This window comes from Gossypium hirsutum, chromosome A09, assembly GCF_007990345.1.
Source record: "Gossypium hirsutum isolate 1008001.06 chromosome A09, Gossypium_hirsutum_v2.1, whole genome shotgun sequence".
Lineage (NCBI taxonomy): Eukaryota > Viridiplantae > Streptophyta > Magnoliopsida > Malvales > Malvaceae > Gossypium > Gossypium hirsutum.
In genome coordinates, this window is record NC_053432.1 from 73,075,458 (window position 1) to 73,147,079 (window position 71,622).

General features: G+C 34.4%; 5 protein-coding genes across 26 annotated transcripts; 4 read left to right on the top strand and 1 right to left on the bottom strand.

Moving 5' to 3' along the window:
* Positions 1-13,800: 13,800 nt before the first annotated feature.
* Positions 13,801-21,485, top strand: LOC107889566 (serine/threonine-protein kinase CTR1). 7 transcript variants are annotated; one of them, XM_041076667.1, is made up of 18 exons: positions 13,804-14,707; positions 15,174-15,475; positions 15,564-15,708; positions 15,867-15,970; positions 16,315-16,523; positions 16,679-16,774; positions 16,907-17,086; positions 17,207-17,247; positions 18,200-18,268; positions 18,378-18,478; positions 18,621-18,705; positions 18,804-18,902; positions 19,450-19,518; positions 19,620-19,751; positions 20,342-20,436; positions 20,526-20,724; positions 20,892-21,017; positions 21,123-21,485. In XM_041076667.1, exons 1-16 carry the CDS (start codon positions 14,102-14,104, stop codon positions 20,599-20,601), a joined length of 2,409 nt encoding a protein of 802 aa, XP_040932601.1. In that variant the 5' UTR covers positions 13,804-14,101; the 3' UTR covers positions 20,602-20,724; positions 20,892-21,017; positions 21,123-21,485. The 7 variants fall into 7 exon arrangements, with proteins under 7 accessions (XP_040932602.1, XP_016669532.1, XP_040932599.1 ...); XM_041076665.1 differs by having other exon boundaries at positions 13,803-14,707; positions 16,679-17,086; XM_041076666.1 differs by lacking the exon at positions 20,892-21,017.
* A 13,435-nt stretch (positions 21,486-34,920) lies between these two features.
* On the bottom strand, positions 34,921-38,793 carry LOC121206041 (serine/threonine-protein phosphatase 7 long form homolog). Its single transcript, XM_041076211.1, has 4 exons — positions 38,730-38,793; positions 36,521-36,585; positions 35,746-36,411; positions 34,921-35,445 (listed from the first exon to the last, which is right to left on the bottom strand). Exons 1-4 carry the CDS (start codon positions 38,791-38,793, stop codon positions 34,921-34,923), a joined length of 1,320 nt encoding a protein of 439 aa, XP_040932145.1.
* Positions 38,794-39,135: 342 nt separating this feature from the next.
* LOC107886884 (heat stress transcription factor A-3-like) lies at positions 39,136-42,954 on the top strand. Of its 2 annotated transcripts, XR_001680944.2 has the most exons (3): positions 39,136-39,989; positions 40,735-42,416; positions 42,550-42,954. XR_001680944.2 is itself a non-coding variant. In NM_001326732.1 (2 exon segments), coding segments are annotated over 2 exon segments (1,449 nt in total). In that variant the 5' UTR covers positions 39,487-39,662.
* A 1,281-nt stretch (positions 42,955-44,235) lies between these two features.
* LOC107886895 (chromatin structure-remodeling complex protein BSH) lies at positions 44,236-50,510 on the top strand. 15 transcript variants are annotated; one of them, XR_001680949.2, is made up of 14 exons: positions 44,242-44,421; positions 44,736-44,815; positions 44,914-45,002; positions 45,293-45,387; positions 45,522-45,593; positions 45,696-45,743; positions 45,891-45,974; positions 46,136-46,174; positions 46,264-46,346; positions 46,542-46,604; positions 48,337-48,432; positions 49,585-49,664; positions 49,762-49,848; positions 50,098-50,372. XR_001680949.2 is itself a non-coding variant. In XM_041076672.1 (13 exons), the coding sequence occupies exons 2-13, from the start codon at positions 44,766-44,768 to the stop codon at positions 50,361-50,363; spliced, it is 1,113 nt and encodes a 370-aa protein (XP_040932606.1). In that variant the 5' UTR covers positions 44,239-44,421; positions 44,736-44,765; the 3' UTR covers positions 50,364-50,510. The 15 variants fall into 15 exon arrangements, 12 of the variants coding, with proteins under 12 accessions (XP_040932605.1, XP_040932604.1, XP_040932603.1 ...); XR_005901196.1 differs by having other exon boundaries at positions 44,237-44,421; positions 46,264-46,604; XM_041076672.1 differs by lacking the exon at positions 49,585-49,664 and having other exon boundaries at positions 44,239-44,421; positions 46,264-46,415; positions 49,790-49,848; positions 50,098-50,510.
* Positions 50,511-55,281: 4,771 nt separating this feature from the next.
* LOC107889562 (PAN domain-containing protein At5g03700) lies at positions 55,282-60,607 on the top strand. The gene is made up of 2 exons (XM_016814034.2): positions 55,282-55,658; positions 59,299-60,607. Exons 1-2 carry the CDS (start codon positions 55,340-55,342, stop codon positions 60,504-60,506), a joined length of 1,527 nt encoding a protein of 508 aa, XP_016669523.2. The 5' UTR covers positions 55,282-55,339; the 3' UTR covers positions 60,507-60,607.
* Positions 60,608-71,622: the final 11,015 nt, after the last annotated feature.

Here is a 71,622-nt window from a genome sequence, read left to right on the forward strand (position 1 = left end):
CTCAAATTGATTAAGTACAACGATTTAGTGGCTGGATTGATCAAGGAATTCAAAGAAATAACTTTTCATTACTTCCCACAAGAAGAGAACCAACTGGCTGATGCCCTAGCCACTTTGGCTTCAATGTTCAAAGCAAGTAGAGAAGCAGAAATAATGCCCCTCAAAATGAGCATATACGAGGTCCCTGCACACTGTTGTAGCATTGAGAAAGAAGTAGACGGACGGCCTTGGTTCCATGATATCTTAGAATATATCAAGAATCAAAGGTATCCCGAACAAGTGAATGAGAACGATAAAAGAACAATTAGAAGAATGGCAGCGGGATTTGTTCTTGATGGGGATATCCTGTATAAAAGAGGAAAGGATCAGATGCTTTTGAGATGTGTGGATGATGTTGAAACCAGAAAAATACTTGAAGAGGTCCACGAGGGAATTTGCGGAACGCATGCCAATGGTTTCAATATGGCCAGAAAGATCATGAGACTCGGTTATTATTGGCTGACAATGGAAAGTGACTGCATCAATTTTGCCAGAAAATGCCACAAATGTCAAATCTACGGCGATAAAATTCATGTAGCCCCTTCACCCCTTCATGTCATGACTTCTCCGTGCCCTTTTTCTATGTGGGGCATGGATGTCATAGGGCCAATTTCTCCAAAAGCTTCAAATGGACATCGATTCATTTTTGTGGTTATCGATTACTTCACAAAATGGATTGAAGCCGCTTCATTTGCCAATGTGACGAAGACTGCAGTGTGCAAGTTTTTGAAAAAGGAAATCATTTGCCGATATGGTTTGCCTGAAAGAATCATCTCAGATAATGCCACGAATCTGAACAATAAGATGATGAAAGAAGTGTGCGAGCAGTTCCAAATAAAGCATCATAATTCCTCGCCCTATCGCCCAAAGATGAACGGGGCTGTTGAAGCAGCTAACAAGAACATTAAGAGGATCATTGGGAAAATAACTGAGACATATAAAGATTGGCACGAGAAACTTCCATTTGCTTTGTTTGCATATCGCACATCTGTGCGAACATCTACGGGAGCAACTCCTTTCTCTCTAGTCTATGGAATGGAAGCTGTGCTACCTATCGAGGTTGAGATCCCCTCTCTGCGAGTATTGATGGAATCAAAGTTAGAAGAAGCAGAATGGGTTCGAGCTCGATATGATCAGTTGAACCTCATTGAAGAAAAACGTCTAAAGGCAATTTGTCATGGGCAAATGTACCAAAAGAGAATGATCGCAGCCCATGACAAGAAGGTACGACCAAGAGAGTTCCATGAAGGAGAACTCGTTCTAAGAAAGATTCTCCCAATACAAAAAGACCTGCGAGGAAAATGGGCACCAAATTGGGAAGGACCATACGTTGTAAAAAAGGCATTCTCAGGAGGAGCTTTAATCCTTACCGAGATGGATGGGAAGGAGTTACCGAATCTGGTGAATTCGGATGCGGTGAAGAAATATTATGCTTAAGATGAAAACCCGAAAAGGGCATCTAAAAAAAAGGGCGAAAACCCGAAAAGGGCGTCTTGATTAGTACAAAAAGATTAGGATGAAAACCCGAGAGGGCGTCCTAATGAAACAAACCTGGCGGTCGAACGATAGGTCAAGTAGTGACACTACAGTATTTGAAGCATTTCTGAAAGCTCGAAATTTTCTACGCAAGAAGCCATGCTCGAAAAGATTATTGTTTGAGGAACGTGGAAGAGTTCATGTGTTGAATATCTAGAGCATTTGTATCCGTTGAATACGACCTTTTCTTTCTTTTTGACATTTTTACTCTCATTGGTTAACTTTCTTTGTTTGCCACACTTGAAATAAAGGAATATGAGATATCCTTTGTGTCCTTACCTGACCATTTTATGCATCTCATTATGTGTTTATTTAATGATAAATACTGAAATGACATACTCTAAACAAAAGAAATGTCAAGCATTACCCGGATAAGAATTTGATAAGTGCAAGATCTTCAAAGCAAGAACAAAGTTTAACCAAGGGCAAAAAGGGTGATATCTGAGAAACGTCGATTACTCGTAAAGCTCGAAGACAGGTATGAGGCCTGAAGAGAAGGTCGAGAATCAAAGCAATGAACGCAGATCCTCAACAATCATGGCGAAAATGACATACGACCAATATGCTTAAGGAGCACTGCATAATCATGTAGGCATAAAGGCATTTAAGACAAACATGTGCATATCATGATGACATCATGCATGGCATATACAGGTAATCCAGTAAAGCAAGAAATCTTGAATGAGAGTCGCACTGAATCAAAGGAAAAGATACCCGAGTTCTACCAAAGGACTGGTTTTGGTATTTTGATGTTTAATATTCATGCTTTCCAAGGAAAATCAACTCATATTGCGAGAAATGAGTTGAGCCTCAAGACACGTTGAGGTATTTTTAAATTTTTAAAAAAAATCAACTCATATTGCGAGAAGTGAGTTGAGCCTCGGGGCACGCCGAGGTATTTTTAGTTTATGTTTTAAATTGACTCATATTGCGAGAGGTGAGTTAAGCCTTTTAATTTTTGTTTTTCAAAATCAACTCATATTGCGAGAAATGAGTTGAGCCTCAAGACACGTTGAGGTATTTTTAAATTTTTTAAAAAAAATCAACTCATATTGCGAGAAGTGAGTTGAGCCTCGGGGCACGCCGAGGTATGTTTAGTTTATGTTTAAATTGACTCATGTTGCGAGAGGTGAGTTAAGCCTTTTAATTTTTGTTTTTCAAAATCAACTCATATTGCGAGAAATGAGTTGAGCCATCAAGACATGTTGAGGTATTTTTAAATTTTTTAAAAAAAATCAACTCATATTGCGAGAAATGAGTTGAGCCTCGGGGCACGCCGAGGTATTTTTAGTTTATGTTTTAAATTGACTCATATTGCGAGAGGTGAGTTAAGCCTTTTAATTTTTGTTTTTCAAAAATCAACTCATATTGCAAGAGGCGAGTTGAGCCTCGGCTCACATGCTGAGGTATTTTCAATTTATGTTTTTTTCAATCTATGCTTTTCAAAAATCAACTTATATTGCGAGAGGTGAGTTGAGCCTCAAGGCACGCTGAGGTATTTTCAATTTCTGCTTTACTAATTATACTTTTCAAATCAACTCATATTGCAAGAGGTGAGTTGAGTCTCAGGCCACACGCTGAGGTCTTTTCAAATTCTGTTTTTAATTTCTGTTTTTTTAATTTCTGTGTTTCAAAAAAAAAATCAACTCATATTGCAAGAGGTGAGTTGAGCCTCAGGGCACGCTGAGGTATTTTCAATTTCTACTTTTCAATTTCTGTTTTTCAAAAATCAACTCATATTGCGAGAGGTGAGTTGAGCCTTTTAATTTCTATTTTCAAAAACCAATTCATATTGCGAGAGGTGAGTTGAGCCTTTTTCTATTTTTCAAAAAATCAACTCATATTGCGAGAGGTGAGTTGAGCCTTTTGCAAATTCTGTTTTCAAAAATCAACTCATATTGCGAGAAGTGAGTTGAGCCTTGGCTCACGTGCTGAGCTATTTTCAATTTCTATTTTTAATGTCTAGTTTAAAGAGTCAATTCATATTGCGAGAAATGAGTTGAGCTCAGGATCACATGCCGAGTAAAGAATAAAGATTGGACAATTGAACAAAATTTAGTGCTTTTTAAGTCTTTGCACTATCCTTGTTTCACAATGATGAGCAAAGAGGGGCAGTTGTAAGCACTAATTTTTTGTCCGACTAGAATTTGTGTTTAATTTTCAAAATTTCAAAAAAAAAATTAAAAAATAAAAATTGCATTTTGACCCCTAAACTTTTCCTAAATTTCATTTTGACCCTTAAACTTTCTTTAAATTTCACTTAGACCCCTAAACTTTCATTAAATTTCATTTTAATCCTAAATTTTCTAAAAATTACGTTTAGCCCCAGAAGTTTTGCTGCATTTGTGATTTGGTCCTTCAGACAGGTTACGTGATTTGGGGCACCCACTTCCCAGATTTTCAGGCCACAAACATGGGTGGCTGCTCCTTCCCCACTTGCTACCTGCAAAAAAGAAGCAAAACCAACTATAAAAAGGAGTTTAAACTCCAAAAATCAGAGGACCCCGACGAATCAAAAAAAAGGAGAAAAAGAAAGTTTCAAAAAATTTTTCAACAGCAAAAAGAAAGAGGAGAAAGAGAAGAGGAGAGCCCGACCACAGCCACCGAGGGCGGAGGAGATCGACGCAAGTGGCAGCGGCGGTGAAAGAGGCTAGAGCCGAAATAGGGAAGGAAGAAGAAGAAAAGAAAGAAAAAAAAGGGAAAGAAAAAAAAGAAAGAAAAAAATAAAAAATAATATATCGGGTCGACCCGACCCGGATTCAACCTGCGAACCGACCCAACAGGCCCAGCAGTAGCAGGCCAGCCCAAAAAAAAACCAAAGCAAAAAAAAAGCAGCAAAAAAGAAGAAGAAAGAAGCAGAAGAAAGAAGAAGAAAGAAGCAGCCCAAATGCAGGCCCAGCGCAGCAGCAGGCCCAGCAGGCCCCTAGGCCCAGCGCAGTAGCAGACCACCCACACCAGCAGGCCAGGCCCAAGCCAGCAGCCCAACCGGCCAGCCCAGCAGAAAAAAAAGAGAAAAAAAAGAGAGAAAAGAAAAAAAGAAAAAACAAGAAAAAAGGGGTTCAATTTTGTGTTATCCGTTCGGCGAAGCTTGTGTCTCGAGATTTTTTGGTAATTTCGTTTTTAATTTTAATTTAATGCTCGTATTTTCTTCCGTTTTAATATTATTAGTATTTTATGCATTTTTATATTTTGGCATTTATATTTTTAATTTAATTTAATTTAATTCAATTTTTATTTTATTTTATTTTAAATACTTTGAATAAATAAGGCAACGAATCGATTTAACATGAACTCGTTGATTTCATCGCTATGTTGGGTGAATATCACCGGTTCGCGTTAAAATCAATACGCCCTTTTAAAATCGAAAAATATTCAAAAAATTCGTATTTTCAAAAAAAAAATCCTCGCGTTTCGAAATTTTCGTGTCTTCAAAAAAATTTCTCGTGTTTTCAAAAATAAGGTAACGAATCGATTTGACACTAATTCGTTGATTTCATTGCTATATTGAGTGAATATCACCGATTAGTGTTAAATGCGATACATGCTTAATGAAAAATCAGAAAAATTTTCGTGTTTTCAAAAATTTTCGTGTTTTCAAAAAATTCCATTTTTCAAAATTTTTCGTGTTTTTTTAAAAAATTTCCATATTTCTAAAATTTTCGTGTTTAAAAAATTTCGTATTTTCAAAATTTTTATTTTTTTCAACAATTCTCGTGTTTCACAAATTCTCGTATTTTAAAATTTTTTATGTTTTAAAAAATAAATTTCTCGTGTTTCAAAAATTGTCATGTTTTAAAAATTTTCATGTTTCTAAAATGTTCGTATTTCAAAAAATCCTCGTGTTTTCAAAAATTCTCATGTTTCAAAAATCTTCGTGTTTTCAAAATTCTAGTGTTTCAAAAATTTTCATGTTTTCAAAAATTTCCCCTGTTTTCAAAAATTCTCGTATTTCAAAAATTTTTTTTTTCAAAAAAAAAACTTCCGTGTTTTATAAATCTCCGTGTTTTCAAAAAATTCTCGACTTTCAAAAAATTTCGTGTTTTCAAAAAATTGACATTGTTTCATAAATTTCCGTGTTTCAAAAAAAATCCTCGTGTTTCATAATTTATCAAAATTTTTGTGTTTTCAAAATAAAATTGTGTTTTAAAAATAAAATTCGTGTTTTCAAAAAAAAAATTCTCGTGTTTCAAAATTTTCGTGTTTTTTTAAAAAAAATTCGTGTTTCTAAAATTCTTGTATTTTAAAATATTTCGTGTTTCGAAAAAAGGTTGTGTTTCAAAATTCTCGTGTTTCAATTGGATCACGACTAAATATTAAATTGAACTTGTATTTTTGAAAATTAAGACAACACATGTTTAACAATATACCAATTTTGGGCGTCGCGAGGGTGCTAATACCTTCCTCGCGCGTAACCGACTCCCGAACTCGAATTTTCTCTGGATTCTTACGTAGACCTAAAATTACCTCTTTTTTAGAAAATTTAAAAATAAAATTTTCTTCTAAAAAGAGAATTTATTAGGTGTCCGATCACACCTAGAAAAAAAGATCGGTGGCGACTCCTTTTTCAAATAAAATCGAGATTCAGTTTTCAAATTTTCAACAATCAATTCGATTAGCGCCTATCGCCAAAATTTTTAGGTCGCTACATGCTCCTAACTTCATTAGACTAGACAGCCCCTCCCCACAAAATAAAAATAAGAACAAGCTCAACGGGTCCCCCTGTCTTAATCCTCTGGAAGGAAAAATGTTTTCTCCTCGATACCCATTTAAAACCACAGAGTAAGAGACTGTACTAACACAGTTCATTATTAAAGCCACCCAATCAGAGTCAAATCCCAGTTTCTTCATTATTTCCTCCACAAAATTCCATTCAACCCTATCATATGCCTTACTCATATCTAACTTTACTGCCATAAATCCTTTTTTCCCTGTCCTCTTATGTCTCAATGTGTGGAGTATTTCATAAGCAAGCATAACGTTATCTGAAATCAATCTCCCGGGGACGAAAGCACTTTGTGCAAGATCAATGCATTTTTCTAACACCTTTCGGATGCGATTTGCCAGAACTTTGGCCATCAATTTATAAATGACATTACACAAACTGATAGGCCTAAAATGCATTATATTCACTGGATTTGAAATTTTCAGAATTAACACTATATTAGTTTTATTGACTGAGCCTATTTCCATACCTCCATTTAAATGAGCTAGGCAAAAATTAGTGACATCTTCCCCAATTATTGCCCAACACTTCTGGTAAAATAACTCCGAAAATCCATCCTCTCCTGGTGCTTTTGTGGGACCCAATTTTGCCAAAGCCTTTTGAATCTCCTCCTTTGTATATCTCTCATTCAGCTTTAAATTATCCTCATCCGAAATACATCGAGTAACTCCTGATAAAATATGCTCATAACTTCCTCTTCTTCCAGCTGAAAAACTGCTAAAAGTATGATTTTCCTATTAGCTCCATCTCTTTTATTTCATCTATCACCGTCCCATCATCATGCTGCAACTGACGGATCAAATTTCTCTGTCGTTTCTGTGTTGCTTGTTTGTGGAAAAAAGCGGTGTTTTTATCCCCAAATTTTAACCAGTTAACCCGTGCCCTCTGTTCCCAATAACACTCATTTTTATCAATTTCAAAATTGAGTTTAATTTTTGTATCAATAAGATCTGCTAAATTCTCATCATCTCTTTCAGCTTCTAGTAACATAGCCAACTTGGAAGTCAACATCTTTTTTCTTTCTTTTCTATTATAGCGGATTTGACTAGCCCATCGCTTTAACCCCCTTTTCATACTGTCAAGCTTACTTAATAAGTCTCCCTCAGAATGTTCTCAAATATTTTTGACCTCACTAAAGAATGAGTCATCCAATACCCACCATGCTTCAAATTTGAAACTTTTATAAGTTCTTTCTATGTTCTCCTCCTCCGATTTGACTAATAGTGGGCAGTAATCTGAAAACGTATGTGGAAGATGTTGAAGTTGAAATTTGGGAAATAAGTGAAACCATTCTTCATTCGCCACACCCCTGTCCAATCGTTCTTGAATATTTGTTTCGGGTAAATTCCCTCTTTCCCAAGTAAACCAGTTTCCAATAAACCCCATATCTGACAAGTTACACTCCTCCAATACCTTACGAAAAGCTTCCATTCATACTTCCTCCCGAGGTAAACCGCCTTTTTTCTCATAACCATATAAAATTTCATTAAAGTCCCCACAAACCATCCATGGTAGCTCCTAAACCGTACTTAGATGACGTAAAAGGTTCCATGCATCAGTTCTATCATTTGAGTAAGGGGATCCATAAAAACCAGTAAACCTCCATTTGTGTCCTTCTTCTTCTTCATCAATGATCACGTCAATATGTCTTTTTGAAAAACTTTGAAGCTGTATATTTTTATCTCTATGCCAAGCCAGACATAGCCTGCCTCTAGATCCAATTGAGTCAACATCGATGCCGTTTAAAAACCCACAACTTCTTCAAACCCGTTCCATCTGACCACTACAAATTTTAGTCTCCATAAAGAAGACCACTTGGGGATTATATAGCTTCAGCATATGCCGAAGTTTACGAATTATCCGTGGACTCCCCAATCCACGGGCATTCCAGCTTAGGATTTTCATTGTGACCGGTCAGCAAGCCTCTTGGCTGCCGCCGATAATTGATGACTAACCTCCTCTACCTTCCTATTCCTTACCGCCAAAGTATTAGTCTCATCTCTGGCTAGGACGTCTTCAATCTCTGTTCTATTTCTCTTTTTACCCTCCTCACCAATAAGCACTCCATCCTCGAGATCATGTTCCATTAAGGTATGCCCCTGAGTTTGACTTAAATTTCCTCTTTCTATCTCTAGATTAAATGCATTTCCTTCCAAATTGATTCCCAAAACAGGATCCAAGTTATTCCGGTTACCCAAATTTTTTGCTAGACCGCACGAATTATTCCCCAAATTTTGTCTTCCCCCACTGTTACCTCCCCACCTTCCCTCTCCTTCTTCTCGCAACCACACGCTAGTCATCGTTAGAGCTCGACGGGATTGCGCCCTGAGTAATAAATCCCATCCCAGCTCAGTAACTTCCACTCCCAATTCCATCATTGCTTCACAAAAAGAATCACTATGGCCTAAACGACCACAATAGAAACAAAAAAGGGATAATCTTTCATATTTAAAACGAACGTATGAACACTTCCCATAACACATTATCTGTTTTTTCATTTTCAAAGGTTGTCGTATGTCAATTTGGACTCTTATTCTCATAAAATTGTTATTTTCTCTCCCCAGGTTTGACCCATCATATTCCATGAAATTTCCTATAAAATTACCAATTTGGATAGCCAGACTTTCCGAGAAAAAACCCACAGGAACCTTATGTAATTGAACCCAAAAAGGGGAATAAATTAATGGGACTTTCAAAGGGTCCTCTCCCCACTGCAACTTATGTAACACTAGCAAGTGATTATTAAAAGTCCATGGTGAACCCTTAATAACCTTTTCTAAATCCATAGGATGAAAAAATTGAAATAAATACCTTTTATCCCCCAGATCTCTAATTTGAATCCCTCGTACTGGATGCCACAAATTTGCAATTGTGCTTTTCATTGCTTGGAAGTGAATAATACTTGCTGTTAAGAAGCATCCCACCAATTGAAATCCTCTCTCCTCTAGATCTGTATTCACTCCAACTTGTACCTGAAGAACTGCATCTTCCTCCTCATCAAGTGTTAACCCTGCTAAATCTGCTACCATATTATTGCGTAATGTAGCAATCTAAAACAATTTGCTAAAGCAAGAAACTTAAAGAAAATCACATCCGTCACACCAAAACCACTAAAAGAATAAAACCCTAATAACTGCCAGAGAAAGCAGACAGAGACGTGCTATACGAGCAGGCTCAATAACTTATTTTAAATATAATTATTAAATACCATTAAAAAATTCAAAGCTAATGAAAAGTTAAAACTCTTTCAAAATAGCAATAATAAAAAGAAAAATTAAATAAATGAAATAAATAAGATCTTAACATGATGATAATAATAATAACAATAATACACCTTATTCATAATACAATAAAAGAATCAAAGTAACAAATAAATAATATTAAAATGTATGTAAGAGGAATGTGTAAAAAAATATATAAATAGACATGAAAATAAATAAAAACGAAATAAAAATTATACAAGTGTAAATAAATATAAAACATTAAAATAAAGTGCATAATTAACATTAAATATATAATGTATAAATGCAAGTGAAATGAAAGATATAAGTATAAATTATTTATTAAAGATGGAAACAAAATGACATAACTTGATTTTAGGACTAAAAGATAAAAAAATGTGAAAGGCAGAGGACTGATGTAGCAATTAATTTGCTTTAAATTTTTAAATTTTGGATTAAATCGAATGTTTAAATAAATAAAAGAGTTACGTGTGTAAATATGTCAGAGAGCGAGGGCGGTGCTGCAAAAAATGGGCATTTTTTTGTAAATTTAAAAAGTAAGAGGGTGGGAATAAATTACCCATTTTTGGCACCTATAAATGAAAAAAAATATTTATTTTTTTATTTTAACCTCATTGTTTAAAAAAAAACATATTTCTCTTTCTCTTCCAACTTCTATATTTGCCATGGCTCCACCACGGGAGAGCTCAACGGCTTTTCGGCCTCTGGTGGTGGAGCTACCACGTACGGTAGTCGAATTTTTTTTTTTACAAAATCAAAATTTTATTTAGAAAAAATCATTACTTTTCTTAAAAATCAAAACATTATTTTGAAATGGTTAAAAAAAATCAAAAAATTATTTTAAAAATTTAAATTTTCCTTTATAATGACTTAAACAAAAACAGATTTTTATTATTCAAAATCTAAAATTTCTCCTTTTAAAAAAAACACTATTTTTCTTAAAGATTAAAGTTCTTACTTTGAAATAGTTGAAAAAAAATCAAAACTTTGTTTTAAAAATTTAAACTTTCCTTTAAAATAACTAAACTTTATTTTTTTTTAAAAATACTATTTTTCTTAAAGATTAAAGCTTTTAATTTGAAATAGTTGAAAAAAATCAAAACTTTATTTAAAAATTTAAACTTTCTTTTAAAATAACTAAAAAATAGATTTTTATTTGTTAAAATCTAAATTTTCTCTTTTTAAAAAAAATCAAAACTTATCCTAAAATCAAGCTTTTTTTTTAAAGAAACCTTTATTTTAGAAAGATGAGGGAAAAAACAGGATTTTTGGGGGCTCCTAGGGGCGGAGGACCAACGGTCCGGTGATGTCCCCTTCATCGGAACCCAAAATTCGATTCCTCATGACATGCCTGTGGCAAAAAAAAAAGTAGAAGAAAAGAAAAAAAAAGAAATAATAGACTAAAATCGGGTGGGCTTCGAACTATTCAAGAGAGAACATAATTTAAATGGGCCCCCAATCGAGCTCGGACAAAAATGGGTGTCTACAGCTATAGAACTAAATGAATGTTTGGTTAGTTTGGAGTAAGGTTGAAGTTGGTTTGAATGGTTAATGTTTTGATATTTTATCATTTGGAATTATTGATAGGTTGTGAATTGGTTGTTTGGAAATGCATAAGTAAAATTTTAGGTCTTCTAAATTTGAGCAGGTTGAATTTTGATTGTTACAAATTGTCATGTCGCAACGACGTACCCTTGGTGTTGCGACGAGGAACAGAGTAAGATTCTAGTGGTGATGTCTTTGCTTTGAGGTCACGACGAGCACCGAACAGAAAGTTGTGTTACGACGAGGAGCCTCTAGTATTGTGACATCAATCTAAAATTTTAAAATTTTTACAATTTGGTCTTATTTCAACCTTGGGTCAACAAAAGAGCTTTTGTAAGCCTGTATAAGACCCAAAAATGATTATGTATGTTTTATCCACTTGTTTTTGTTACATTGGAATGTTTAATGGTTTGTAATTGAACTTAATTTGACCGTAATTACTTCGGCAATGAATATAGTATCTTATAACTCAAACCCGACAATCAAGTCGAGTAAAAAGGTGTAACAGATAGATTCTACTAACACCTTACAAAACCATTTTCATCGATGCAGTCGAATCCAATTCTATAATAACTGATTTAATACCAGCATCCCAAGAAATGGTGCAACCATAAAACAATCCCCACAATTCAGCTAAACAGTTTCCCAACTTTGCCGCAAACCCAACAACCCAGTTTCCAAGACTATTTCAGACCACCCCATTGGCTCCAACAGTCTCTCTTTCCCGATCCCACCTACCATTAACATTGAGTTTAAACCAACCATCCGTCGGCTTCCCTCGTGACGGCAACACCAACTATTTTGGTTTGTTTGGCGTTTGAGAAACCAGTCGTGAAGCACTAGTCTCCTTTTAGCTGTCACACATAGCTTACATTTTCATGTAGAGCGGCCAAAGTTTATCTGCCATGACAACATCATTCCTCCATTTTCAAAGCCGTCGGTGCACTACTAGAAACACCAAAGACCAACTCCACTCACTAACTCGCCTGTAAAGTAAAAGAACAAGAATATTCCACCCCTTATTTGCACCCCTTCACGTGCCATATCAATCAAATTTTGACATATGTATTTTTCTAAAATACCATTTATTTTTCGTTAACTTTGATATCCCCATTCCTTTTACTTAAAACAGAAAAAAACCCCAACCAAATTCTAAATAACAAATGAAAATTAATGGTAAAATCTGCATCCACCTAAGTTTCTCAATTGCCCTTATATTTCACTTAAAGCTAGAAAGCAACGACGTTAAATTTGGAATTAGGTTCTAATTGGGAAAAAAAAATTTTGACAAAAAATAAAGACCGAATCTCATTGAGAATATTATATACAATAGATTTCTTCAGTTCATTTATTTTTGTTAAAAATAAAGAAACTAAAAAAGGGTTTTCATTATTTTCCCTATAATTTTATTTAATCAAATAAAATGATTAAATTTTAACAAATAAATGCAGTTGGAAAGTTGGGAGTTTAATTTCACAATGTGTATATGTTGTTGCTACCCCTTACCACCTTTTTGGTGGAGCTATTGATGTGATTGTTGTTATGCAACAAGAGGGACATTTCGAAGCACGCCATGTTATGTTCGGTTTGGGAAGCTTCAAGGTGTTTTAGCGGGGGCCGAAAGGATTGTTCGTATAATTGTTAATGGCATTGGAGTAGACTTCCATGTCTCTTGATAACTATAGGGAAGCATATTTTCTAAGGGAGGTTGATGCTGGGAAAGGATTTTCCACAAATGGAGAACTGAAAGATTTTGATTGGGAAGTGATATAGGATGGTGGTAATAAATACATTGCTCAAATTTGTAAACTTCAACACCTCAAAGTCCAGGGTGACTCTGTTGAAGGGTGAATTTAATATTATTAATTTGAAGCGACTTGAAAGAGCGAAATTTAATAAGTGGTGATTGAGAGAATCAGAGTAAGTAAAAACCTCAAAAATTAAGAAACTTATGATAGGATGTAGATTTCACCATTAATATCCTTTGTTCTTTAGATTTCATTTCTTTTTGTTTTTTGGGGGTTTTTATTGTTTTGTTAGTTTAATGTAAAGTGAAAAGAAAAAAGATACTAACGTTAACGAAAATAAATGGTGGTTAAAAAATAGTTTAATATATGTGTCAAAAAAGATTAACGGGGCACATAATAAGACATAAAGAGAAGATAAAAAATTTTAAGTTAAAAGCAAAATATATAAATAAATATAGATTCACAGATAAATAAATGAGTCGTGTTAAAACTATTATTCCCCAACTCAAAATAAAGAGAAAATTTGTATAGATTATTGAAATTAAATTGATTTCTATAAAGAGGTGTTAACATGATTGTTTTGACCCATAACACTAGGGTGATCTCAAATTAATTCCCACTTATTTCTTATTTACTTATCAATTAAATATTGTTAATAAAATTGACAAAAAGATTTAAAGTGAGGTTAAGAATCATAGATTAATAAAAAATTATAGAAATTAAATTCTTAAAATAATAAAAAATTAAATTCTGAATTAAAGAGAAATAAAAGCCAGTTCACTGGGGCACAGGTGCGTGAACTCACGTGCTAATTAGTTAAGTTATCCAATTCCTTTTCGGAATAAGGAATGTTGGAGCAGGCAGTAGCAATCGAGCCAGCCAAACAAACCGAAACAGGAAAATATAATATTTTATCTTTTATATTTGGAAAATTAGAAAAGGAAAAAGAGTAAATGAAAATCATCCAATGAACGTTTGACCATAAATCCCACTTTTCAGACTTTTCCTGAAAGGAAAAAGAAAGAAACGATGAGAATATTACGATTACGCCAACCGATAAAACTGGTATCGTTTTCTGTTTCTTTCTCTTTCGGACAATCGAATTCTAGAAAGAGAGAAAAAAATTAACTCACTGAGGTCTACCAAAAAAAGGAAAGAAAAAAGAAAAATTAGAGAGATAGCAAAGCTAAAAAGCCTGAAATATTCAACAATGGCGATTCGTAGGGCTTCTAGGGTTTTGTGATCATCGATTGCTTTAGTGATTATCAATGGAAATGCCCGGTCGAAGATCCTACTACTCTCCCCTTACCCAGTATCCAGACGACCAGTACTCCGTGTCCATATCAGGAGCTCCACCGCCATATTACGACTCGCTTTCGAGCGAGGTCTCAAGTAATAAGAATAGCAAAGTGAAACCGGGTTTAATCGATTGGGATCAGAATCAGAGCCAGAACCAGCAGCAAACGAGTCGAATTGGCGGCGGCGGTGGCGGAGGAGTTGGGAATACTTATGCTTCGTCGATTGTGACGCAACGTCAATCGAGCGGGAGCAGCTTCGGCGAGAGCTCGTTATCGGGAGATTATTATGCGCCGACCATTTCTACGACAGCTGTGAACGAGATCAGTGCATTCATGTACGGTTATGATGAGTGCTTTAGGCATGTGGATATGAGAGCGAAAGTTGGCGGTTCATCGGGGAAAAGCTGGGCGCAGCAAACGGAGGAGAGTTATCAGTTGCAGTTGGCGTTGGCTTTGAGGCTTTCCTCGGAAGCTACCTGTGCTGATGATCCGAATTTTTTAGATCCAGTTCCGGATGATTCCGCAATTCGGGCAGGTAGCTCAGGCTCTGCTGAGACAGTTTCTCATCGGTTCTGGGTACGTTTTCGTGTAAATTTCCTTGTTCGTAACTCTTATGAATTTCTTGAAATGGATTTGACGCTCAGCGGCTCACTAAGGCTAGTAGCTCGAAGAAAGATGCCTAGGTGAATAAAATAGTTCTCTCAGTGAATGGATTTAGTTTTTAGATGATTTTGAAGATATACTGTGATTTTGCAAAATATATCATACTATGTATGTGATTTCTTTCCTCTTATTATGAACCCATGCAGATGATAGGATGTAAAAAGTAAGGTTGATGCTGACAGTACTTTTCGGTTGTTCTGATGTTTGGTGAATGCATTTATACCTATGTTATGTATTGTTAATGTGGGTAAAGTGGGACTATATTAGCTACACAGCATCTAAAATACACATGCTTAGATTTTGAAGTTAGTTAAGTTTCGGGATTTGGTTGATAAAAGTTTGGAATTCAAGATTTCCTTTTCAATATTATGTGCATCAGGTGAATGGCTGCCTATCATACTTTGACAAAGTTCCTGATGGGTTCTATTTGATTCATGGAGTGCATCCATATGTCTGGAAAGTGTGCACTGATCTACATGAACATGGTAGAATTCCGCTAATTGAATCTCTAAGATCTATTGATCCTACGGTGGATTTACCACTAGAAGTGATATCAGTTGACAGAAGAAGTGATCCAGGCTTAAAGGATCTGCAAAATAGAGTCCACAATATTTCTTGTATCTGCATAACCACTAAAGAAGTTGTTGATCAGCTAGCAATGCTTGTCTGTAGTCGCATGGGGTAAGTTATCTACGACATAAATGAACAAATGCTCATCATTCTTGCATCTTTGTTGAATTTCTCTGACATTGTTATATTGTGATTCAAGTGGTTCGTCTACTACTGGAGAGGATGACTTCTTTTTCTATTGGAGGGAGTGCAGTGATAATTTAAAAGATTGTTTAGGTTCAGTTGTGGTTCCTATTGGTAGCCTATCCCTTGGCCTTTGTAGACATCGAGCTTTACTATTCAAAGTAAGGATTTAATCATTTATGGTGTTTTTATTTTGTGTGAGATTGTAACGAGTATTGTTTGCTTTAATTATATGATTTTTTTAACGTCTTCACGACATCTCAGTTGGAGTGGTTTTCCTTTGAAGCAGAGGATTTATTCTTGGTTCAAATTTATGCAGGTACTAGCTGACATGATTGACCTACCATGTCGAATTGCAAAGGGCTGCAAACATTGTAGGAGAGATGATGCTTCTTCCTGCCTTGTTCGCTTTGGGCTCGACAGGTGTCTATATCAGCACTGTCATGTTTTGGTTTGTTTTAGTTATTTTTGCTTAACTTTATTTCAGTGCAATTTTGTTTTCTAATGGCAATAATTTGCTGACAGTATAAGCCCTGTTTTTTTAATTGACTAAGTTGTTTGCTTTGTGGAAACTGCATAAACTCTTTTAAAATGAGGTGCCTAATTCCAACTGTTACTTCAGTTAAATGGTGGCAGTGCATTTGCTTATTGCGGTTCTTTCTTCCTGTTCTGGGCTATGATCTGTGAAAAAGTTAATGTCTTGTTTATCCTGGTGAGATAACTACTGTATGCAAGAGAAATCTCATGAAGCAAGTCTGTGATTTCAGGGAGTATTTTGTGGACTTAATTGAGAACCCAGGCTACTTATGTGAGCCTGGTTCCTTGCTCAATGGTCCATCTTCCATCTCAATTTTTTCCCCATTGCGATTTCCACATCCAAAACCAGCTGCACCTGCCATTGATTTCAGGTCATTGGCCAAACAGTATTTTTTGGACTGCGAATCACTTAATCTTGTATTTGATGGTGCTCCAGCAGGTGATTTTTCAGTTACTTTCTGTATAAAGAGCTTTATTCCAGGCCCTTCACTAAAAAAGTGACTCTAGCAGTCACAAGTTAGAGTCCACATGCCTAAACTTGTGATTCTATATTTATCTGGTGTGAAACTGAGCTATGGTTCATTTTAATTTCAGGTACTACTAGAGATGATGAAAATCCTGGATTCTCTCTCAACCCCAAGAAACTTGACAAGACTGGCACTGAGAGAAATAATCTGGTGCAGATCTCAAGTAATATGGATGATATTTCGCAGTTACCTTTACCTCCTAATATTGCTCAGCCAACTGCTTATTATAGAGGTTCCCAGTATTCACACTCAATGAATATTAATAATGATCCTTCAAAGCACATTTCACCGACAGGGCCTAGAGATGACCCAGTTTTAGTTTTCTCCGATGTGTTGCGGGATGCTACTAAGGATTCAAGGTTTGCCAAGGGCAGTCAGCTTGTTCCCCACAAACCAAGAAAAGAAGTTGCCCTTGAAGTTGATGATTTGGACATTCCATGGAGTGATCTTATTTTAAAAGAGAGAATTGGTGCTGGTATTTTCTGTCCCCTTTCTGAAGAACTTTACTTTTACAGAATAGGAGATCATGTTCCTTGCTCATACATGCAGTTATGGTTATACTAGTGTACTTAGTTTCCTATGTTGTCGTTTTCAGGTTCTTTTGGAACTGTTCATCGTGCTGAATGGAATGGCTCGGTAAGAATCCTTTAGTCTATTTTGTTATTGTCAAAGGATAAAGTTAAATGTTGCGTAATTTTTTTAAATCTGTTGTTCCATATTCTTCATTGCAAACACCTGCCTTTCTTGCATCTGAAAATGCTGGCCGCCTTATCAAGATTTTTGTGCTTTTTTTGTTTGTGCTGTTCCTTAGGGTTGAAGAAAATGTCAGTAATTGTTAATATATCTTTGACAAATGGAGGTGGATTCATTAATGTGTATTATGGATCTGTGAAGTTGCAGAACTTATTTTTATCTGTCTTTTGATTGTAGGAGTAATGGGTGTTTAAGGATTTTTTGGATTTTCTAGTGTCGTATATGATGCAATCAACTTTAGGTGCAAAGTCTAGGTTATCTTGTGTCTTCTCTTTGAATATTTCTGCACTATAATTCTTAAGATTCGAATATGAGACCTGCTTGAAGTTTAGAAACCATTTCCTGTGATTTTTCATTTGAGCTCACATCAATTACCATCAAAACTCAATTCTCAAATCCAAACTATTAATCTAGATACTGTTAATTTTGTAAATGTTTCTTAACCTGCATTTCGTCTAGTTTCCACATTATCGAAGTACAGGATAAATATTAGGTCAACTCCAAAGCTTCTTAGCAAACAACTAACTAAGAATACAAATGGTAGACATCTGCAGGTGACCTTCTTTGTGGCATTCATTAAAGAGTGAACTTTTTATTCTTTAGCCTATTTTCATTTGAAGTTTGGTCCATCTTTGGTAATGATTTGACTTTTAAAGTATTCAAAGCTTTTGAAGTGGAGTTCCTCAGTAATTTTTTGATGAATTTCTTTTAAACTAATTTGACATAGTCCTCATTTAGATGAAATTTCAATAGAGACAAACCATATGATCAAAATATGGATTTGTTGTTCTTGATAATTCCTTTTCATCTAAAGAAACGTTAGTTTTAATCACAGGATGTTGCTGTGAAAATTCTCTTGGAACAAGACTTGAATGCTCAACGTTTCAAAGAATTCTTGAGGGAGGTATGAGTTGAGTGACATTTTTAATAGACTTTGTTCCTAAGATAAAGGAAACATTAATTACCTTCATGTTTTTGTTATGATATGTAGTTTCGCCTGAATTGTTTGTTAGGTTGCAATAATGAAATGTCTACGGCATCCAAATATTGTTCTTTTTATGGGAGCAGTCACACAGCCCCCAAACTTGTCTATAGTGACAGAATACTTATCAAGGTTTGTTATTTTTTCTTTTGGAAGTATCCCTTCATTTGTACTCTTCCATTTGAAAGAAGAAATGGAAAAGGAAAACTTCATGTCACTATACTCATTTTAGATGTTCAAACTGTGAAGTGGACTAAAACCTTGATTCTTGCAGAGGTAGCTTGTATAGGCTTTTGCATAAGCCTGGTGTGAGAGAGATGTTGGATGAGAGGCGTTGGTTGAGCATGGCCTATGATGTGGTGGGTATTCAAAGGGTTTACTATCAACTTAATATACTATCATCCTTTTTGTCCATTGTTCAGCTTTGGTCTAAGTCACCGTCCTTTTTTATGCACAGGCAAATGGAATGAATTATCTTCATAGACGCAGTCCTCCTATTGTTCATAGAGATTTAAAATCTCCAAATCTTCTAGTTGATAAAAAATATACAGTGAAGGTAAGACCCAAGATGTTGCTTTTGTGTCTCGAAGAGTAATGTTTTACACATAATGATACTGTGATGTAAGCATAAATATTCTGCCGATCCTGTTTACTTATTTTTGCAATGGAATAAATGCTAAGTCATTGACATATTTTTTTTTTATAACTGATAAGTGGAATGTAAATATTGCTACATATGTTAAATGCACATAAGTTGACTGTTGATAAAGGTTAACGCATCCTGCCTCGGGTATGGTTTGAGCCATTTCCATTTATTTTACCATGCTGTTTTTTTTTTTTTTTGGGTTATATGCTGTGCCTTTTTAATCCTAATTTCTGGCAAAATTTTTGTTGATTTGCATGCCTTTCTTTCATTTGATATTACAAAAGTAATGGTCTTAAGCCATGTTCTGTTCAACTTCATGTCTATTCAGTGTCTTTTTCATGGTTTGCTAATTTATTTGTGTTGCTGTAACTTGTAGTGAAGTAGTTTCAGAATCCTTGTACTTTTCTCTAGTTACTTCACATAAATCTTCCTCACATTGCTTGGTCTGTACCTTCAGGTTTGTGATTTTGGGCTTTCTCGTTTGAAGGCAAACACATTTCTCTCATCCAAGTCTGCCGCTGGAACTGTAAGTTACACTAGTTCTTAACAGTGTCCTTGGTATTTCTATTTGAATTACCATAGCTCATTCTGTGTTGCAGATAGTAATAAATATATATTTTTTATTAGCCTGAGTGGATGGCTCCGGAAGTTCTTCGTGATGAACCGTCAAATGAGAAGTCTGATATATATAGTTTTGGTGTAATCTTATGGGAGCTTGCTACTTTGCAACAACCATGGGGCAACTTAAATCCTCCACAGGTTTGTTTATCATTTTAGATCTTGACCCCACAACTATCTACATTCTTTTTTTGGTGATCTAAACACTATCTTGAAATGTTTGTAAAAGAAATTGACGGTTTTCATTAAAGACAGCAGTCTGTTGGTTGAAACAATAATAACATTGCAAGTGGAATTTTCTTGGCGTAGAACTAACCAATTTTATAAGCACCTTGAGCAATGTGTTGTACAATAGACATAAATCATATGCTTGAATCTCATTAAAAAATGAACTCGCTGGATATCTTTTTTGTTGAATGCAGACTCTTATATTGAGATAAGGTTCAAATTTGTCTATTCAACACATTGTTTGTAAACGGGGACCTCAATTATTGTGCCTCTGAAAAAAGTGTGAAATTCCTTGCAAATAGGCACACACTTTTTAGCAGCTTGCAATGAAATAGGCATACCCCTCAGTGACCACTAACTATTGATGTATCGATTCTTTTTTTTTTTTTACTAAAATTAATACATTTGAAATTCAGTTTTCGGCTACTCAACTATTTTTGCACAGTTTTCATGCAAGGATATCTTCTGGTAACAGTCTTAGCTGAATATAAACTGTCTCATAGGTTGTAGCAGCTGTTGGTTTCAAGGGCCAAAGGCTTGAAATTCCACATGATTTGAATCCTCAAGTGGCTGCGATAATTGAGGATTGCTGGGCAAAGTAAGTCATAAGATTCTTTTCTGAAGTGGAGCTTGCTTAGCAAATTTTCCCGTTTAAGTTATCCATATTTTTTCATTTTCATTGTGCAGTGAGCCTTGGAAGCGTCCTTCATTTTCCAATATCATGGATCGGTTGAAACCATTGATTAAACCGTCCACTCCTTGACCAGATCCTGGCATGCCATTACTTACCTGCATGGCAGGAACTCCTGCAAAGTCTTCTTGCACATAATACATCATTCTTTTTGACATAATGCCTTCAACACTACACGCTGTTAACTAATCTCAGGTATGCTCTTAGACATTCTTCAGCTTCTAAAATTAAGAACATGGAATAAGCCCATTAGGATACTTTTTTGATAGTGGGATCAAGGTTGGCTTCTCCTTGAGAAGAGGAAAGCTTGATAATTGCTAATTTCCTTTTTAAGTATTTTTCTTTCACCTCTTCCTCTTAAGATTTTTGGGATCTGTCGGCTTGTGGACTGAGGGTGGTGTTTTATGACTGGGTGAAATTTCCTTGTCATGTTCATGGTGCTCATCAATCTGTGCATAGATCCATGCGTGCACAATCTGTGCTGATGCGTATGCATTTTTTTTCCTTGCATTATTTATGAGAGTGCCATCATTTGAAGTGCAGAAGTGCATCATTTACTATATTGATACACGCCTTCTTTCGATTCATTGCAGAAATAGTGGTTGTACATGTCTGTTCTAATAGACAATTGGGTCTCTCTGTGATTTTTGGCATGGATTAAAGGCTCCCCTTCCTCTTGCCCAAGATCATTTGTTTTCGATTAAGTAAAATTTCACATGCAATTACGTGAAAAGTTGTATCATATTATATTGCCTTGCAGGGTTTAGTTCTATATGTAATGATTTCAACTGAAATTAGTTCACTGTGAAGCAGTTGATTTCGGGTATTGGTGTGGGGTTCGAGTTTAGAAACGGCAATTCCATATTTTAGGTCTAAGCAACCTTTTTGTAAATAAAAAACAAAATGCATAGAGACGAGTCAAATCATGAAACATTTTAAGAGAAATTATGTATCAATGTTCAGTTTTTTTTCTTAAGAACGTAGATAGTGAAATATTTAAAAGAAATTATACTCCTCTTCCAAAAATTAAGTGCCTACTTTTGGTGCTATTTCATTTGATTTTTTTCTAGATAATTAATTCTATTTCATCTGATTTTATTAAGGTTAAAATATGCTATTGGTACAAAATTTGAGATTCGGTTTTTGTGCTTAAAATTTTAAAAATTAACATTTTCTATTTGAAAATCAGAGTCTATTTATTAAAATATCAAGTGTTTTTTTTTTGTCAAATTTAGCCAACTTAAAATTTTAATTAGGATGTTTTCATATAATATGGTATATAAGTATAATAAATTGATAAATTTTAACAAAAACTAATAATGATAATAATTATATTGGGATTTTTAAATTGAAAAAAAAGTAAGAGGATTAAAATTTTAATTTTAAAGCGCATGGCTAAATCTCAAGTTCTATACTATACAAGTATAGGTACGATACTAACAGCATATGTTAGCCTTTTATTAGGGATGTCTATCTTAGCTGGTTGCTGTCGGGTTATTCGGAGTTGACCCGCCGTTAGCAGACGTTGTAAATTTTTAACGTGTTTTAGAAAGAAACGACACATGCAGTATATGTTCTAATAAGTATAAAAGTAATGATATAAATATGACTAATTTAATTGATGTGGTATTAATAATATACACGTTTATTTTTTCTTATGCAATTAATATGAAATATTATACGTTTATGATTTGGCTGATTTATTACTTATCAAATGCTCTTATGAAAGGATGTTAAAGGATTTTAGACCAAATGGGGCTATTTTACTAAACTAATTTACATCAATTAAATATTGAGGTTCAAAAATATTTATGGAAATGACTTAAAAGGAATAACCACGGGAGTCGGCACCTTACAGCCGACATTCATATTAAAATTTCTCAATAATTACCCGGTGACTGGAACAAAGATTAAAAAAAATATATTTTTGGTGCCGACAATGCAATGGTTGGCAATTTTTTTACTCGTATTTTGTAAAATACATGTAATATTGGGTAAATAAAATTTTTTTTTAGGTGCTGTGTAGCAGATGGCCTACACTCATTTTCAAATTTTTATTTTTGTTTTTGTGCCGGCACTAGTGACCAGCACCCATTTTCAAAATTTTGGAACTGTTACTTTGAAGCTTCGGATGCGAATTTGCTTGCTAAGCAACATAAATGGGCGGCGGCGGATCTGTTCGCCAGAAACGAAGCCTTTAATGTGACTAATGAGGATGTTTTCCAGTGGAAGCATTTGTGGACTGTTTTGGTAGAGCAATTTGGGATAGAAGAATTTGGGTTCGTGGAAGGGGAGAACCGGGGGTTGGAGTAGATCATGAAAGGAAAGGAAATAGTTTCGGAAGTAATAGTGAAGGAGAACAAATTGCGTAAGACGAGTTCGCAGGAAGTGGGAAATTGGTGGTTTGTGGACGTGATATTTTCGGCTCTGCTGCAGCCACCGCTGCTCAATATGAATAAGAGCAAGGAGCATGGGTTTTTGGGGTTAAGAAAGTTCTAGAATTCATTTGTTACTTGGATTGATAAGATGAAGGCTTACAAGTTACAAGATTGTGCCTTGATCTCATTCAATCTCTTGTTTCAAATTGTTTCCTTGGTTTTCCAGATAAGATGGAATTTCTGTTATTGTACTTCTAAAATAAGCACATATGGTAAGCTATTAATTGGCATGGCACCGTAAGATGTCAGAAATAATTGCTTACGTTCAAAGAGAAGCTTCTGTTGTACTTGTGAAAATACTATATGGTTTTCTTTTCCCTTTATTTATTCATGATGCATTGTTTTTTATCCAAACTTTTGAAGATGAGTGTCAGCCACTACTGTGCCTATAAAAAAAATTGAAAATGAGTTTCGACCATATGTTACATGGTAACCAAAAATAATAATTTTTTATATCCAATATTATATGTATTGTATAAAATATGAGTGAAAAAAACACATATGGGTGTTGACCATTATATTGTTGGTACAAAAAATATTTTTTAAATCTTTATTCTAATCATCATCAGATAATTATTGGAAAATTTTTAACATGAATGTCCGTATCTATTGGAACCCACCCATTGTTTGAAAAGTCAAAAAGGATGGGCACCGAAAGTAGAAAGTAAGATTGGTTGGCAAGTTGGGTTAAAAGTTAGCATGTGATAATTGCAATTTTGGTCACTAATTGTATAGGGACATTGTAAGTTGATCCTTGAACCTCAACTATAAATAGGCCTAACCATTTCTTACTTTCTTCATCCCATAATTGTCATTCTCTACTTAAGGCATTATTCTCTCTCACTATTTGTAAATTTCACTTGTAATTTTTGGAGTGAAATATATTTGGTAGTGCCCGAGGACGTAGGTAAAATTTGCTGAACCTCGTTAAAATTTTGGTGTTCTTTATTATTTATTTTGCATATTTTGTGAATGTGATTATAGTGATTTATTGTGCTATTAAATTACGATAGAGGGATATTTTGGCTAGGAAAGACTTGGTATTTAAGTGATCTTCGTGATCTACCTCTCTTTTCTGGGAATTGAACTTAGTGTGATTTTTCAGTACAATATTTTTACTCTTTCACACGCTTCCGCGCAACAATTGGTATCAGAGCCAGATTCGTACTTGGGGAATACGACCATTTACAGCACTATTCACGTATATGACACTATTCACGTATACAGTACTATTTACGTATACAGTACTGTTCACGTATACAATAGTTGGGATTGAGGAGAAAAATGGCAGCAGCATCGTCATCAGCAATGACTACTGTGACAAATACAAAATTTGAAGTAGAGAAATTTATCGGTACCAATAATTTTGGTATGTGGCAATGTGGGATCCTGGATGTCTTATGTCAGCAAGAGCTAGATATAGCCCTTGAAGAAAAACCTGACAATATGGATGACAAGGAGTGGGCCAAGATCAATAGAAAGGCGTGTGGTACAATCCGCCTATGTTTGGCCAAAGAGCAGAAGTACTCTGTCATGAGGGAGACATCAGCGAAGAAGTTATAGGATATACTGGAAGAAAAGTTTCTAACGAAAAGTCTTGAAAATAGGCTTTATATGAAAAAAAACTTTATCGATTCACGTATGCACCCGGTATGTCGATGAATGACTATGTGAACTTATTCAATAAAATTTTAGCAGACTTGCTAAATTTGGATGAGAAATTTGAAGATGAAGACAAGGCATTATTGTTGTTGAATTCCCTTCCTGATGAATGTGATCATCTTACCACCATATTACTTCATGGGAAGGACACGATCACATTTGATGCAGTTTGTAGTGCGTTGTATAGATCTGAGACTCGAAAGAAAGATAAAAGAGATCACAGAGATACAACTGCAGAAGTCTTAACAGTAAGAGGTCGTTCACACAGCAGCAAATCTGGTAGAAGAGGAAAGTCCAAAGGGAGACCTGCCAAAGATGAATGTGCCTTTTGCCGTGAAAAAGGGCATTGGAAAAAGAATTGTTCTAAGCTACAAAAGGGCAAGGCTATTTCTAATGAATGTGTAGCGGAGCATGATGAGGAGTCAGACTTTAGCTTGGTTGGCATGGCAATGGCATGTCAAACGGATGAGTAGATTTTGGATTCAGGATGAACTTACCATATGTGTCCTAATAAGGACTGGTTTTCTAGTCTTAAAGAGCTAGAAGGTGGAATTGTTCTTATGGGCAATGATAGTGCTTGTAAGATAATGGAGTGGGTACAGTCCAATTGAAGAATCACGACGACTCAATCCAAGTCTTGACAGATGTTCGCTACGTACCTAGCCTGAAGAAAAATTTCATCTCATTAGGGGCCCTAGAATCTAAAGGGCTCACAATCACTTTGAGAGATGGATTACTAAAAGTAGTAGCTGGACAATTGACGGTGATAAAAGGCACAAGAAGAAATAACTTGTACTTTTTAAATAGAAGTACAGTTATTGGATCAACATCAACAGTTTCTACAAAAGATGTAGATTCAGAGGCTACCAGATTATGGCATATGCGATTGGGACATGCTGGTGAAAAAGCTTTGCAGACTTTGGCGAAGCAAGGCTTGTTGAAAGATGCAAATTCTTGCAAATTGGAATTCTGTGAACATTGTGTTCTGGGCAAGCAGACGAGGGTAAAATTTGGTCCAGCAATTCACAATACGAAAGGAATTCTGGACTACGTTCACAGTGATGTGTGGGGACCTACCAAAGTGGCTTCTTTGGGAGGTATGCACTATTTTGTTACTTTTGTTGATGATTATTCAAGAAAAGTATAGGTGTATCTAATGAAAAGAAAAAGTTAAGTTTTGGATGCATTTCTGAAATGGAAATAGATGGTGGAGACTCAGACTGGTCGAAAGGTCAAACGACTTCGATCAGATAATAGCACTGAGTACAAAAATGATCAATTTCTACAAGTATGTCAAGATAAGGGCATTGTGCGACACTTCACTGTTCGGGATACACCACAGCAGAATGGGGTGGCAGAACGCATAAATCGAACTATACTGGAGAAAGTTCGATGTATGTTGTCCAATGCTGGATTGGGCAAGAAATTTTGGGCTGAGGCAGTTACATATGCGTGCCATCTAATTAACCGTTTGCCATCAGCTGCAATAAATGGAAAAACTCCTATGGAGATGTGGACTGGTAAATCTGCTACTGATTATGATTCTTTACATGTATTTGGTTCCACTGCATATTATCATGTAAAAGAATCTAAGTTAGACCCAAGAGCAAAGAAAACATTATTCTTGGGTATAACTGATAGAGTAAAAGGATATCGTCTCTGGTGTCCTGATATAAGGAAGATTGTTTTCAGTAGAGATGTGACTTTTGATGAATCAACCATGTTAAAGTACAAGGATTCACAAAAGGATGACAAAACCCAGTAGTACTTTGCAGCAGGTGGAGCTTGAAAAGGTTAACGATGATCCAGCTAATATTGAAGGGACAAATGATGAAAAGGTTCCTACCCAAAAACCTCTACAGCAACAATATTCAATTGCATATAGGAGGCCAAGAAGAGAGATTCGTAAGCCTGCTCGCTTTGATGATAGAGTGGCCTATGCACTTCCAATTGCAGATGATGATATTCCTTCTACTTACATAGAAGCAATAAGTAACCCTGATGGTGTAAAGTGGAAGCAAGCAATGAATGAAGAAATGCAGTCTCTTCATAAAAATAGGACCTGAGAGTTGGTGACACTACCCAAGGGAAAGAAGGCAATTGGATGCAAATGGGTATATGCAAAGAAGGAAGGATTTCTTGGTAAAAATGAAATTCGATACAAGGCTAGATTGGTAGCAAAGGGTTACGCTCAGAAAGAAGGAATAGACTATAATGAAGTGTTTTCTCCAGTTGTGAATCATTCATCTATACGGATTTTGCTAGCTTTGGTTGCGCAATATGATCTCGAACTAGTTCAACTTGATGTGAAGACTGCGTTTTTACACGATAATTTGGAAGAGGAAATCTATATGACTCAGCCAGATGGATTTAATGTTGCTGGAAAAGAAAATTGGGTTTGCAAACTGACAAAGTCGCTTTATGGATTGAAGCAATCTCCGAGGCAGTGGTACAAGCGATTTGATCAGTTCATGAAAGGGCAAAGGTACACAAGAAGTAAATTTGATCATTGCGTGTATTTTCAGAAGCTACAAGAAGGAACTTTCATATACTTGCTCTTATATGTTGATGATATGCTAATAGCATCTAAGAGCAAAATTGAGATTGAAAGATTGAAGATTCAACTCAATCTTAAATTTAAAATGAAAGATCTAGGAGAAGTTAAAAAGATTCTCGGCATGGAAATATGGAGAGATAGAGCTCATGATAGAGTTAGCTTGTCTCAGAAGCAGTATTTGAAAAAGGTACTACGACAGTTTGGCATGAACGAACAGACAAAACCTGTAAGTACCCCGTTGGCTTCTCATTTTAAGCTTTCTGCACAACTATCTCCTTCGACGAATACAGAACAAGAATACATGTTGCAAGTTCCGTATTCTAATGCAGTGGGTAGCTTGATGTATGCAATGGTGTGTACAAGACCCGACATTTCACAGGCAGTTAGTATAGTGAGCAGGTATATGCATAATCTTGGAAAAAGACATTGGCAAGCTGTGAAATGGATTCTACGGTATATTCAGAAGACCGTGGATGTTGGATTACTGTTCAAGCAGGATAATACACTTGGTAAAGGTGTTATTGGGTACGTTGATTCTGATTATGCTGTTGATTCTACAGTTGCATTGTCAACCACAGAAGCCGAGTACATGGCTGTAACAGAGGCTGTAAAGAAGGCTATTTGGTTACAAGGTATGACTAAAACCTTGGGATTGGTCCAGGAGCATATTAACGTGTATTGTGATAGTCAAAGTGTTATTCATTTAGCAAAGAATCAAGTTTATCATGCACATACAAAGCATATTGACGTACGTTTCCACTTTGTGCGGAAAATTATTGATGAGGGGAAAATTTGTCTTCAGAAGATCAAGACTGTAGATAATCCCGCAGATATGATGACCAAGGTGGTAACAGTAACCAAGTTTAAACATTGTTTGAACTTGATTAATATCATGCAAGTTTAACAGTTGAAGAAGGCACTATCAAGTATTGTTGTCAAAGGCAGAAAGAATTGTGTGAAGATAAGATTATCCTAATCAAATCTTCAAGGTGGAGATTATTGGAACCCACCCATTATTTGAAAAGTCAAAAAGGGTGGGCACCGAAAGTAGAATGTAAGATTGGTTGGCTAGTTGGGTTAAAAGTTAGTATGGGATAATTGCAATTTTGGTCCCTAATTGTCTAGGGACATTGCAAGTTGATCCTTAAACCTCAACTATAAATAGGCCTAACCATTTCTTACTTTCTTCATCCCATAATTGCCATTCTCTACTTAAGGCATTATTCTCTCTCACTATTTGTAAATTTCACTTGTAATTTTTGGAGTGAAATATATTTGGTAGTGCCCGAGGACGTAGGTAAAATTTGCTGAACCTCGTTAAAATTTTGGTGTTTTTTATTATTTATTTTGCATATTTTGTGAATGTGATTGTAGTGATTTATTGTGCTATTAAATCACGATAGAGGGATATTCTGGCTAGGAAAGACTTGGTATTTAAGTGATCTTCGTGATCTACCTCTCTTTCCTGGGAATTGAACTTAGTGTGATTTTTCAGTACAATATTTTTACTCTTTCACACGCTTCCGCGCAACAGTATCATTATGCACTGTTCCTTTCAAGCTATTTCTGTAAATATTTTTAAATCTCGATAATATTCTATTATTTTAGGCTAATTTGGTAAAATAGCCTGGAGATTGTTTTGATGAAATATCATTGTCTCCCTTTTAAAATTAAACAGTTGCTGACTGCTGGTTTCAGAAAATACAACAGAGGGGATTTATTTCTCTCTTCTTCGATCTTTCTTTCAACCCATAAGGTTAGGAACATAAATGAAATCTAGAAAATGGGTTTTTTACTAAAAAAGTATAAAAAAAATTCAAAAATTCAAAAATAATACACCTAAAAAACTAATTGCGAAAATGGTATGGTCAGGGTGGTCACACCACGCTGACGGGCGGCACCACCCTGACGTGACGGCCACAACAGTAAAAAAACTGAAAAAGAAAAAAAACACTGAAAACGAAAAAAAATAAAAAATGGGTTATGTTGGTGCCAGAGGCGGCACCAGTTGTGTGGGTCCCACAGGCGGCACCTAAGCACTATAAAGTTAAGCAGAGCCAGCAACTCCGGGAGCAAGAATCAGCTGCAAGGAGAAGAAAATAAAGGGAAAGAAAGGAGAAGAGAAGGAAGAAAAAGAACGAGAAGGAAAAAAGAAAGAAAAGAAAAAAGAAGGTATAATTTTTTTTAAATAATGAATTTTTATATTGTTAATGTGTTTTTGCTGTTATTATTATTGTTGATTTTTATTATTTTTTGTTGTTTGTTATTAACATTGTTAGTAAAAATTCCTTGTTATTATTGTTAGTAAAAAACCATAATTATTGTTAGTTATTATTATTGTAAAAAAAAACCTAAAAAACCTATTTATGTTATGTAAAGAATGTATTATTTTGTTATATGTGTTTTAGGTAGGTTTTTTACCCTTATTATTTAAAAATAAAATAAAATAGCGAAATAAGTTGTTTGAAAGATTAAGTACCATTTTTGGCACTTTTGGCACTTAATCTTTCAAACAACCTATTTTGGTATTTTATTTTGTTTTTTATATTATTAGGGTAAAAAACTCGTTTTAGGTTGATTAGATAATATTTATGAAATTTATTTGGCATGTTATAGATATTGTTAGAAATGGCAACATATTTGGTATTACCTGATGAAATAACAACTTTAGCACAAAGGAAGAAAGTTGATAAGATAATGAGAGAAGTGCAAGATTACAGAATGAAACCAGAAGAAGACATTGTTCAACACGTTATGACAGTAAATAAAAACATGCAAGAAGTGTTGTGGAAAGGTCATGAAATGATTAGGAAGAATAAAGTTCAATACTTAACCCTTAGGGGGACATTAATAGAACGAGAACATCAAATCGTTTTAGACCAACTTTGGAAGACATTGGTACCACGAACCTATTGGAATCTAGTTATATGCTTCGTAAAGTTTATAATCTCTTATGGAGCAAGGAAAATAGCGAGACAAAGTATAGGTTAACGAAAGTTGACTGGGAAGCAAAATGTGATTGACATACCATGGATGGATAAATTAGATGTTAGGAAATTACCAAGAGAATTTCTAATTTCAATACCCGTTATAAAAATTGAAAAGGAAGAAGATCCTGAGGAATTCCTAAATTGGATTGTAGAAGATGAATATGAAGAGAATCAAGAATATCTAACTTGGATTGTACAGTATTTCCTAGATGAAGATATAGGGTCGGAGATGGAAGAAAACATAGAACTGAATTTAAATGGTTAAGTGTAAAGATATATGTTGTTTATGTATAAAATGAGAACTGAAAAACTATGAGCTTATGAATGAAAAAAATTGCATATTGAGTAATTAAATTTTTTATTTAAATAGTTTATTTGGTGTTCGAAATTATTTTGAGAAAGTTTGTTTATTTTTTAACAGATTGAGCATAGAAGATGGATAATCAGTTTTTCGTATGCGTTTATTTCGATGGAATTATCTTGACAATAACCGTTGGATGCATATTTGAATGTCGGCAACAAATAGCAATGAAATTTAATAGAAATGTCTCGTTGGATGATATGAAGGGAAGAATTAACGTAAAAATTGTTAGACGTTGTGGGAGAAGGATCTCGAAACTTTTCTACAAGTTTCCAGTTTCGACAGATCCAATCAAATCCACTGAAATGGAACTTGTAGACGACGAAGACGTGGAGACAATGATTGCTTTTTATTGGGTTTAGGGTTTAGGGTTTTGGGAGCGACAAAAATGCACTGATTCACTTATTTACTGAGTTAGCCGGTATGGAGGAAAATGAAAATCTCACTACATATGGTGAAGAACATAGAGCTCAAGAACCGTGCATGGTGGCTTCAATATCGCACGTTGATAGTGAATCGACTATACGTGGGATCGATATCGATCTTAATGTTACACCCGATATGGATTTGGTTGGTGATGATGGTTATGATAGTAGTGATCTTTGTTATCAAGAAGTCGATAGTGATAGTGATCCCGATGTGGATGATGTCCCCGAAGATATTGATGATGAAGACGTTCATTAACGCGTCTTCGGTCGGGAACCAGATGCGACGTGTTGTGATTCACAATAATTTTGGGCCACACATGTCACTCATAGACCCCGACGCGGCACATGTAGCCGAGTTCCCAGAGTACCCCGAAATACTTCCTGCTCACCGACTGGCTGTAAATTCTGATCCTGAGGAGTTATTCGTCGGCCAGAGATTTGAAAGTAAAGAAGAGTGCGTATTTGATATTAAGCGGTATAGCATGAATATATCAGTAGTTTACAAAGTTGTAGTGTCTAAACTGACATTATATATTGGGGAGTGTTGGAAGTCAAGGGAAGGCTGCAATTGGCGAGTACGAGCTGTATTTATTCAAAATTCTCAGATGTGGGAGATACGCAAATTTGTTGGGCCTCACACATGCACATCAACACGTATGACAGAAGATCATCGAAAACTTGATTCTAAAACTATCTGTACGTGTATCATGCCAATGGTGAAGGACATGCCGACCATTAAAATTTCGGTACTGATTGCCGAAATACAAGCACGATTTCAGTATCGAGTGTCATATCGAAAGGCATGGATAACAAAACAGATGGCAATGGAGTAATTGTATGGGGATTTCAATGCGTCGTATAACGAGCTACAAGGATGGATAGCCGCTATGCGGGAGTACGTACCGGGGACCGTCATTGAGTTACAGACACGACCTTATTACGGCCCGGATGACTAACTACAGTCGGGAAAATAAATTTTCTATCGGATGTTCTGGACGTTTGATCCATGTGTGCGCGCATTTCCCCACTGCAAGCCATTTGTGCAAGTGGATGGGACCTGGCTATATGGAAAATATACACAGATCTTACTTATTGCGGTTGCTTAATACGACAATAGGAACGTGCTCCCGATAGCATTTGCCATTGTAGATAAGGAGAATATGGAATCGTGGGAATTCTTCCTTACCAACTTGCGGAGGTATGTTATTAGCAACAATAATATTTGCATTATCTCTGATAAAAGGGAAGAGATTAATTGTCGCTATTAGACGTTCCGGTGTACCATGGAGATCTGTTTACTGCATCCGTCACATTGCAGATAACTTCATTAGAGATTATAAAAATGCAGACTGGAAAAGACAATTTGTGAAAATAGGTAAACGATTGTCTTATCTTTTCAATATAAGTTTTTAGGGCAATACTGTAACTTATCTTTTCTTAATACATATACAGCGTACGAGCTAGAGCCACACATTTTTCGCCAAAGAATGACTCGACTTGAGAGTGACATGGAGGGTCAAACCAATACATCTTTCCGACAGTGGTTGGGTACTATGGAGCCGTGGCAATGGGCTCAAAGTTTTGACGAGGGCTTTCGTTATGGTCAAATGACCACAAACTTAGTGGAGGGGGTCAACGTTGTATTGTTGAAAACATGACATCTTCCTATTTCAACAGTCTTCTCGGCTACATTCTATAGGTTGGCTACCTTGATGCCAAGAATGGGTCAGCAACAAGTTAACCAGATTGAGGCGGTACACGTGTTTGTCGAAGATATTAAGGATGCAATGGTTGCAAACCGTCGGATGGCGAGGTCGATGAATGTAGAAATATATTCACGATGCCTTGAAACGTTTCGAGTTACAGAGACCATTGGTCGTCTACCCGGTCTACCACCTAGGTCCTATGGAGTTGATTTCCGGAATAGACAATGCGATTGCAGGAATTCCAAACACTTCATTATCCGTGTGCGCATGTCGTTGCAGCGTGTGCTAAAGTGAACCTTAATGTTGAACAATTTGTCGATGATGTGTACACACTCAATCGCACGTTACGTGTATGGAAAAACGAGTTCTCTGTCCTGCCCGACTTGTCTACATGGAAAGTGTCTCCGATGACTTTCGAACTTGTCCCAGACAGAGGGCTACGCAGGAATCCGAGAGGTCGTCCGCAACAACTAGAATCCGTAATGAAATGGACATTAGGGAGAAATCCGACGGTATGCGTTGTGGATTATGCAGGTTAGTTGGTCATAATCAGAGTAAATGCCCGTAGCGAAACTATCATGTCAGACAATCGTCACGATTAGGTAGGAATTGAACTTATGTTGTAATGTATTTATTTTATATGAAAAAAATTATATTACAAATATTCCTCTTGTTAAAAATCCATCAAGCTGTTTTCTAGAGTTACAGTTACGAATTTATTTATATCTGGAGCTACGAAACTCGAAATTAAGATCCGCTAATTTTTCTAGAAACTAAGCTCACATATCTTTTTACCATAAAATTTTCAGAATTTTTGATTTAGCCAATTAGTACAATTTATTCTCTAAAGTTACCCTTGCTTTGCTGTTCCATAGCTCCGACCCTTATTCACTAAAAATAAATTATATTATAGTACGGGATTTGGATAATGTTCTCGTCTATTTCTCTTGAAAATAGACTCATTAAGGATTCTAAGCATATAAATTTTAACTCATAAATATTTTTGTGAAATTTTTAATAATTTTCTAAAATCAGAATAAGGGATTCTAGAATCATTGTGGCTCTGTCTCACAATAATTCAAATTTCTCGTAATATGAAAATTTTTTACTTACACCGTTTATTATATGTGAAACTAGACTCAATAAGCTTTAATTCCATATTTCATCCAGCCTTTAATTCAATTTCTACAATTTTTATTGAATTTTCAAAATTGAACTATTGCTACTGTCCAAACTGTTTTTGTACAATATAATGATATTTATCATAATATCATTTTCAACTAATCATGAACTCACCATTTCATGGATCCCATGGTCAATTACACAATAAAACTTAATATAATCATCATTCAATTCTCATGAAGCACACATAACCAAACATTTTTACCAATTACCTACACTCAATCAACGAATTAGTCATATATACAAACAAGGTAATGGTTGAGTTTACATTTAATCAACTTGCATATATAACTACATGTGTATCATCTATTTCATATGTCCATGAAATCTCTATATATACCGGTAATAGTATGTTTTAATTTAATTAATGTTCCAATTAGATTAATGTTGTAATGTATTTAAAGTTTGTTCCAATTTATATTACAAGACTAAGTTTGATACAAGTTTTAGTGTTTTAATGTTCAAAAATGTCCAAATTAATCTAATTTACGTTATGGTCAAATTTTGTTCCACGTTTCAAAGTTTCAATTAATCTAATTAAATATATACAAAAAAATACAAACTTTTTAATATCAAAACCGAAGAAACCCCTAAAATTAATGGTTCGATGGTGTGGTCCTAGGGGTATATTTCTGCGGAGGTCGACGTTCACGTTGTGGGTGATCGTGACGACCAACATCCTCTTCAGTCGTAGGTGAGGGTGTCTGATACATAGAAGAAAAATCATATGGCTCGAATGGCATCGATGAACTTGAGCCGGGAGGAGTGCCATGCTGCGGTGGATACAACCCAGTAGGAGTGGAGTACTGCAGTGGATACGGGTCGAGGGTAGTGCTATAATGCGGTGGATATGGGTCGGGAGAGGTGCTATGCTGCGGTGGGTACGACCCAAACATATCAAATCCGTAATGGTATCCGCCTCCCGATGAGCCCGGAAAATTGTCATTGCCCGCCAAATCCGGATGATAAGAAGTATCAGCCGAATGTGAATGCGATGACGAGCCCGAAAAATAGTCATTGCCTGCCAAATCCGGATGATAAGAAGTATCAGTCGAATGTGAATGCGATCACTCGGACTCGGCCTCCAGCTGTACCTCAGGCTCCAGCTCTGGGTCATGCTCGGCATCTGGCTGTGGATCGGGCTCTATATCGGCCACTGGCTCATATGCTCCAGATCGCTGCACGTGCGGGGGAACTATAGTCGACTGCCCACCAAGTAAATATGGCTTCCCCATACTAAAGTACCATTGTATGTACTCTAACGATGGGCGCAAATCGGAAGACATATCCATCTGAGGTCTTCGAGCCATCCGACTTTCCCACACCGCAATATATCTCCGGTGCGTAACCCCCCAATGCTGTCCATGTCTCCCTCTCTTGTTCTTACCGTGAACCTCCTCCCCCACCTGCATTGGCGGATTCGGGATGTAGTGGATGCAACCAAACTGTCGTAGTACTCGATACCCGTAGTACCACTCGACTACATTGAAACTGATAATTGGTGCGTTAGTGCACCACAAATGAGAATCAACGTAGGCAGACGAGGGTATAATAGCCACAATTTCTAGTCTACGGTATGGCATCCATATAAACTGCACGATTAATACCATAATTAAAATTTAACACGGTTGGAGTAAGATATACAAAGCAATTACATGTCACGAATATTTGAATAGCTTACCCCTTCCCAGGCATGTTGTTCAATCATCAGACGATATATCGGGACAGTGTACGACCTCCCGATACCCGGATAAATACTCCATCTACGAAAACAATTTTCAAGTAAATATAGTATCATTAGAATATTATCATTATAAAGAAATTGTCAATTACTAACAAGTTAAATTTTATCACCTGTTAACTAGCAGATATATGTATGGTTGGTGACTAACCGATGCAAAAAATGGCATCCGATAAAGAGCCCATGATTGCAACAATATAAGGCATCCGCCCATGTCTACAGCATTAGGCTTTGTCGTTCGACAAAGCTCACGAGCCAGAACTGCGGAACCCCAACTATAGGAGCGAACACTACGCAGATCAACTAACAGAGGTAAATACTGGATATGAACCTTGTTGTTCGAATTGGGCATCAATACACCCCCTATGATATGCATAATGTACGCTCGAGCTGCGCACGCCAACTCTTCTTCGGTGACATTATCTGATAAATGCTGAAAATTGGCTTTTAGCCATGTAAATTTCAACTTCGAAAAAGTAGACTCAGCATCGCCGGGCGAGGCTCCTAGTAGGCTATAACAAAGTGCAGCCGGCTCAGCTATCGCATTTACGCCCGTGACGGCATCCCCGTCAATTGGGAGCCCAAACTGTAATGCAACATCCTCCAGAGTGACTGTGCACTCCCCACATGGCAAATGAAAAGTGTGGGTCTCCGGTCGCCAACGCTCGACCAATGCGGATATTAAATCATACCGCAAATCGAACGTCCGGGTCAATGCTGCTGACCTGAATCTAGCTAGCTCTAAGTAGAGCATCAGTCGTGCATCCGGGGAATATCCTACACCATTCACCCCGCCCCTTAATATGCGGTACGAGTCCTGACAGTGTTAAATTACAAAAAATAGTTATAATAATATAATTTATTTTCTTAAATTACGTAGATATTTTTTTAATGGAACCCTTGCTTAACAAATAACAATATATTACTGGATTATTAACTGTGTCACATATGTTAGAAAGTTCCGTATTGATCAATGAAGCCATTGCGATGCCTGCAATTCAAAATAAATTTCAATTATTAATTTTAATGTTTAATAGATTTTAAATATTTATTAGAATAACTTATAAAAAAAATAGCAAACAATTTTTTCGACAACATATTTTTTTTGCTATACTACATTAAAAAATTAAATATATACAACTTAAATACAAATATTATTATTATTTTAAAATGATAATAAGTAAAATATTTTCGTATATTATTTTTTATATTATTTTAGCAAAAAATGTTTCAAATGTATTATGTAAGTGTTTTTTTTATATTAATTTAATACATAACCCTGAGTTTGGCACTTTCTTCGTATTTTTTTGTTTTCGTATCTTATTTTTTAAAATATATTATTTTCGTATTTTATTTCTTTATATTATTTTAGTACATAATATTTAAAATGTATTATTTAAGTGTTTTTTATATTTTTTTAATAAATAACCCTGATTTTAGCACTTAATTCGTATTTTTTTCGTATCTTATTTTTTAAAAAATATTATTTTCATATTTTATTTCTTTATATTATTTTATTACATAATATTTCAAATGTATTATTTAAGTGTTTTTTATATTTTTTTAATAAATAACCCTAATTTTAGCACTTTATTCGTATTTTTTTCGTATATTATTTTTTAAAATATATTATTTTCGTATTTTATTTTTTTATATTATTTTAGCAAAAAATGTTTCAAATGTATTATGTAAGTGTTTTTTATATTAATTTAATAAATAATCCTGATTTTGACACTTTCTTCGTATTTTTATTTTCGTATCTTATTTTTTAAAATATATTATTTTCGTATTTTATTTCTTCATATTATTTTAGTACATAATGTTTCAAATGTATTATTTAAGTATTTTTTATATTTTTTCAATAAATAATCCTGATTTTAGCACTTTATTCGTATTTTTTTCGTATATTATTTTTTAAAATATATTATTTTCGTATTTTATTTTTTTATTATTTTAGCAAAAAATGTTTCAAATGTATTACTTAAGTGTTTCTTTATATTAATTTAATAAATAACCCTGATTTTGACACTTTCTTCGTAATTTTTTTATTTTCGTATCTTATTTTTTAAAATATATTATTTTCGTATTTTATTTCTTTATATTATTTTAGTACATAATGTTTCAAATGTATTATTTAAATGTTTTTTTATATTTTTTAATAAATAACCCTGATTTTAGCACTTTATTCGTATTTTTTTCGTCTATTATTTTTTAAAATATATTATTTTCGTATTTTATTTTAGCATAAAATCTTTCAAATGTATTATTTAAGTTTTTTTTATATTAATTTAATAAATAACCCTGACTTTGGCACCTTGTTCGTATTTTTTTATTTTCGGATTTTATTTTTTAAAATATATTATTTTCATATTTTATTTTTTTATATTATTTTAACAAAAAAACTCTTCAGCACCACTTTCCCCAAAAAAGTTTTTTTCGTATTTTATTTCTTCTCGTATTTTTTTTCATTAATATATTTTTAATATTTTATTTTTATACTATTTTTTGTAAAAAGTTTAAAACCCCCATCACATAAAAAATAAAAAATAAAAATAATCAAAATATAATAAGTCAAATAAATTTAAAAAATCTTTTTAAACAACCTAAAACACACTTAACAAATAAATTACATAAAATAATAACAATAAAACATTCTTTACACATAAATCCTTATTACTTCAATGAAAATATAAAATAAATACGAACTTACCTTAATATCTCTTATTAACCAAATAATACATTGCAAAGAAATAAAAAATAAAAATTATATCTAATTTAAATCTAAATCAATCTGTTATAATTACTAAAACAAATAACTTAAACTAACATTAATTACTCAAATTTATAAAAAAAAATTACCTTTTTTTTTCCTTCTTTTTCCTTCCCTATTCTTCTTCTCCTTCTCTTTTTCTTTTTCTTTTTTCTTCTCTCAACTGCCGGCCTCCTTCTCCTCCTCCCCTTCTTTTTCTTTCTTCTTCTTCTCTTCTTTTCTTCTTCTCCTCTTTCCTCATTCTCCTTTTCTTTTTCTCCTTCTTCTTTGTTCCCGAAAATTAAGCTTGGGGACCATATATTGTGGTCCCCGAAACAAAAAAACAAAACCCCTCTGCATGAGGGGTCAAATCGACTGAAAAGTACCTGGCACCGGTATCGCTTCTGTCAGGGCAACACTAGTGCCGCCTCTGGCACCAACATAACCCATTTTTTTATTTTTTTTCGTTTTCAGTGTTTTTTTTTCTTTTTTAATTTTCTTTTACTGTTGTGGCTGTCACGTCCGGGTGGTGCCGCCTGTCAAAGTGGAGTGACCACCCTGATTATACTATTTTCGTAATTAATTTTTAGGTATTATTTTCAAATTTTTTAATTTTTTTATATTTTTTAGTAAAAAACCCCTAGAAAATAGAAAATTCATAAAAACATTGAAGAAAACAATCACGTGCACAATAAATACTGAAATACTAATAAAAAATATGACTGGTCCAAAATCTGAACGACAAGACATGTCCCCAGTTGTTGCAGTTCTAAACGAAAAATCCACTCGTTTCATTGGCCTGTTGGACTTAGCTTCGTCTCCAAGTATTTTGACCATCCAGAAAATCACACAGTCTAGTTCAAATCATCAACGCCAGCCCAAACCCAGTTCAGGAACAAAAAAATCTTCCCCAACAGTGGACCCCATTTGCTTCCTCCCGACCAGTTAACCAACCACACTGATTTTTTTTTTTAATCCTTCAAACAAAACCCAGACGAAGTAATTCTCCCTGGAAACAACCCAAACTTTAGTCGACGCTTCTTTTCTTTCTATTTTTTTTTAAAATTTATTGTTCTTTTAGCAGCGATTCCATAACAAATGGGTTATAAATCTTCCACGTACAAATCACCAACAGTTAAGGCGAACCTCCAGTTTCACTCACCGCCTTTCAAGATTTTTTTTCCTTTGGAGCAACAGTTTGTCGGCTTAAACCCTTCAAAACCCCCCTTCCACCCCATTTTTTTCCATTTTTATCGAACCTTGGAATTGAAACCCAGGATCTCTTTCCAAAACCTTCTTCATTATCTTAAAAAAACGAAATGAATCCAGACGAAGAAAAACGCTCTCAGAATGCCCTTCCAAACCCACCCCAAACGTCGCCCTTCTCTTCCTCATTAATGGAACTGGAAACGTTTTCATGTGGCGTGCCTCAGCCTTTGGAAATTCTTCAGGGGAACCCAGTGCCGCCATTTTTGTCGAAAACGTTCGATTTGGTGGAGGACACGTCGTTGGATCCGATCATCTCTTGGGGTCCGACGGGAGAGAGCTTCGTGGTTTGGGACCCGGTCGAATTCTCTAAGTTCATACTTCCTCGGAATTTCAAGCACAACAATTTCTCCAGCTTTGTTCGTCAGCTCAATACTTATGTGGGTATTATTGCAATAATACAGCCTACATAAAATTAAAATATATCGCTGATGGCATTTGGTTTTGTAACATTTGTTTCTCTTTCTTTCTTTGCTTGTTTGTTTGTTTGCTTGTTTTTGTTTTCTGTATTTATTTTTTGAAGGTTTAATCTGTAAACTGGAACCTGTAATTGTAGAAGCCCGATTTGTACACATTGGTTGTAATATTGTAAATTATCGAACTGTTGTACAAAGATTTTGTAATCCGAGAAAAGGGTTAATTGTATCTCCTATGTTGAATTTGTATATACAAATCTTATGGTTTTGTCGTATTTTGTTCCTTTGAGCTTGTGTAAAGCTAATGTATTTATTTGTATTGTGGTCAAATGTAAGACTTATCTGTAAAATTGGATGTATGTTGCATAAGTGAATTGTTATTTGTGGAAATTATTAAAAAGTTTGGTTAAGCTTCTTCGAGGTCAGCTTCATTTGCTGAATCTCTGCTGGACTTGGGAGTTCCATCCTGAAACAGGTAGAAATTTGGGTTCTAGTGGAATCTTTGTTATTTTGCTACTGTATTTTTCTAACTCTTTCTTAATTGCTCTCTCTTTCGTTTAGAAAGCTGATGTTATGAAGATGATCTATATAGTGCAACTTGGCTCCTTCTGAAAAATCCTATGTGAATCATACCCTTTGATGTTCTTGTTTTCGTGAACAATCCCGTTTCTCCCATTTATTCTTGAATCATCTTGTGTACTGTTTTCAGGGATTTCGCAAAATCGATACTGATAAGTGGGAATTTGCAAACGAGGCTTTTCAGCGAGGGAAGAGGTATCTTTTGAAGAATATTCAGAGGCGTAAGTCGCCTCAATCGCAACAGGTTGGTAACTATTTTGGATCTTCTACTGAAGCAGGGAGGTCTGGAGTGGAAGGTGAAATAGAAAGGTTGAGGAAGGAGAAGAGCATGTTAATGCAGGAAGTAGTGGAACTGCAGCAGGAGCAGCAGGGTACGGCTCGGCATGTCGAAGTAGTGAATCAGAGGCTTCAATCAGCTGAACAAAGGCAGAAGCAAATGGTTTCTTTCTTAGCCAAGTTATTCCAGAATCCGGCTTTCTTGGCACGCCTTAGACAAAAAAAGGAACAGGGAGAAATCAGTTCTTCGAGGATGCGGAGGAAGTTTGTCAAGCACCAGCTGGTTGAATTGATCGATTCAGAAACACCTGCTGAAGGCCAGATTGTGAAGTACTCCAAACTTGATTGGAGAGACATTGCTATATCCCCTTCAGCCCCAGATATAATTCCAACTTCTGTTGAACAATCTCCAGATTATCTACCCAAGGGAGTAGCAGAAACCGATTTAGGTTCTGAAGGCTTTCCATTTCCAGTTGATGATGAAGTAGTTGTATCTGATGAGTTGGCAACTGCACATGGATTTCTTGGAACCCCAGAGCTGGTAGGAGAAGGTTCATCAGGCACGGGAATCCAAGATCCGAAAGGGAAGAATGTAATCGGTTCGGAACAAGTGGTTAATCCAGGGTATTTTATATCTTCCCCAGAGGATTTAGTGAAGCAGAAAAGCACCCCATATTTCTCATCTCCTATCAGTGAGAGCGTTTCTAAACAAGATGTATGGAGCATGGATTTTGATGCTACTGTTGGTATGCCTAGTTCTAGGAACGAGTTATGGGGTAATCTTGAAACCTATGACATTCCCGAGTTGGGGGTAACTGGTGAGTTATCTGATGTCTGGGATCTGGGGTTTTTGCAAGCAGCAGAAGATTCAGGTGCTGATAAATGGCCGACTGAGGGATATCCTTTCGACAATCCCCATACTGAGAATCAAGGTGGCCAGTCAGAAGCTAATAGGTCTAAGAAAATGGATCCATAAGGGTTCATTTGCTTCGGCAGATGACGATGCCCTTGTGGATCATAGTTAATCTTCATTTACTAGGATGAATGATTGAATGGACAATTGATTTATCAGCATACTAATTGAATGCCGTTTTTCTTTATCTAATATTATATCATTACAGGTTTCTGTTCCTTTCTATTGGTAATTTCAATTATAAGCAAACCCTTGTAAACTGAAACTTTCTGTTGCTGTCCTATATGATGGGTTTCACTTGAAATTGCAGGTTTTACACTCACCGGTATGTGTTGAGTTATGAAATTGCAGGTTGAGTTGAAGTCTTATACATCCATTCAACTTGTTGCCATATTCTTAGCAGTTGGCATGCGACATCCAGTCAGAGAACGACATTGATTGACAACATAATCAGTGCAGGGTTTGCCTCATCTGTTGGCATATATGTTCTTGTAAACTCACTTTAAATAGCTTGTTATTTGGTTGCAGACCCAAGTTAGATAGATGTAGAAATTCTAATCTGAAGATACTTGGACAATTCGGCACAGAACTCACCTTATTATCCAGACTTCATTCTTCCTGAAGTAAATAATTCAGCATACACGTCTCGAACACATCTATATGATATTCCCAAAAATAACATCGTGTATTCAGCAGCCTCAGGAAGTAGTGTAGTTCTTATAGAAATTTGATGAATGGCCGTTTTGCTGTATGTAGGTGCATTTGTGACTTGGTGTTAAAACCCTCGTAGCATATCTCCTATCGATGCAGGTTGGTGGAGCTGCAACGAACAACGTCAAGAGGGGTTAACCGATTACGAAGGATCTCCAGCAACATTTGTGATTTCAGCAATTTTTTCTGCCCCTACAGATATCTTGCACGTTATGTAGGAAGTAAAGAGTGTCGGTCTGGTCTTAAGGCCAATCATACCTTTCATCAATCATTGTAGCCATGTCTCTTCCGCTGTACCATGGATTTTGAGATAATTTCATTTGCATTTTTTGATAACTAATATCCAGAGGCATATGTTTGTGTTCGAATATATTTCTTTCTAGTTCGATGTCAATATGTATATTGCACCAGTTAAGTGATCTTTCCCTAACTTGGATAACAAATTTTACACTTGTTGACATGCTAAACTTCTTATACCAGCTTTTCCCTTCTTCCAATTTTTATGTTTTCAAGAGTGACATTATTCAAAAAAAAAGAAAAGAAAAGAAAAGAAAATTCTATTTATAAAATAAACTTTTTTTTAACAAATCATGATAAAAATATGAGTTTTTTTCCTCGTTAGGGGGAAATTAATGTTTGCATGTTTTGTCAAAATAACTTTAATTATATTTTTGAGCTTTTTTTTACTATCAACCTTTGTTCTTTTTTTCAAACTATTTTTTCTAACAATTTAATGAAAATACCATTAAAAAAAGTTAATGGGGGTGATGTGGAATTTCATATATGGAATGTTTTTAATGAGATAATTACATGTGAAAAATAATAAAATAAATAAATATTACATTAAATTTAAAAATAACTCTTAATTCAAATAAAATAAATGTAATTATCTAAAAAATTAACTTAGTAGAAAAACTTATTATTAAACAAATGTATGAAAGATTGAAACCTTTTGAAAGAAAAAAAAATTGAAACCTTGAATTTATTTATTAAATTTATTAGAAAAAATAGATTGAAAAAAAGAATAAAGGTTGATGGTAAAAAAATACTCAAAAATACAATTAAAACTATTTTGATAAAACATACAAACGTTACCGGCTAAATTTATCATTAACCCATAAAAATTAAAACCAACCATTTTAGAGCAATGATGTTTTTACATTCATTTTAGTAATGATGTACTGAATTAACTTATACCCATGTTATCATATTAACCAACCAAACAAAGTTGAGATAAACTTATACCCATGTTATTATATTAACCAACCAAACAAAGTTGAAATATAAATAAATTAACGACAACACCTTCAAAAAGGGCAAACTACCTAGTTAGTCGTCCAACTTTTAAGGCATTTCTATTTTGATTATTCAAAATGAAATCTTTACAATTTCTTCACCTAATTTTAAAATGTTTTCATTTTAATCACTCAAGCATTAAATTTGTGTCCACATTATGTTCACACTTTTATTGTGATTACCCAACTTATAAGTTACTTGAAAAAACGATATAAACTAAAATAATAAATAATAAAATTTCAAATTATAGATATTTACCCTTTTCCAAAATTTTAAATTTATTTTTTCATTATTCAACTTTTAAATTTCAAAATATAAAAATCAATTAAATAAATTATTAAAAAAATATTAATATTAATATTAACTAAATTTATTTATTTATTTATTCTCCTTTTAAATAATTAATTGATTTCGTTAATGGTTATTTGCAAACATCAAATAAAATTTTAAAAAACTAATAAAGTCTCCACTCGACTCACCCCAACAATTTCTAAACCCCTAACAGTAACAAAGAAAATACCACAAATTTCTCCACCGGCCACACCATCATCGTTCCATAGGCACTCTATTTTTGCAGCTTCGAGTTCTTTTAGGTGATTTTCTGTTGGAGTTTTTTGGTAGGTGAGAAAATACGCTGAAACTGCTACATCCTTTGCCTTCGTTGTATTTTGTTTGTGTGCATGTAAATAGCATGAAGTCGGGGTTCTTTTGGTTTCTTAGTTCACTTTTTCTGATCGTTCGAGGTTCCTTTCTCTATATGTCTCCAATTTTCGAGATCTGTGGATTTATTTTCTACATGGTTTCGCGGCATTTTTCTGTTGTTGCTGGTTTTTTTTATTCAACCATTAAGAGAAACTTTGACAGATTTTGGGTGAATGCAATCGTTTAGAGTCTCAGAATCTTTGATATGTCTGTTTATGGTGGTTGAAAATTAGGGAGGGAAAGTTTGTGTTACGTGAATCAATATGAAATCGCCGGCGTCAGCTTCATGGAAAGCCCCTCTAAAGTTCAGGATGTAAGCTCCTCATTCTTAAATCTTCTTTTTATTTAGGATTTGTGTCATTTTTTTCGGATTAAAAGCTTGATTATCTAATTTTGATCCAAAAATTGAAGGCCGACAGCTGAAAATTTAATACCCATTAGGCTTGACATAGAAGTCGATGGACAGCCCTATAAAGATGCTTTCACTTGGAACCCTTATGGTATGCATTCACCTTATTAAATATGTTTCTCATGAAATCAAGAAATTTCGGGGATTTTTTTTTTGGCCAATATGAATTTGAAAATTTGGATTTTAGATCTCTTTTGTTATATGATCTTATAGTAAATTTCAAATTTGTAAATATTTGATTACATTTTCATGTGTTTGATTGCACGATTATACTATTTCTGGAATTCAGATTTATTATTTAAAAACTAGAGTTCTTTAACGCTACCTTAGTGTAATTTGCTAAGCACACGTATTCTTTTGTTTGTATATTTGTTCTAAAAGATCCGGATTCAGAGGTGGTGATGTTTGCAAAAAGGACTGTAAAAGACTTGAAGCTTGCCCCTGGTTTCCTTCCGCAAATTGTTCAATCCATTCAGGTCATCTTAACTGTTTTCTTTTCTCTCATTTCAATGTTCAACAAAAAGAAAAGAAAAAGAAATTGACACTTTTAAAGCTGATTTTTAGTTGCACTTATCATTCTCCTATTCTTCACTTTGCATGTTATCTTCAGTCACAGCTTGCCACCTTTCAATCATATGAAGGTCAAGACATGTACGTTGGTGACCTGATCATTCCAATTAAGGTGTCTTTCATAAATAAAGTACTAACAACATTTATATAAATATCACCATCTTCCTTTAATGGTTTTCTAACTCCTATTTATCCATCACATGGACTTCATCAGCTTGATCTTCAAGTCAATCATACAGTTATCAGGGACCAGTTTTTATGGGTAAGAATTGGAAAATGAATTTGTACAATATCATTATCATATGCATGTTCTTGTGTTTTCTCATGCTTGTTCATCATTTACCTTCTATGAGCTATGCAATTATTTCTTAATGAGATGTTTGAATGCTGTTATCTTTATTTGTTATAGGACTTGAACAACTTTGATAGTGATCCTGAAGAATTTGCTAGAACTCTCTGCAAAGATTTAGGCATTGAAGACCCTGAAGTTGAGGTAAGCAATTCATTTTAGATGCATACTTGTAAAACATTCATCCTACCTGAACATGATGAGAAACAGATAACAGAGTACAGGATTTCTCTTTCAAGCCTGTTTCATTTTGTTTCTGTGCCTTTAAAACATATCTTCTTATATGATTTCTTTACTCTATGCAGCCTGCAATTGCCTTTGCAATTAGGGAGCAACTTTATGAGGTAGTTATCATGTGTTTCTACTTAATCTTAGCCATTGATGCATATATGGCATGGTTGTTATTATATCACTGTAATGTTGTGTTTTTTAGATTGCAATTCAAAATGTAACTACAGCAAGGGAGAACAGAATAAGCAAAAAGGGTCGTCGGGCTGCTGAACATTTCACTCCCAGGTTTTTGTGTTGTTTCCTTGTAATATGGTCAGGAATAGGAGGGATTTTTTTTCTTATCCGAATGGTTTGGTACTTCAGCTTTTTTCACCTCCTGCCGCCCCCAATTCTTTCTTGGTTACATTGGTTTTGTCCAATCATCACAGACCTCAATGTTCTATTTATTGATGACATTGCTTTCTGTTTTCCCTCTCACAGTAAAGCTAGTGGTGCTGCACTGGACTTGATGAAGTTATTCAGTTTCAGATCAAGTGTTGTCCGGTACTCTCTCTGATGCTGAATAATTTTCCCTATTGAGCCTTGAAAAATTGTTATGGTCCATTTAGAAACTTGTATTTTATGGGTTGGGATTTGGATTTCAAAATCCAAGTGCTTCGTTCAGAAATGGTTTTATTTAGGTTTGGGTCAAATTTAAAAGGTCCATCGAAGATTTCAAAATACTTATTGTATCAAGTACTTTGAAAAGACATAAGCTGGACTCTTTACTTGTTTCCATATTAGAATTTAGAAAACATCACAAATTTAAGATTAGTTAAAATATTGATTGAACTTAAATCTAGATTCATTAAAACTGAGAATTTCTAATTCATAAATTTTAAATCAAAAGAATTGAAGTTTATAAAGTTTAAATCCATATCCATATTCAATTTTAGGCTGCCAAACCCAAAGTTCTGCTGTCATAATTTATAAATTGCTCGACAGCTCCATGTCCAAGTGAAATTATTCTGTGACTCAGGCCGACCATTTAACGGATAGGAAAAGGATTGGTTTGGAAATAAATGTAGAACTCTGATCCAAAATTATCTTGATTCAATGGAACATCACTTTTTCTCAACTTCATCTCTCTACTGAGTTGTACACTCATGCTTACGCATTGCATTTCCTTTTAAGGTTCTTGAAATCATTAAAAGATTTAAAAGACATCCACCTTGTCAAAACTGTCAAACTAAGTCTTCCATTATATATTATATCTCCTAGGGATAAAGCATTTCAATTAAATCCTTGGCAGAAGACACTAGTTAATGGGTGTACAGTAGATATAGCTAGTTATCTCTGCAAACCTCGAGATATTATTTTAGCGAGGGGTTAACAAAAATCTAGAACTTTGATCTTAAATTATCTTGGTTCATACAGCCATGAGGAATTACCAAAACATTTGACCCTTCACCCATTACAATAAAAAGGATTAGTCAATCAAATAATAGATAGGACATGGGTTAGTTTGAAAATACATGAATTGCTTTTCATAAAATATTATTATTGTCAGACTTGATTTTGACTAAATTAGCAAAAAACAAGGGTTTTGCCCCCTTTTCACTTGAGTTAAGGTTAAGTAAATGAAGACAATGTAATGGATTTGATTTGGAGATTTTTTTTCTTATTTATCTATGATAGAGCCATCGGGAGAATTTCATTCTTTGTGCACTATTTTTTGTATTCCATATTAAAAAGGAATTGGAATACATAACCTATACAAAAGAAAGGCTAACTAGAGGCTAAACTAAAAAAAGGTATCTTAAGCAATTGCAATAATTGACTTCATTGATATTCCTGGTCTAGTAGATGCTATCACACATACAGCTATACTCATTTTGATGGAATTGTTTTATCTAAAAGAGGATCTTCTATAATTTTGCATGTGAAGTGTTATTTCTTGGTTTTGTCCAGTGGATAGAAACAACACTAGTAAGAAGTCCTATTGATAAGAGAGATAGAGCTAATTCTCAACCAAATCATTGAAATATTTTGTCAGTTTGAAAGCATTGATGTAGCTCCAGTTCGTGTAAATGGTTTAGTGGTTTTGGTGTCCCTTTTCATGCACTTGTTAAATTTTCCCATTTAATGTTACTGCATATTTCTAACTAGCAATTATTACATTTTCATGTTGCTTTTTAATTTATGCGCTCTGTATGTTTACACCCATTTCTCTTCGTTAGAAAAATTCAAAAGAAGAAAATACTTATGGTTTGCCTTTTGCTTTCTGTTGCATCAGTAAAAGAAAGGACTGGGATTATTATAAACCTGTTCTTGACCTTTTATCTAATGAGGACGTGGATGCTCTCAAAGCCAAAGAAGAAAGGAGTGGCTGGTAAATAGACATAATACGTATAAATGCATTTCTAATTCTTTCTTTTCTTTTTCTGCTCAACAGTATGTTAGATGTTACGAGAATCAATTATATTAGGCAGTTTATGCTGTTTATAAACAATAACATTTTCAAGAACTATTAGCTGTTAGCATAATATTTAATGGCGTCGGCCAAGTACTAGTTAACGGTTTCCAAGTTCATGTACTAGTTAGGTCTGAAAAAAGTTTACTCACGAGTTAGGTACAAGTTGCCAAGTTCAAACTTCAAAGGCTAAAGTATATATTAACACTTTTTTCTTTTTTTTCTAATTTTTAGGACATGTGTCAATGTTCTATTGTCTGCCAACATAAAATTTAACAGTGTTAACAAGGTACCTAAAAAAATACCAACTTGGTTAACGGTTTCCACGTTTAGATACTAGTTAGGTGCAAGGTACCAATTAGGCAGAAATTGCCAAGTTCAGGGGCTAAAATATACATTAACTCTTTTATAAAAATATAAAAATACAAAGACGCCCTTATAATAATAGAACTTTGTAAGAATAATGGGTATTTGGTGATTTCTTGATTCAGTTTGACTTGGTTGATGGTGATACAACTCAGTTAAAGATTTTGTTATAGATTATGGCACACACACACACACACGATGTGTGTGAAAAAAATCATCTCACAAAAGATCATTGTATCTTGAGTTCAAATCCTATTATATGTATATTTTTCTAGATTTTATATAAAAATATCTATAATAAAAAATTCCTTCATAGCATGCTTCTTATTTTGTAAAATGAGAGTATTTGGTAATTTCTTAATTGAGTTGAGATCGGATTGATGGGTGATACTAATTCAATCAGCCCCTTAATATATAGTAGATATAGTGTAGATAGATAATACAAAGATAAAGGGCTTAATTTTAAATTGTTATTGAAATTTTAGGGTATATTTTTTATATAAGCCTCTTTTTAATCGTTATTGTGGTTTGGGCCATAAATTGAGATCCATGCTAATATGGTTCAAAGTTCAAATCCTGTGTGAATTGGATTTATGAGCTCAAAAGAGGCTAACAACAAAAATTAGGGTTCTTCTGGATATGGCCTAGCCTAGGTTTAGTGTCTCAAAAACTTTAATATATCTGTTTATGGTGGTTGAAAATTAGGGAGGGAAAGTTAGTGTTATGTGAATCAATATGAAACTGCCAGCGTCAGCTTCATGGAAAGCCCCTTTAAAGTTCAGGATGTAAGCTCCTCGTTCTGAAATCTTCTTTTTATTTAGGATTTGTGTCATTTTGTTAGGATTAAAAGCTTGATTATCTAATTTTGATCCAAAATTGAAGGCCGAGCTGAAAATTTGATACCCATTAGGCTTGACATAGAAGTCGATGGACAGTGCTATAAAGATGTTTTCACTTGGAAGCCTTATGGTATGCATTCACCTTATTAAATATGTTTCTCATGAAGTCAAGAAATTTCGGGGATTTTTTTTTGGCCAATATGAATTTGAAAATTTGGATTTAAGATCTCTTTTCTTATATGATTTTATATTAATTTTCAAATTCGTAAATATTTGATTACATTTTTGTGTTTGATTAAAAATTAGAGTTCCGTAACGCTACCTTAGTGTAATGTGCTAATTGGACATATTCTTGTGTTTCTACGTTTGTTTCTAATAGATCCGGATTCAGAGGTGGTGATGTTTGCAAAAAAGGACTGTAAAAGACTCGAAGCTTGCCAAAGAACAACTATCCTATACATCAACCTCCTTTTGTATCCTCTGCCTTTGTTGGGCTCTGTTGGTTCTTCCTTCACTTTATCTGATCGTTCGAGGTTCCTTTCTCTCTATATGTCTCCAATTTTCGAGATCTGTGGATTTATTTTCTATATGGTTTCCGCGGCATTTGTCTGTTGTTGCTGGTTTTTTTTATTCAACCATGAATAGGAACTTTGACAGATTTTGGGTGAATGTAATCGTTGAAAAGAAGAAAAAAGAACCAGCGCTGTTTAATAAATGTAGACTTGGAATATTAGCATTTGCAACTTCTCTTTTGTAAAAAATATGTATAAAATTTTTGAAATTTGCTTTTTATTTTGTTTTTTAAATCTGGGTTTGTGAAATCATATCTATTTGCATATACTTTGAGGTATAATTTATAAAGTAATACATTTGTAATAGTTTATATAATTTTTAAAATTTCCTTGGCAGTTTATTAAATCTAATTGATTTACAAAATAGAAATAAATATATTCATAAGAACGAAAAAGTTTTTGGGTTAGAATTAGATACCCCAGGGGTGGAGCTGAAGCTGAAGCAAGTTCCTTTGCTTAAGAAATTGATTTACGGAATAGAAATAAATATATTTATAAATATATACTTTGAGGGTTGTTAAAGTGTTGCTTAAAATATTTAATACGGGTTAGGTCGTACTTGGGTTTAGAATCTATAATATTGATTAGGTTTAAATAAAATTTTAAATTCATTTTTTAAATTGGACTCAAAGCCTAGAAAACGAGTCTATTGGCCTAGCATATGATTAACTCTATAATAAATCTAAAAGATTTTAGTAAATTATAGAAACTTTATCAAATTAATAAAACATATAAAAATTCTTAAAAATTTATAAGAAAAAATAAAAACTTATTAAAAATATTAAAATTGATATAAAATTATAAAAAATCATAAAAACATGAGCTAGATCAAATTAGTCGGTCGGAGCAATTAGACGAAATCGACATGGGAATCAATCCGAATAAAGCCTTAAATTGGTTAACCTAGGAGGCGAGCGGTTGAATCAATTTTTTTAATATTTTATTTAATTAAACTGGATAAACCGATCCAATTGACAAACAAATGGTTTGACTGGTTTGATCATCAATCTAGTTATAAAAACATTGATAAGAAGATTTCATATTGACATTTGTTAACAGTTGGATAATGAAAATTTATAAAATTAATAAAAACAATTCAAAATTAAGTATTTTTTGGTATGGTTAGGCCACTGGTTTGTTAGTTCAACCAATTATTCCAATTTAATTAAATAAAATATTAAAAAAATAAAATATATATATTAAAAACTAAAAAAAATGTATACTAAAAAAAAATAGTTCAATCACCCAATTCTCAAGTCAACCAATCTAATGGCTAATAAGGACGCACACGAAACAAGATCATAAGTTTGTCCAAGTCACGAATTTGATCTAGGGCTCTAAATGAATTAAGGGAAATTTATAGTTAGACATAACCTGAAATGTAAACAAATCCAAGTCATATCTAAAAATTTTAAAAAATAACAATTAAAACAGATAATTAAAAAAAAAACAAGGAATCCAAATTAAAGATAAGAAACAATTAAACAAGAACATAACAAAATAACAAAGAAACAAAACTAGATAAATGGAAAAAATAGAAAGTAGCATGTAGAAGTCCTAAAAAGATTTAGAAATTAGATGAATCCATGATCCCCTTCAAACGACTCTAATTTTCCCTCTAAGAAAAAAAAAACTCGATAAGAAAAAGCTTGAAGATAATCCCCATAGTCTAAGAAGAAAACTCAAGAGAAATTATTGAAAAGAAAAATTCAAAGAAAATTTTATTAACTCAAAGAAAGAATTTGCTGAACAAATTTGATGAATTTTATACAATGAAGAGGCCTTTATATAAGTTAGCTAAGCACATAAAACTCTCGGTCTATTGAAACTCTAATTAATTTAAACAAGTAGTTTTAAGCTAAACATTCTTATTGACACAAAACTCCTAAACAATACATCTAAAATTCCAAATAAATAAATAATGAAATAATAAGACCTAATAAATACAATATTGGACTCATATATAATAAAATTAAGCCTAAAAATTAGACCCAATATGATTTAAACTCGAATTAAAAGCCCGAAACTCATAATTTTCGTAATAATCCCGTCCAAAAATTTTGCTTGCACTTTTTTATTAAAATGGTCATAACTTGAGTTCTAAAACTCGAAATCGAGTGATTCAAAATCCATTGCAAAACTAAGAGACAAATATCCGATTGATGTGAAGACATATTGACCCGAAAAAGCCTAGATGCCTTCAAAAAATGCACCAAAAGTAAACTAATTATAACATGGTTAGGAGTATTGGCTTGATTGGGGTCCTTGAATTGTAATGCCTAAGCGTGTTAACATATTCTACACGGGATTGTAATCATAGATTGAGAATTTAAGTTCATGAACAAAATTAGTCCCTTCTAATTCATCCTCTCTTCATATTGAACTCCAAAGTTTATCATCTTGAATTTTCAACTTTTCCTCTCAAAATTTCTTCATGATAAAGTCTTGAATAAATAAGTTAATTTTTGACTTCAATTGCTTGTATTTGGATCTTGTGATTGGGCATTGAGGTAAATTAAATCAATTATGTCCATGGGCTTGAAATTGGACCTTAAGACTTGTAGCAATGGCATTCTCCTTACTGGCACCTTTCCATTTTGGTCTAACTGGTTCGACCGGCTGATCTGGTTCAATTCAAACTTTTATGATCTTTTTATAATTTTTATAAGTTTATATCAATTTTAATATTTTTAATAATTGTTAATAAAATTTTTGAGATTTTTTTATATGTTTTTATAAAATTTTAAATATTTTTTTATTAAAATTTATAATTTATTAAAATTTATTAGATTCATTAGATTTTTATAATATTTATAAGTTTTTATTAAATTTTATAAGTTTTGTAGCAATCAATATGATGAATAACAAAAAAAATATTAATAGAGGAGTTTAATTAATTTTTTTATTAACGATGAGGACTTAATTGAACATAAGTTTGACTTAATTTATTTTTTTAGCTGTTTTACATATAAACCGGAAAAATAAATTCAAGATCTCTTTCTTATCAAGACATAAATAAGTAATTTTAAAGATGGGAATTTAAGTGTAACTTCACAATAATTAAATAAAAGAAATTTGTGGTGTATCGGTAAAATGATTTTAATAATTATTTGGTATTTGAGCTTAAACCCTAATAGTCACAGAATTAACTTTTTTTTTAACCATTTATATCATATATGACTTTTACTTGGGTTGGGAGGATTGATTTTGATTTTGGGAATAATTTTTTAAACCTTTTTCATTTTAAATGTCGATGATTATGCCCTCCCTATATTAATGTTTATATCTTAATCCTTAATTTGGTTTTAATTTGTTTAATTTAATCCCTTTCTCTAATTTAAATTTTTTTATTGTTAGAATTTCATTTGTAGTTATATTTTGCATGGTTCATAATGAATATATAATTGCTTATTTAATTTTTTTTATTTAGAATATTGATATATCATTGAATTATATAATTATTTGATTAATTGGTTGAATTATATATTTAACCGCACAACTACAAATTTTAGATTTCATATTCAATTGTTCTTATATGCTCACTTTCAAATTCAAATAGCACAAAGAGTATATTACTCTTAATACTACAATATAATACCTTTTAAATACACTTAATTATAAATACTGACATAGCGAAGTAAGTTGAAGCCAAATAGATAAACCCCTCTTCTTTGGAGGGGAAGACATCAATGTTTTCAATGAAGAAAAAGGATATGAGAGGAAAAAAGTGGTTTCCACTTTCCTGAGGAAAATCTTGGAATAGAAGAGGAACATGGCTTAAACATGAAAGGTCAAAAGTCAAAGCCATTGGGAAATTTGTTTTGTGGCGTTTAAACTAAAGAGTAATGCAGTATGGGGGTAAGTATTGCCATAGTTAGTAATTTGGTGTTTGAATAATACCAAATGTCAACCAACATGATGGTTTGGTTTCTTTAAAAGGCCAGGAAAATTGGTTATTTGCCCAACAACCTTCTCCTATTGTCAAACTTGTCGTCCTTCAAAGTCAAATGAGTTGAGGTTTCTTGATTTTCCCACTCAAAAGTCAGTCACCATTCACGTTTTTTGTATTTATTGCTAGGAAATGGGGATGCATGTGACTTGCCCAAATTTTTATAAATGCTCCCAAATAACTTACTTTTATTCCACGTTTTAGTAATTAGTATTTATATATAAGCGAAAGCTTTGATAATTGATCCTACAGTTGGGGATAGAAAAGTTAAATCAATAGCAGCAGAAAATGAAAAGCCATGGGTGGTTTGAGAGCCAAAAGAACTTGATTCTTTTGACGTTGTGAATTTCAGTTTTGACTTCCCATTTTCAACCAAAATCAAAATTTATTGAGGGGATAGCCTAGTTCCAATTTCCAACCAACCATTTTCCTTATCTAATTATTTAATATGTGTAATAAAAATAAAATTTTAATGTAATTTTTATTATATTTTTTATACTTATAAATAGAAATTTTGATAAAGCATTGTGATCAATCAATTATATTCTCTGTTACTTTCATATTTCTTTGTTCTTTATCTTCCTCATCTCCCTTTATTTTATAATAATATGATATTTATTTAATTATTTGTTCACTTCATTGTGAACTTCTGTGTTTATCAAACTTTAAATGCCCTTTCATTCTCTCTGAGGCTATTTAAAATCAAATATTTTTTTTCAAATTTAGCCATAATAGCTTAATATAAAATAATTTATTTAAAATTTTAATATATTTAATAATTCATCTTATGAGAATAGGAGCATTAATGTGAAGATCAACTTGCAGCTTGCAATCAGCACATACTAGACTTCGACCAAACTAAAAGCCATTTTTTTTTTTTACTTTCGGTGGATTTGATTTCTTTATTATTACTATTGTGTGCTCAGATCATTTATTTAAATAATTTGAAGACATGAATTAAGAAAACCATTTCCTCAAAAAATATTTTTGCTCATAATGCCTTTGACTCTACTTTATAGTAACTATAAAAATGCCCTTTCATGGCTCCTTTCCTCCCAAATTTCCAATCATTCTCTCTTTCTCTTCCTTTTTCGTTCAAAATGAAAAGATCATTCAACTCGGTGACTCGTCCAAATTCGGCTCAGCTGCTTTTTCTACTCATCACTTCATTTCTGATATGGCCATGCATCGAAGCCGCCGCCGCCGCCGCCGCCGCCGAAGAGCTTCTCAAAGGCTTTGAAGCCACCCCAAATCCCTCAATCCCATTTTTCCAACCTCTTCTTAACGATTCCTCGACCAAGTTCTCTTTCGGTTTCCTCCGAGTCAACTCAACCCAACTCGCTCTGGCTGTCCTTCACGTTCCTTCGCGTGAACCCCTATGGCTCGCCAACCCCAGTACCTTATCTCGCTGGTCAGACCGTGTTGAATATTGGCAATATCCCACATTAGGAAAAGATAGAAATGGAGGGGGTTTGGTTTGTTATATATAGAACCCCTCCCCCTTTGGTTGTATTATCCCAAAATCTTCTCCTTTGTAATATTTCTAGAGGAAATATTAATTTGGTAGTGTCCGAGGACGTAAGCTAAATTGGCCGAACCTCGTTAAAACTCTGGTATTTTATTTCTTATTTGTTTGCTTTTATTTAATAGCTTTATGTTGGTTATATTTATTTAGTTATTATTGCTATAAATATCTAAGTGAGTTCTGTCTAGTTGTTGGGTTTTAAGCGGGACCATTTGTGACCCCTCCAATTTAACTGGGAATTTTCTTAGTATAATTATTGGCATAATAATTATCTAAATATTTCTGATAATATTGTTATTAATATTATCGTCGCTTCCGCAACAATTGGTATCAGAGCCAAGGTTTTGTAGTATGCTCTGTGTTTGCAGCTTAGTCTGATCTTACACATCAGAAACATTTCCGAAAGCTTGTGGGTATTCCGCATTTGGTGGCTATTAAATAGAAGCTATGGCAAAAATGACAGAAGAAAAACCATCCATATCAACAACTTCCACTTCGTACATTTTGCCGAGGATTGGAACTGCAAATACGAGATTTGTAGTGGAAATTTTTGATGGAACAGGTCATTTCGGCATGTGGCAAAGTGAGCTTCTAGATGCCCTCTTTCAACAGGGTCTAGATATTGCCATTGAGGAAGAAAAACCAGAAGGGGTTGATGATAAAGAATGGAAGACCATCAACCGATTGGCATGTGGTACAATTCGATCATGTCTTTCCAGAGAGCAAAAGTATACATTCAGTAAAGAGACTTCTGCAAGTAAATTGTGGAAAGCATTGGAGGAGAAATTCTTGAAGAAGAACAGTCAAAATAAGTTGCATATGAAGAAAAGACTGTTTCGTTTCAATTATGTTCCTGGTACCACGATGAACGAGCACATTACCAATTTTAATCAGCTGGTGGCTGATTTGTTGAATTTGGATGTGACTTTTGAAGACGAAGACTTGGCGTTAATGTTGTTGGGATCGCTTCCTGAGGAGTTTGAGTACCTTGAAACTACTCTACTTCATGGAAAATCGGAAGTAACTTTCAATGAAGTAACTGCTGCATTGTATAGCTATGAACTACGCCGAAAGGATAAGTTGAAAGGTTCAGGTGAAGCAGCAGTGGAAGCATTGGTAACAAGAGGTCGTCAGCAAAGTCAGTCTAAGGGGAAGAGAAGAAAGTCCAAAGGTCGAGCTGTTGCCAAAGATGAATGTTTTTTTTGCAAAGAAAAAGGACATTGGAAGAAAGATTGTCCAAAATTGAAGAAAAAAGGGAAGACTCCGCAAGATGCAAATGTTGCAGAATGCAATAGTGAAGCAGAGTCAGACTTTTCTCTTAGTATGACATCTTCAACATTATATGCAGATGAGTGGATCATGGATTCTGGTTGTTCCTATCATATGTGTCCCATTCGGGAATGGTTCTTTGAATTTCAAAAACTAGATGAAGGGGTTGTTTACATGGGTAATGATAACACATGTAAAATAGCCGGGATAGGTTCAATTAAACTGAGGAGTCATGATGGATCTACTAGAATTTTGCGGGATGTACGATATGTCCCAAAGTTGAAGAAGAATCTCATCTCTTTGGGGTCGTTAGAATCTAAAGGCCTAGTTGTGACAATACGAGATGGAGTTCTTAAAGCAACTTCAGGAGCATTGGTGATGTTGAAAGGCATAAGAAAGAACAATCTGTATTACTACCAAGGTAGTACAGTGGTCGGGACAACAGCAGCAGCAATCACGAGTACCAAGAAGGACGCTGAGGCAACACAGCTGTGGCATATGCGTTTGGGCCATGCTGGTGAAAAATCCTTGCAAACTCTAGCCAAGCAAGGATTATTGAAAGGTACAAAGACTTGCAAACTTGAATTTTGCGAGCATTGTGTTCTGGGAAAACAACGAAGGGTGAAATTTGGCACTGGGATTCACAATACTAAAGGTATTCTGGATTATGTGCATTCTGATGTATGGGGACCGTCCAAGACTCCATCACTTGGAGGAAGACGTTATTTTGTCACCTTTATTGATGATTTTTCCAGACGAGTTTGGGTGTTTCCTATGAAGAACAAAGATGAGGTGCTTGAAGTTTTCCTTAAGTGGAAAACTAAAGTTGAAAATCAGACAGGAAGGAAGATTAAGGTTCTCCGATCAGACAACGGTGGAGAATATAAAAGCGATCCTTTCCTGAAGATATGCCAAGATTGTGGCATAGTAAGGCACTTCACCGTAGGTGGAACACCGCAACAGAATGGGGTGGCAGAGCGTATGAATCGAACGCTTGTGGAGAAAGTTCGATGTATGTTATCTAATGCTGGATTAGATAGAAAGTTTTGGGCTGAGGCTGTGATGTACGCTCAACATCTCATCAATCATTTGCCATCATCTGCTATAAATGGCAAGACTCCTTTGGAGAAATGGTATGGAAAACCTGCTACTGATTATGACACCTTGCGCATTTTTGGTTCTATTGCATATTATCATGTGAAAGAATCAAAGTTAGATCCAAGAGCAAAGAAGGCTCTATTCATGGGCTTCAATGCTGGTGTTAAGGGATATCGTTTGTGGTGTCTAGAGGCAAAGAAGACGATAATCAGTAGGGATGTTACCTTTCATGAATCTGCCATGTTGAATAAGGTAAATCCAGAAGGAGTGAGTAGTACTTCGCAGCAGGTGGAGTGTACTCCGCAGCAGGTGGAGTTTGAGCAGAGTGTGGTAATTCCAGCAGAAGGTACCACTAGTGATTCTTCATTGGCAGATGCAGAGTCAGATGAGGAAGAGGTTTCTACCCAAGAACCTCAACAGCAATCAGAGCCAATTGCAGTCAGAAGGCAGAGACGAGAAATTCAGAAACCAGCTCGTTTCACTGACATGGTAGCTTATGCACTTCCAGTTGTTGATAATATTCCATCCACTTACACCGAAGCCATTCAGAGTTTAGAGAATTATAGATGGTTAGGTGCAATGGAAGAGGAAATGCAATCTCTAGAGAAAAACAAGATGTGGAAGCTGGCACAACTACCAAAAGGGAAGAAGGCGATTGGTTGCAAAATTGAAGACACTATTGAAGTTTGTGTTATGAGAAGATGTTCGAAGATGTGGAATATCGCCAAGGTGGAGATTTGTTGAATATTGGCAATATCCCACATTAGGAAAAGATAGAAATGGAGGGGGTTTGGTTTGTTATATATAGAACCCCTCCCCCTTTGGTTGTATTATCCCAAAATCTTCTCCTTTGTAATATTTCTAGAGGAAATATTAATTTGGTAGTGTCCGAGGACGTAAGCTAAATTGGCCGAACCTCGTTAAAACTCTGGTATTTTATTTCTTATTTGTTTGCTTTTATTTAATAGCTTTATGTTGGTTATATTTATTTAGTTATTATTGCTATAAATATCTAAGTGAGTTCTGTCTAGTTGTTGGGTTTTAAGCGGGACCATTTGTGACCCCTCCAATTTAACTGGGAATTTTCTTAGTATAATTATTGGCATAATAATTATCTAAATATTTCTGATAATATTGTTATTAATATTATCGTCGCTTCCGCAACAGACCGCACGAAAGTATTCTTCAATGGCAGTCTGGTGGTTTCAGATCCTCGGACAAGGATGTTTTGGTCAACTGAAACACAAGGTGACAAACTTGTCCTCCTCAATAACTCCAATCTTCAGATACAAAAAAGCCTCGACAACAGTAATAACGTCAACGTCCCAACTGTTTTATGGCAAAGTTTTGATTTTCCCACTAATACCCTTGTCGAAACTCAAAATTTTACTTCTACCATGACCCTTCTTTCTTCAAATGGCCTGTATTCGATGCGTTTAGGTAACGATTTCATCGGATTAAATGCTAAATTTGATTCCGGTTCCGACCAAATTTATTGGAAGCACAAAGCTTTACAAGCCAAAGCTCAGATTATTGAAGGTAATGGACCGAATCACGTCCAAGTTGACCCGGACGGGTGGTTGGGAATGTACCAAAATGGAACAACCCCAGTCGATATTGAATCTTTTAACAGCTTTCAACGATCCCTTGATGGACTCCTTATGGTCCGGTTAGAACCGGACGGGAACCTCAAAGCCTATTATTGGTCCGGGTCAAGTTGGGTTTTGGATTATGTAGCTATTCGTGAAACTTGCGATTTACCTAGTCCATGCGGTTCGTATGGTTTGTGTACTCCCGGGTCGGGTTGTTCTTGTTTGGATAACAGCACGGAGTTTTCATCCGGTGAGTGTTCCAGTTCAGGCCCGTATTCGAATGACATGTGTTCCGACCCGAAAACTCAGAAGAACGACATTAAAGTTTTGAGAAGAGGAGGGGTGGAGGTGCCGTTTAAGGAGTGGATGAGGTATGAAACGACATCGTCTTTGAAAGAATGTGAAAATGCATGTGGAAACAACTGTAGTTGTTACGGGGCGGTTTATAATAATGCATCCGGGTTTTGCTACATCTTGGATTACCCGATCCAAACCTTGTTGGGAACGGGAGATGATAGCAAAGTGGGGTACTTTAAAATCAAGGAAGAAGCAAATAAGAAAAAAATAAATTCGGGTTTAGGGGTGGGAGTTGGTCTGTTAGGTGGAGCTGTGTTATGTTTGATAGGGGCAGTCGGGTTTGGGAGCTACAAGATTTGGAAGAAAAAGAAAAGAGTGAACCGGATGTTGGAAGAGGAAACGGGTGGGGCAATGTCCGGCCCGTATAAGGATCTCGCATCGGCTAGCTTTAGGTCGATCGAGATGTGTAGTAGTGGTCATCGATAACACCAGAGATTTTTATTTAATTTTTTTTTATTATTAGCATGTAATTTTGTATTCCAATTTTTTTTAAAAATAATGTGAGAATGAGGTAAGCAGTGACATAAGAGTGGTTTTTGACTAAAAACTTTAAGGCTCATCATTAACTTTGGTTAGCCTAGTTGTAGGGGATGTGGGGACCACCTGTTCTTTTGTATAATAATTATATACATTGGGTTGGGTTATGTAGATCAATCCAAAGCTAATTCCAATGGAAGATAAACTAACTACCTTTTGTCTAATTTTACCGTGCTTTTCTTTAAATTTTAGGTATAAATATCTTTTTGGCCCTCAAACTTTATAAATTTTTTTTACTTTTAAATTTAATTTTTTGTCTCTTTTAGTTCTTAAATTTATTTTTTTGTTAAATTACTCCAAAATGAATATAAAAATTAATGTTTGTTAATGCTTGTTGATGCGTTATAAGCATGTCAACATTTAATTTTTTTAAAATATATTATAATTTTTAATTTTTAAAAAATGATTTTTATAATTTATTTATGAATTTTTAAAATTTTTTAAAGTTTAATTAAATGTTTACGTGTCATTCATGTGTATTCACATCAGAAAAGTTAAAAAAAAGTTAAATTTTTTCATTCATTTTGAGGTGATTTGATTAAAAAAAACAAGATTAAGGGTTAAAAAAAAATTAATGAAAAATTAAAATAATATGTTTTTATAAAGTTGAATGACCAAAAGAGTTATTATGCCTATATTTTATCTAGTGGGGAGGATAATGGATTCTTCACGTGTGATCATGTGGGCCATACTTGAATTTGGATGTATTTGTATGCATACAATGATAGAAATATATAAATTATTTTTATATAATTATTTAAAATACTTTACAAATAAATTAAGAATTGTGAAGTTTCTTTATACTATTATAAAAAAAAGAAAAAAGAAAAAACATACACGCCAGCTTTCTAATCGAATTTCTTAATTCTATTATCAATGTACGTGATAATTATTATATAGTTTTACATATCCATCCAATCCATGGATTATTTTAAAATTTATTTTGTAAAAATGTTGATACAAAAAGTGTGTATGGGTTGAATTTATTGTATTATTTAAAATGTATTAAGATTATATAAATATTTATATTATTTTCATACACCTGTGTGTTTAGCCTGTGTGGATTTATTTTTAATTCGAAACTAGTGCAGTTTTCACACGGCCAGGCACATGCCTATGTGCTGTGACCGTGTACCTCACACGGTTGAGACACACGCCCGTATGGCAATTCCTGAGCATTCTGTTTACAATATTTAAGATGCAGGGGACACATAGCCTAACTATACGCCTGTGCTTAAGTTGTGTGTCTCACATGGTCTGATTACACGCCCGTGTGCCATGCCATGTGGACTCAAAATGAACTTTATAGTTCTAGTTTACTAACCCTGCAAACCTTGAATAACAAGCAACTTAAAATCCAATCTTTCAACCAATCCAAAACATGATTAAATACATCTAAAACATGTTAAAACTATCAATATAACGATCTAACTCATGTATATTTATAAGTATCTAACATAGATTTTCTAAACATTGTATTTAAATACCATCCAAATCAATTCAAATTATACTATGTAAAAGACCATATAATAAGACATAAATTTGCATATATAGATTAACCAATATCATCTTTTACACTATTAACATTCACATCTTAAAGTAACTTCAAAAGACAACCTAGGTACATGCCATTTCTCAAAATAAAATACATCACCAAGTATTTGAGTTCGGGATCGGCTTGAATGCTGAGTCGTTAATCACTTTCGTACTTAACCTGCGCATGGAAATAAACCGTACGCTGAGTATGCACTCAGTGGTATTTCTATAAACCAACACTTAAAACAATTATTAACTCAAAATGCATTTAAACTATAAAATTTCAAATCTCATGGCAATAATTATATTCACAACTCATTCTTAAAGAAATACTCAATTCAATTCATCATCAATCAATATCAATTAGTTATCCAGTACAGTAGTACAATACAGTAGTTTACTCCTATTAACATTGTAGACACTCAATTTTGCCCGGGCCCAGAAATAAGTCCAAAAAACAAAAATAATAAACCCCAAAAAAAATGAAGTCCAAGTTCAGTCCAGAATTACAAATATAATTTGGCCCGATCGGAATGGCCCATTACTTGAAAAGATTTAAGGTTCATCTACAAGCTTGACTCATATGGAAATATAATCTTCAATGATATGCAATCTTAGATATGATACAATCTTAGATATGATATGCAATCTTAGAATATATGATTTTGTAATCTTAGAGATTTAATTTGTAGATACCTTTTAATCTTAAATGTTGAAGTAATTGATCTGTACCGTTGGATTTGAGGAGGTTCAACTATAAATAGAGGCCTCTCCTTTCATTGTAAACACATTGGAGTTTTGGGAAACAATAAAAATTTTTGAGAGCTTTCACTCAAATTTCTCTCCCTCTTACGTTCTTATTTTCTACGGTTTGTTCTTATTTTATTCTTTGTTCATCTTCGTTTTTCAATCTTTTTTATTTTGATTTAGGGTTTAGGGTTTTAGGATTTAAGATTTAGGATTTAGGGTTTTAGGATTTAAGATTTAGGGTTTAAGGTTTAGGGTTTAGGGATCTTATTTTTAATTTTTTTTATATATTTTAATTTTTCAATAATTAAATCATTCCCGGATTTTTTTATATATTTTAATTTTTTTTTCAACCATGTTTCTCGGATTTTTTTATATATTTTAATTTTTCAATAATTTTAGTATCATATCAAACTCTTTCATTTTTAATAATTTTTTTAGTATTACTCTTAGTAAATTATTTTTTAAATCTTACTCAAATCATTATTTTAAAAAAAATATATTTCATTTAATTGTCATATTTTATCCAAAGGTTTTTCTAAAATGAGGCAATATTTTTCGTATTTAGGAATTCGAGAAATAGTGCCCTAACATGCTGGGTTGCGATTTCCCGTTTGTCTAAATGCCTAAAGTATCCTTCTAAATAGATTTTGTAAATCACGAGATGGTTTCAGTTATGAGAGTTTAAGAATTTCGTGTCCTATCATGCTGGATGTGATGTTTGTATTCTTTTGGAGCTAAGGAATCTCGATTTTTCAACTTAAATAATTCTGGTTTTAAAAAAGGGATCCTATTTTTAAATCCTTTCAAATTTTTGACATTAAGACAGAAAACTATTCAATTTGGTACCAATTTTGGACATTGTGAGGGTGCTAATCCTTCCTTGTACGTAACCGACTCCCGAACATGTTTTCTTAATTTTCGTAGACCAAAACATTTTATAAGGTGATCCAATCACACCTAAAAAGGTTGGTGGTGACTTCTGTTTTCATTTTCCAAAAAGTCGATCCCCATTTTTCAAACATCCCTTTAAAAAATGGTTTCGACAGCTTGGCGACTCCATTGGGGACATAAGAGAGTCCAGCCAAAAAAATTGATTGTTTTTGTCTTAATGTCAGAAGTTTGTAAAATTTAAAATTTGATCTTTTTTACATGTGTTTGCTGCATATGTTTGTTACCTTATTGTTGTACATTGCATTTGCATGACCGTTGTGGTCACACCCTTAAGTGGGAGTGAGAAGCTACGCTTTCGTAAGGTTTTCACCTTCGTTGGAGCTAGTGGATTGCTTCGAGGATACTGTACCTATGTCTTCATGAGATTTTCATCTCCGTATGGCCATAGGGAAATGTGTCCCCCTGAACTGAACTTGGTCTAGATGAGCCTATAATGGGTGAAGACCAAGGAATCTGCTGGTTCAGGTACCCTGGCTTTAGAGTTAAAACTCATATAGTGAACTTTAAAGAGTTTAGGAAAGATAGTGATAGCCTTTAGTAAGCTACCCTTGTAAGTACTTGTTTATCATTTTTTTATGATACTGACCTATTTTTATTTTGCTGTCATTGCATGTCATTTGGCATTTAAAAGTGTCGATTCACGGCTGGATTTCTAGATTAGAAAGTTTTGTAATGAGGAATGAATACCTTGATAGAGTGGAGGACAATGCTTCTGTCTGTACCTGGTCAGAGAAAACCCAGTTAAAGAAAGGAGATAGTGTCACTGAGGGATATACGTTAGAGTTATGAGACTTCACTCGTATTAATTCGATGCAGAATGAGTTTCAGGAGCTGAGAAATATTTGGGCCCAATGGGATGACGAGGCTAAGCAGCTTTTCTATCAGAATTATGGAGACCTTTCCTATTTGCTAGACGTCAAAGTAGATAGGTACTTGTTTCGAGCTATGTTACAGTTCTGGAACCCTACTTATAGTTGCTTTACATTTGGTGATGTTGATCTTGCACCTACTTTGGAGGAGTATACGACTTTACTGCGTTGCCCGAGGATTCAGGTTCACAAGGCTTATGTTAAGCCTGCTAGTCTTCCAACTTTTGCAAAAAAGTTGGTGATGATTACTAGGATGAGTGAGCAGTGGGCTGTAGCTCATATACAGCAAAAGAGTGATAGTAAGTGCGTTCCATGGGCCGTTTTGAGGGATTTGATATCGACACATCCAGACGTAAAGAAAAGGGTCGACGTCCTGGCTTTGAGTATTTATGGCATAGTGATTTTCTCAAAGGCGTTGGGGCACATAGATGAGGCAGTTGCGGATTTGTTCGATCGCGTTAGTAAGCAGAATACACCGGTACCAGTAATCCTAGCTGAGACATTTAGATCTTTGAGTATATGTCGGAGAGCCGGCGAAGGTAGATTCATTGGATGTGCACAGTTGCTGTTGGTTTGGTTCCACAGTCATTTTTGGAAGCTTGATAAGGTTCATTGCCGAGTATTCTTTGAGGGTTATTCTCCCTTAAAAGAAGCAGTAAACATGCCGAGGAGAGATGACATTTCAGATGAGAGGTGGATAGACATTCTTCAGAATCTTCGAGAGAAAGATGTTATGTGGAAGACTCCTTAGTTGGTTCTTAGTGAAGTCCTTTACTGCTGTGGCAGTTTTGATTGGGTCCCTTTGCCAGGAATTTGGGGAGTTGTTGGATATGTACCATTGCTTGTTCTAAGGCAATATAGAGCGAGGCAGTTCATACCGGTTACACAGGGTCTAGCTCAAATCTCTTATAAAGGAGATCACTATAAGAAGAAGATGCGAGAGATTTCTGAGGCTTGGAAGAAGCTTTTCTGTATGAAGATCTTGAACGAAGGCTCGACGTCAATCCTTGAGTATAAATGGTGGTTTAGTAGGAGAGTCAACGATAATGTCCCTAGGCCAATTTTGGGAGTGGCTCGATCATTAGAGGAGAGCTTACGAGTGATTCCATCAGAGTTGGAGGTTATGAAGTAAGAGTTCGAGAGAAAGAATTCGGAGATTGAAAAGAGGATTGAGAAGCTCGAAGAGGAAAAAATATGCTTAAGTCTTGACGTCGATGTTCAAAAGACGCACTACAAAAAGTCACAAATATTGATTAGTAAAATTTTTTTATTCCTTGCTCTTTTTTTTATCTATATCTAACGACTACTCTTACTTGTTACACCCAGGTAACATTGAAAAGGGTCGGATTAGGAAGATCTTCAGAGCAGTGGCAGCAAGAGATTCAGGAAGAAAGAGCCAAAGCCGAGTATTGGGAGAAGAAGTTCCAAGAGATGCAGTCTCGTAATCAGGCCCTAGAGAAGGAAAATCAAGGATTAAAAACTAAGGTGGCTGAACTTGGACGATCTCTTCATCATCACCGAAGTCGTAACCTTGCAATCGAGTTAAAGGCAAGCTTGAATAAGATCGAGGAAATGAAACACGATATCGGAAGATTGGAAGAAGCACTACAGGACTGTGAGCTACGGATTGAACAGCTCGAGGCAAGAGAAGAACAGTGGAATGGAGAACTTCACCATATTCAGGATCAAGTTGGAAATAGGGATTATTTCATGGGAGAAGCCTTAGTTCAGATTTGAGAGGTTGCTGAACACTTGCAGGATTTGGCAGTACAAGCTAGAACGCTGAGTATAATGTATGAGTCATCGTCAGACAGAGGACGAGAGTTAACATTGTTATTAGATAGGGTTAAGACTCTAGGCCTACGGGCGAAAGCGTATTTGTAATTCATTTTATGAAAAGATTTTTGTTCCTTAAATAACGTTTTCTAAAATGAAATTGAATCAGAATCGATATCTTTTTGCATTCATGCATTTGCATTTCATAGCATCTCATTGTATCATATGCATTCAAGTTTATAGAAAGACCCTAATTAGTTAAAATTAATAGGGAGAAAGAGAGTAAGAGAAAGAAAATCTGAAAGCAACACATCACTACGGAACTCGTGCAAAAACTAAGAACATGGACCAAAGATTTGAACAGTTATAGAAGGACATGCATGACCAATTGCAAGAGCAATTGGCAAAGATGCAAAACGACATGAGGGAGCAAATGTTGGAGGCACAAAGGAACATAATGGCTGAGATGGCCCAACTTCTGAGGGTCACTGATAAGGGAAAAGCTCCCATGGCAATCACTGGCGAGGAGGGTGAGGATCATCCTCCAGGTTTCACCCCACCCCACGTTCCTACACAAACCGAGGCACTTCCTAGGAGGTCATCTGTCACTATAAAGCCCCAACAAGGGTCAGTCGATACTGTGATCCCCATGAATTTCTCAACTGGTTCAAGATTCAATTTGGGTGACAATCTTACAAATCCTATCATTCTTGACTTAGGCATGGTTGAAAAAGAAGATCTAAGAACTGAGGCTGCAAGACTGTTGGAAGATTGCTGCAAATGGTTGGAGGAAAAGTTCAAGGCTTTAGAGAATGCTGATGGGCATCATAGGGTTGATGCCAAAGATCTAAGCTTGGTCCCAGACTTGGTGCTTCCTTACAAATTCAGGATGCCAGAATTTGAGAAGTACAATGGGACTACTTGCCCAGAAGCCCACATTATGATGTTCTGTAGGAGGATAACTGGGTATGTGAATAATGATCAATTGTTGATTCACTATTTCCAAGACAGTTTAATTGGAGTAGCAGCCAAGTGGTATAATCAACTGAGCCGGGCCAGAATAAGTTCATGGAGGGATCTTGCACAGGCCTTCATGCAGTAGTACAATCATGTGACTGACATGACTCTGGATAGGATCACGTTGCAAAACATGGAGAAAAAGCCTAATGAAAATTTTAGGCAATATGCACAGAGATGGAGAGAGCTAGCAATGCAAGTTCAACCACCATTGTTGGAGAAGGAGACTACTATGTTGTTCATCAACACTCTAAAAGCTCTATTCATCACTCACATGATTGGGAGCACCACCAAAAGCTTTGCGGATATAGTCATGGCGGGAGAGATGATTAAGAATGCCATAAGGGGTGGCAAAATTGAGGAGGAAACAACTAAAAGATCGGCCCCAAAGAGAAAGGATAGTGAAGTGAATAACACAAGCACTTTTAACACGAGAGCAATCACAGTTGGTCAACCTAAAATAGCTGTGGTTGAGCAACAGAGTTCTCAAAGGCAGGAGTCAGGTACAAGGCAGAATTCTGAAAGGATGCAATTCACATCTATCCCCGTGACGTATCGTGAACTCTATCAAAGCTTATACGATGCACATGTTATTTCTCCTTTTTACCTTAAGCCATTGCAGCCCCCATATCCTAAATGGTATGACGCAAACGCCAGATGCAAATACCATGCTGGAATACCGGGGCATTCGATTGAAAACTGTACTGGTTTTAAGAAGGCCGTAGAAAGGCTTATTAAGATGGGGGTAGTGAAGTTTGATAATACCCCGAATCTTGAAAACCAATTACCAAATCATAGCGATCAAGGAGTGAACGCCATTGGTGAAACCAGTGAGAGGAGAATAAAGGAAGGCATGGCTGAGGTGAGAACGCCGATGAAGATGATTTGGGAAGAAATGGTAAAAAGAGAAATGATAATCTCTAAAGAAAGGAATGAAGGAGTAAGGAAACCTTGAGGGCATTCGCCCTTACGAACCGGAAAGCTCTCTGAACAATTGGACTGTGGAGGAACTTCCTGTAGTCTTTAGGAATTTTTCAGAGTAATTCTCGAAACATTCTTGTTACTCTAGAGCCTAAGAGTAATAGGATTTCATTTGTGAAATGGACTTACAATCATCTATTATTTTTTAATAAAGCATAACTTTTATCAATTTGAACGAGTATTGTTTCATTTTTATCAATCAATATTCCGTTAAATTTTGGCAATTCTTATTCTTTCATTCATAGCACATAAATAATCATTCTTAAATTCATTCATTCTGTAACAGACAAATTTTTCAGTGGTGTCGGAAACAGTGATTCGAGATCACTAAATCCGATGAGTAAGTTTAGAAATTTTAACAAATAATAATTATAGGCCAAGCGCGAACTTAAAAGAATTATTTTTAATTAGTGAATTTTGCAATTTTAAAAGAATTAATCAGGTAAATTGGGTTGAAAACAAGGTATCGAGACCTCGGATTCATAAACCTAGCCATAAATATTTTTATAAATATTTATGGAGTGTTATTAAGTTAGTATTAAAGTTTCGTTAGAAAATTTTAACGTTTGGTTAGTCAATTAATTAAAAAGGATTAAATTGAAAATAATGTAAAATTTATTAAATTGTGATTAAATAGTTTAAGTGATTAAAAAGGAGGGATTTAAAAGGCAATTGGACCCAAATTGTATGGGCCGGACGGTTGGACAAGAAAATCAGCAAAAAAGACAAGGAGAAACAAGGGCAAAATGGGAAATTTCACAAATTAAACATATAAAACAAGACAAATTTCAAAAATCTAGAGATATCATCATTTTTCTTCAGCAAAAATGCCATGGGAAGTCTGAAAGCTGCTGGTTTTTCATACTTTGACATCTGTGAGTTCAATTCTTGCCCTTTTCTTTGAGATTTTTATGTCTTTGTGACTTTTACAATTAGGTCCAAGTGTTTAATTCATTAGTTTTTGATTTTATGAACAAAATTAAAAGCTATCAATGATAAGTGTTGGCTGTTTATGATGAAATAAAATGAATTTGAAGCTTTGATTTTGTTGTTTGATGATTTTATCAAGTAATTTCAATAGAAATTGATATTAGGACCTAATTGCGAAAAAGTTGTGAATTAAGTTTTAGTGTTAAAATTCTGATTTTCAAAGGTTGTGTAATAGTTTAGAATGATGGAATAAAATGTTAATTGAGAAAAATTAGCTTAATAGATGGGCTAATTGAGCAATGATTGAATTGTATGACCTGTGAAATTTAGAGGAAAAATGGTAATAAACATCTTGAACTAAAACAGTTTTGGACAGAAGCAGTAGGTTGACTTTGAAAAATCACCATAAATTGTAAAAATCGAATTATAGAATGAATAATATATTAAATTAAAGCTTATTGAGTCTAGTTTCTCATAGAAGAAACAATGTAAGTAATTGAATTGTAAATTATGAAATATAATAAATTTTGTGAGACAAGGTTAGAATGAATTCGGGTTCCCCTGTTTTGAATTTGGAAAATCACCAAAAATTGGAGCAAATTAATTAGAGGCTAAAATTTATATTCTTAGAATCCTCAATGAGTCCATTTTCAATAAAAATCAACGAGAACATTATCTGAGTTCTGTACTATGATAAATTAATTTTTAGTGAAGAGAGGTCAGAACTGTCAGATAGTCAAACAGGGGAAACTTAAATGAATAACCTGTACAAATTGGCTAAACCAAAAATTTTGAAAATTTTATGGTGGAATGATATGTGAGTCTAGTTTCAGGAAAAATTTGCGGATCTTAATTTGGAGCTCTGTATCTTGAATTTTAAATAAAATAATGATTATGACTCGTGTGAACAGCTTGATGTGAGCATTAATAAGTAAATTGTGAAATTGTACTTACAAGAATGTTATATACATTAAGGATGTGGAATGGAGAGGAGGAAGAGGAAAAAAAATGATATATGTTTATAAGAAAACAGTATGAGAATGATACATATCATGGCATGTATATATTTGACTAGTTTCTATATGATGCTTGTTGGGTATGAAGTTGGATTGAAATGTCTAAGGCAAGTATTTTATTCCGTGCATCTGAAATGTGGTATTTTATAAAGATATGATCTAGCTTTAAATATGAATGCTTGATGATTAAGCTGAAAATATTTGATAAGATGATAATCATGGTATAAAAGTATAAGTGGTACCATAATAGACAAGGTAAAATGAGTATGAGAGACACATGTATGATGACATACAAATGCTATGTTTTTAGTTTAATTGAGAATGTTTAATCATTAAATGAATACCATGTTATATGCTTTTGATTTTGTATAAGTGTGTAAGAGATTAAGGTTGACCAAGGCTTAGAAAATAGCTTGGATATTGACCACAAAGGCAGAGACACGGCCTTGTGTCTCAGCCGTATATGGAGCACGACTTTAGGACACGGGTGTGCGATGTGGCCGTGTGCCCCTAAATTGATGATGATGTCATAAACAAAAAGCTCCACGGACAAGGGACATGGGCATGTCCCAAGCCACACGGGCGTGTGGAATCCACACGGCCTATTCACACAAGCGTGTAGGTACTGTTCACAAGTAAATTTTTTTTTAAAAAAAATTATGCGAAAAATTTTATGAGAAATCAGTTGAGCTCCAACTTGATTTTAACCTTCATGTTGGGCTTCGAGGTCCTAAATAAAGGTCGTTATATATATATGATCTCAGAAAGTGAATAGTAATGTTTCAATTAATCTGTAAATGTTCTGTATGTACTGGTAACACTCTGTAACCCTATTTCAGCGACGGATACGGGTTAGGGGTGTTACATTTAATGGTATCAGAGCTATGGTTTAGTCGGTTCTCGGACCAAACGTAGTATATGTGAAGTCTAAAAACACATATCATTAAAATATGTGATAGTGTGATATCTCTCGACTCTAATGAAATTTGTTTTACTTATAGAAAGAGATGTTTTACAACCAAGCTAATTCTAATATTGCTAAAAGCGATACTCAAGTATACGAGTAGAAAGTTGATTATGATGAATCGGTATAAAAAAAAGCATGAATAAATGTTTTATAATACATGTCGATGATGAATATTATGTTATATGTATTATTAAAAGCAATTTATATTACTA

Coding starts and splice junctions, on each gene's coding strand:
- LOC121206041 (XM_041076211.1), bottom strand. CDS start 38,793: ATGGGTTATGTTGGTGCCAGAGGCGGCACTAGTGTTGCCCTGACAGAA. Junction 36,412..36,520: donor GTGACACAGTTAATAATCCA/GTAATATATTGT, acceptor TAACACTGTCAG/GACTCGTACCGCATATTAAG. Junction 35,446..35,745: donor GGATGCCATTTTTTGCATCG/GTTAGTCACCAA, acceptor TTAATCGTGCAG/TTTATATGGATGCCATACCG.
- LOC107886895 (XM_041076670.1), top strand. CDS start 44,766: ATGAAATCGCCGGCGTCAGCTTCATGGAAAGCCCCTCTAAAGTTCAGG. Junction 45,744..45,890: donor TCAGGGACCAGTTTTTATGG/GTAAGAATTGGA, acceptor TATTTGTTATAG/GACTTGAACAACTTTGATAG. Junction 46,175..46,263: donor TTAGGGAGCAACTTTATGAG/GTAGTTATCATG, acceptor TGTGTTTTTTAG/ATTGCAATTCAAAATGTAAC.
- LOC107889566 (XM_041076664.1), top strand. CDS start 14,102: ATGGAAATGCCCGGTCGAAGATCCTACTACTCTCCCCTTACCCAGTAT. Junction 14,708..15,173: donor CAGTTTCTCATCGGTTCTGG/GTACGTTTTCGT, acceptor TATGTGCATCAG/GTGAATGGCTGCCTATCATA. Junction 16,524..16,678: donor ATTTGATGGTGCTCCAGCAG/GTGATTTTTCAG, acceptor TTTTAATTTCAG/GTACTACTAGAGATGATGAA.
- LOC107889562 (XM_016814034.2), top strand. CDS start 55,340: ATGAAAAGATCATTCAACTCGGTGACTCGTCCAAATTCGGCTCAGCTG. Junction 55,659..59,298: donor CTTATCTCGCTGGTCAGACC/GTGTTGAATATT, acceptor CTTCCGCAACAG/ACCGCACGAAAGTATTCTTC.